A 72089-nucleotide genomic window follows, 5' to 3' on the forward strand; every position below is an offset into this window, starting at 1 on the left:
GATCTTCTTTCATGAGAGCTGAGCGGCTGGTGGATGCTCCTGCCTTCGGGGTCGCCATACCTACACAACATTTCAATATAAGGACTAGATTTTGCGATGAATAACGTTGATTAGAGAGAGAATTTTTTTTTAGGAAACGTCATGATAAGTCTCTAGAGTTATCATTTCCTAAAAAACAACGATGATTGAGCCAAGAGATTCAAAATTTCAAAATTTCAAAATTTAAAATATGACGATGAATGAATAAAACAATAAAATCAAATCGCCATACCTCAATAGAGAGCTAACTCTAGAATGCAAAAAGGAAAAGATTGCCTAGGCAAAATTGAGGTATAAATAGTCTTCAATGTTATCTCCTCAAGAAAATCCACTTCGCCACCCTTGGATTAAACGCGATCCTCAATTGCACCTCTGACAATTCGCTCAAATGGACCTTCAAGTTCGCCCAAACAAATCTTCCAAGTCTCGCCCCTTTGACGTGGTCTTCGATCCTTGGCAAATTCGCTCCAATGAAGTCTTCGAATATCGCACCACCCTTTGATAGACTAGCGCCACCTTTGGATTAAATTCGCACCACACATGAAATACTTCGCACTGTCTTCGCTTCTCCTTAATTCGCATGAAGGATAAAAATAATGATATGACAATAATAGTTCTCACCCTCCATATATAGCGCTTGCATTGCATTCATCCCTTAGGCCGACTTGAGGATATAAAACAATTTTTTTAATGATTTTAAATGAAATAACAAGGCCGACCTCCCTTAAATGAGCGCTCCATGCGATTTTTATTAATTAATTAATTAATTATTAAATGCCTTACGTTTTTTAATTTGCAAATTTCGATTCTAATAAAGGCAAAATAATTAATAAATGTTCAACGCCGTATTAAATGCCAAATTAAATAGGATTTTCAATTTTTTATCGATTTTAGCATTTAAGGAAATTCGAATTGTCTATTTGGCGCCAAAATTATGAAAATGAAAGGGACGTACCTCATCGCCCTGGTCCCTTGGAGAGGGACAGGAGCGATCCATGATTTGGTCGTGATTTTTGCATTTTTTTACGTTCAACTCCTTCATCTCTATGTTCAATATCGATCATTTTAATGGGTCCTCCGAATTAGATCATCTTGCATGCGTTCATGGGTGCCTTTTGGATGTTTATCGCCCTGGTCCCTTGGAGAGGGACAGGAGCGATCTCCATATTTTCACGTTCAATATGCATCTTTGATCCTCGATCTTTCATTGTAGAGTAAATAACATCCTTGCTCGTTCCTTCTAAGCTTGTTCCATTTGTTTTCATGACGTGTTTGGACGTTTAAAGGGATCATCGCCCTTGTCCCTTGGAGAGGGACAGGAGCGATCCATGTTTTCTCCTTGACCTTGGCAACTTCTAACTTCGATCCTTGTTGTGATGTCTTCCAAACGCCGTCCCTTGCCTTGCTTATCCTCACCTTGCCTCGTTTTGAAGGAACATGAGTGCCTTTGATGAGATCGCCTTGGTCCTTTGCCACCTTGTCTTGACTTGGATCGGCTTCAAACTTGAGTGAAAAGCAATATATTCACTATATCACCCTGGTCCCTTGGAGAGGGACAGGAGCGATCCTCCTTTTGTGGCTCTTATTTCACTTTGTCAGGTTCTAAATTTATATTCAACAGACTCGTCATACTCCACTCCATTCGTCCATGCCTTAACATTGCTTGTAACTTAGCCAGAAAATCATTTATACCAAAAATCGCTCTGGTCCCTTCCTGAGGGACAGGAGCGAACTAGGCCTTTTGGGACCCCTGTGGACGTTTTAAAATCTTCAATTTGTATTCAATGAGTTCATCTCATGCTTTCTCTTGCTTTTGAACGTAAACTTGCCTTGGTTTTTGCCTGGATTTTGCCTAATGAAGGACATCGCTCTGGTCCCTGGGAGAGGGACGGGAGCTATAAGATACTTCGCCCTGGTCCCTTCCTGAGGGACAGGAGCGAACTTTGCATTGTGGACCATTCTCCTCCATTTTTTCATCTCAAATTATATTCATTTGGTAAAGCATCTCCCTTTGGACGTCTTCAAATCATCGAGTCGTCGAAATCTCGCAAGGACAAGGCAAAATTTGATTTGTAGCTCCGGTCCTTCATTGAGGGACAGGAGCGATTTTCCTCCTGGAGGCATTTCTGTGCTCATGAAAATCTTCAATTTATATTCAATGGAAAGATCTCGTTGTTCTCCATCACTTCCAACTCGAAACTTGTCTGGACCCTGCAGGAATAATGAGATATTTGAAAATGAGCTCCCGTCCTTCACTGAGGGACAGGAGCGATTTTGCTCCTACAGGCCAAAATAACATGATTTTTCACATTTTAACACTTCACAAGGCAAAAACAAATCATTTCCAATGCCCAGGATCAAAAATCAAAAAGGTCAAAATTTAGTCAAAATATTCAATCAGACAAAGATTCACATTTCACTTTCAATACTTAGACAAATTTAAGCTCTGCATCAACATTCCAATTGAACATTAGACCACTCTGGCGAATTTATTGCATTCAAAATTTGCATCCTAGAAAAGGAAGCTCAAAAGATCTCAAAAACGACTGGATTTTGGCCTGAAAAGACAAAAATAAAAACCCTAAGGCTTGACCCTAAATCCAGACAACCGACAGACTAACAAAATCCTAAAACAAAAGCAAAAACGAACGAAAACAAGCGAAAAGAGGGGGTCCCCATTTGCGATGGGGCGATGTGTGAAATGGTCACAACAGGTGCCAAAATGGAGAAGCCAAGGAGAGGAGGAAAAATCCATGAATCCATGGCTAGAGCAAAAAGGTGCCCAAGTCTAGAGTCACGCGATAAAATGAGATTCCGAAGGAGAGAAGGAAAATCCATGAATCCTTCTCCTAGTCAAAATTGTACCGAGGTATGAGCTTGGGTGCCAAAATGAAAATCCCAGGGATTCACAAAAAATTCCATGAATCCTTCTCCGGGTGAAAATTCCGCCCAAGCCAGGTGGAGGGCGCCAAAACAGGATGTCCAAGGATAACAAAGAAAAGATGAAATTCCTTGGCCAAGTGTGATTTGCGCCCAAGGATGTAGTTAGGCACTGAACAGAGGAGGTCAGGGATAGAAGGAAAATCCATGAATCCCTAGACAAGGCAAAAATTTGCCCAAATGTGGAGTCAGGCACCAAAATGGGATTCCCATGGAGAGAAGGAAAATCCGTGAATCCATGGTGAAAGCAAAAATCTGCCCAAATGTGGAGTCAGGCACCAAAATGGGATTCCCATGGACAGAAGGAAAATCCGTGAATCCTTGGCCAGAGAAAAATTCTGCCCAAGTTTGCAGTCAAGTGCTAAAATGAAGAAGGCAAGGACAGAGGGAAAAATCTATGAATCCCTGGCATTAGCGAAATTCCGCCCAAGTCTGTAGTTAGGCACCAAAATGAAGAAGGCAAGGATAGAGGGAAAAATCCATGAATCCCTGGCATTAGCAAAATTCCACCCAAGTCTGCAGTCACGTGCCAAAATGAAGAAGGCAAGGACAGAGGGAAAAATCCATGAATCCCTAGCATTAGCAAAATTCGGCCCAAGCTAAAGTTGAAATTTTTCCTAAGGCATGGAATCCAAGGAGTCAAGGAGGAATAGAAAGTAAAATTCCCCTCGAGCAAATTTTTTGAATTTTCTATTTTTAGACACCGAATCTTGCCGGAATGAGGAAATTGTTATAGATGCGGAATCGTGGTAGAATTCTCCATCCAATGAACCTAGCTCCTAAATCTTAGGAGGATCCCTAAAAAAATAGGGATGTTGAAAAGAAGACATGGACAATTCACAAAACAATGAATTCCTTCCTCAGGAGGAATTTCCGCCCCGACCTTGTGGAGGGTGCTAGAATGAACAGTGCACAAAGAGATGAATTCCTTCATTAGGGAAGAATTGCACCCAAGAAGAAGAAATTCCAGGAAAGGTGAAAAATTGACTAAGTGTTTGAAATTTCTTCCTTCAGGACATAGTTCTTGGAAATCATGAAAATTGGCTAAGGTATGAAGAATTTCCTTCCTCAGGGTAAGGAACAAATTTATTTCCAAAGGAGAATTCCTCCACAACAAGAAATCACACCAAAGGATGACTTGAAGATAAAATTTCTAAGGCAAGGAAGGAATCAGGGATGAACTAAACAAGAAATTCCCCCCCCCCAGGGAAAAATTTGAAAAATCCATTCTCGGGCATCAAATCACATCCAAATTTCAAAAGTTTTATAGATTTAGATTCATAGGAGAATTCTCTTCCTCCTGGACTTGAAACCCTAATTTGTGCAAAATTCCTAAAATTAGGAGATGTTGAAAAATCATTGAAAATCTTTTCCAGAGCAAGGCAAGTTCAAAAACTTCAAGAAAATACTTCCAGAATTGGAGATTCTACCTCTTGAAGTTTTCTCTCTGCAGGGTTTTTTCCACCAAGTGGTGGCCGAGTCAACAGACGTTGAATTAATGAAGCATCTCTTTGCATGCAACTGTCACATTTATGGCATTATGACAGATTCTTCGTGCATGTCATCGTCGCTAGGAGAGTGATGGGCATTTATGATGGTGTCGGCTATATTCTGAGAATAATCAACATCATGGGGCACATTTAATGTGCTAGTGGGCGCTATTTTAGGCTCTTTAAATTGATTGTACATGGGCATAATGGGTTATTAATTATCGATTCCCACCTTGTTGCACCTTGAGTGGGGAATCTTTAGAGCAAACCCTAATTAGGGTTTTGCATGTGATCATGGCTTGAGGCCTATATAAGGGAATGACCCCTCATTTGTAAAGGAGGAGAGACTATTGTCAGAGATTGTTGCTAAGAGTTTTTGAAGCAAACACTTAATACATTGTTCAATTGTTGGTGTGTTCTTGTGTTGTTTTGGAGCTCGCATGGTCTCATTCTCTTCATAGATTAGATTTGCTTTCATGTTGTTAGATGAACTGGATTTGATAGGATTGCTTGTTGCAAAATTTGTGCTCATACTTTTGGTGTGCAGCTGATTGTTGCACACTACGAAAAGTTAGCTTGAGCCTCGGTTATATGTTTATGTTTAACTTCGATTATCAAAAGAGATTGTTCGATTTGATGGTTTCTCTTGATAATCTGAAAAATATTTAACACACCCTTTGAAGATTGCACCGCCTTCATGTAGTTGTGCATTGCTGGCAAAGCAAAGCATGGTTGGATTTTGCGCAAGTTATCCCATCTCCTCATTCATAGGATTAGATTACTTTTAGTCTAGTTTTTCTTTGCCCTATTCCTATTTACTTTTCGCATAATTCAAAATCCAAAAGATCCAAAACTAGAGCTTTTATTGCAAATTATCCGTATAAAAAATCCTTGAGCTTGCATAAGTTTCTTGAACATACGTAAGGCCCCTTGGGTTATCAGCAAACCCGTCAAACAACTGAGTCACATCCACGAACTAAAGGAACCTTGGGAATTAGCCGTTTGAACTTTAAGTAATCCTATGATACGGACTAATCTTGATCAAGAGAGGATAAGGTGACCGTTGGTGACTTTATTCTGTGTTAGACGCGGTCATAAAAAACACGTCAATAGGTAACTTTGTAGATTGCACTCCCATTTACAATTGTTTTCCCCAATTGCGGAAAGAAGGCATGCGGAACTTTTCCCGTTTCCACGATGCTTATGAAAAGGCACCTCTAAAATTGCCCAGGTATGCCCCCAATTATCTCATCTTCCTGGAACTTTTCCATCAAACAACATTTATAAATACTAAATATGTACAAATGAGAAAGAAAGGATATTCTTTTCCAATGATTTTATCTCATTTTCATGCAAAAACAGTGAGTCTTTCAAATTTTTTGATAAGTTACTCGCTAAGCTTGATTTTCGTTCTCTACCGATGAGAGTCCATTTTGATAGAAAGGGCTATGTGCGACAAAAATTCTATGGGGCCACTCAATATGTTCATGTGCCAAAGGTAGAAGACTTTTGGGAGGAGTGTGCAAATGAAAAAGAAGTCTTCAGGAGAAATTTCATGCGACTGACATTAAGTCAGATGATAGCTTTCAATGTCATTCCTTTAGCTCTTGAAAATATTGCAGATAATGGTTCAAATATGATAGATGACTCATACCAGGATGATGTTTTACCTTCATTTTAGTGGCCCAAAAATGAAGAAAAGACAGATGTCAAGGCTAGAACTTCTCAATTTCCAAACAAGTCACATGCTTGGTTAAATCATATGGTCAAAACACATTCTAGCTCTTCATCACATAAGGGAACACCCAAGGAAATTGATACAACCATTCAGATCACTCAAGGAGCAACAAGGATGATGGCATTAGAAATTTGTACATCTTGAACAGGGTCTCAACTTGGTGGAGGTAATGATCCGCTCGAGAAAAATCAAAAATTAAAATTTGTTTTTGAAGCAAGTGCTGGGACACCAATGAAGAAAAGGAGGGCCTCTTAGTAGATAAGTTCTAGTGAAGAAGATACTCAGTTCCTTGATCAATTGGGAGAACAAAACCCTCTAGTATCCCTAATTGATGATATGGATCCGCAAACACCAACATCTAATGTTTCTGTGTTGCCATCTAATGTTGCTGCTAATACTCTGGCAATCAAAGGATCAACAAGTACCTCATCCACTCCATGGCTCAAAAAGCCAATTGAAAAGAAGAAGCAATACTCACCGATCACTGAAATCAAGGTCGATATAGTGGCATGCCTATTGGGAGAAACACCCAAACCCAAGAAGGCAAGGCGAATGGCTAGGATGATTGTAGACCTGCAAAGAGAACACCATGTGCTAGAAATTGCTGATCCAAGTGTAGACAAGAGTGAACAAGAAATCACAGAAGGGGAGTTCAACATAAGAAAAATTAACATGGGTCCCTTGACAACTGAAGGTGACATTTACCATGCAAAACTCTCTGTTGCTGTTCTATCCAAGAGAACTAAAGCCACAAAGAGGAAGAACCAACAGCTCACATAGTATGTAGATGCTCTCATTGCCTTTATTCAATCTGCTTGGTCTTCTGAAAAATTTCACAACTAGTTCATTCTCAGGAGTGACTATCACTAAACTTATCAATTCTAATAAGTTAGAGTTTGTTAAATGATCACGGGCCATCACCAAAGGAGTTGGTGATTGGACTAGTATGATAATTCTATGTAATGTCCCTGATATAATTAAATAGTTCAATTTAAATAAATTATTGTACAGCCCTGTACTTAATTTGTAACCCCTCGAGAAACTTTTAGGAGCCCATTTATATGGTCGAGTTTGGCATAGTTGTAGGTATGGTGAATTTTATATTTTCTTTGTATCTGCAAATTCCAATTGGAGTTTGGCACTATTGCAGTTTTGGAGGTGCAAGATCCTCCCTATTTTGTAGTCGTAGTTTCGGTGGTTAGCTATTTCCACCAAAATTCCTCCTATCCAAAGACATTAAGGCACAATTTGATAGTGCTCAAGGAGAAAGTTGGGCGCATATGCAAGCCAAAGAGGGACTTTCCAAGTTAGAGGGCACAATTTCATGTTAAGCAAGGACAATCAAGGGTGCAAATGCAAAGTGATCATGGACAAGGAAGGGCGCTTTTTCAACTTGTCGAAGGATTAGGACCAAAGTCACTCAAAGACTAGTGGGCACAAATTAGGATTAGAAAGGGACTAATGAATGCAAAGTGAATTTTTGACAAGGATCCTCTATAAATTACTAAGGGACTGCTGGGCGAAAATTCCTTCTATCCAAAGATATTAAGGCACAATTTGATAGTGCTCAAGGACAAAGATGGGCGCATATGCAAGGCAGAGAGGGACTTTCCAAGTTAGAGGGCACAATTTCATGTTAAGCAAGGACAACCAAGGGTGCAAATGCAAAGTGATCAAGGACAAGGAAGGGAACATTTTCAACTTGTGCAAGGATTAGGACCAAAGTCACTCAAAGACTACTGGGCATAAATTAGGATTAGAAAGGTACTAATGAATGCAAAGTGAAGTTTTGACAAGGATCCTCTTATATTTGTGAAATTCAATCCTTGCAAAATTTGTTCATTCCATTCTCAAACCGTGGAATTCTCATTCTATCCTTATCTAACCTTAGGACTTCTTCCTTCATCCACATCTAAGTGTTGGAATTTTCATGACATTCAGATTTTTTCCTAGTTTCCTTGAGAACTAATCACTCATTCCTCATCCAAGACTTGGAATTCTTGACTTGATTCACCTATTCCAGACTTGAACATACCCTTCCAAGGATGAACTCTTACACTTCATGGATTGACCAATACATCCCCATCCGGATGTACAAGACATCACCACCTACTTATAAGAGCTAGGAGACTGAAAAAACCAAAAATGCTGCCAAGCCAAGCAAAGTAAGCAAAAGACCTAAGCTAACAAGTGAAAAAGAGGGGTCCCCATTTGCAATGGGGTGTGTGTGTTTACAACACAACACTAAGTAGGTGTATGTAAAGAAATATAGTAATAAATTAAATGGAAAAATAAATAGTGTTTCGACACTAAGCAATAGGTAAGTAATTCTTAAGTTTTGTTGATTAGAGGAGCAGTTCAAAAATATTTTCATGAAGGCAATGTCAAAAGAAGTGTTTGAAATATTGAGACCTTCTTTTGGTGTTATAAACTCTAGAATTCGAGTTTTAGGGAGGGTGTTAATATTATTGGTTCACCATATATGGTCTCCAATGTAGGCTACAAATGAAGGTTATTAACATCACAAGGCTTAAAAATTGGCAATGGGCCATGCACCATTGGCTGCTTGATTGATCAACTAGTTAGGGAACTTTCACCAATCCAAAATGAGGGAAGATTCACATATAGCACAACTTTCTAAGTATAGCATTGGTTTTGTACCCTATATCAATGATACACTTACATAGAAACAACAATGTAGCATTCCATGTCTTCAACTACTAGTACATATTTAGGAGTTGTCACATACCTCTTGAGTTGTGTATAACTAATACTTAAATTCTTTGCATTTTCTTTGTTTTTTGAACCTTTGTAGGAAAGGCTTTGTTAATTAAGACAAGCATGAAAGACTTAATTTATTGTTTCATGTTGTTAAATCTATAGAATAAATGTTATGCTAGTGAGATCCTGTATATGTTTTATTTTTCAAGAGCAGAAAGTTCATAGTCTTCTTAATGAATCATTTATGTGTTTGTTAGGATAAGATATGTCCTGTTGTTTTTGTGAATATTTGAATTGCAGGGTAAAATAGTGCATGGATTCAAAGAGATAGTATTAGAAATTTGAGTACAAGCTGAAGGTGTTGGGTAAAATGGAAATATTATGAGTGTGAAAATTTTGTATTAATCCCTTGCCCCCAGCCTCTTGCTCTCTTGCCTACCAAAGGATAATGATTAAATCTTTGAAAAATATTTAGTTTGAAAACGTTGGACCCTTTCTTAAGGATAATGATTCCTTATTTGAAAAATAGCCAATTTGACAAAATTTAATCCTACTGATTTCTTATCGATTTTGAACAAGTGGTCACAATATTTCTCTGTATTTATATTTTGCAAAGAGATGTATGTTTTATGAAATTGAATGAATTGATCCACGTCTTGTACATGGAATTTATACTGGCAAGACTAACCAAGACCTGTGTCACTAATGTAAATAATGATTGAGAATTTTTCATGGATTCTTGGTACATTGATTGCATTAATTTGCATATTAAATAGAAATACTTATTGTGTAGTTGGTATCCAAATGTCTACAATAGTTCTATATGGTTTTAATTAAAATGAGTTTGAAAGGGAGCCAAAGAAATTTTAAAAATAAAAAAAGAGTAAATTGCAAATGCTCATGTATACACTTGCTCAAAAATGTGTACAATGGATTTGTTGAGATAAAACATATCTTTTGCCAAAACACTTGGAAGATTTCAATTCCCAAAATTGTCTAGAAATTGAAATGCTTTTGATTGTCAAATATTTAACAGGGATTTGAGCTTCAACAATTTGAGAGGACACCTACCAAATTCCTTGCGAAATTTGAGCTCTTTGAACTACTTGTAAGTAATGCATACATGAAAATTGTTTCAAAATAAGGTATTTTTTGTAAATTTTACCATTGCTTCAGTCATTCAAGAACATTATAATGAATTTCGTTTTGTGAACAATGCATTTACATTTCAGGTTTCTTGGTAGCAATAATTTAACAGGACCACTCCCTTTATGGCTGAATGTAGCAGGAAGAAAAATGTAAGTAATGTTTTTTATAGACCTGTAAGCATTACTGCACGTTTAAGAAAATCCCTTACATGATATAGTAACAAAGCACAATCTTGTAAAAATGATTTAGTTCTGGTGAGAGGGAACTATAAATTGAATGAATCATGTATTACTCTCTTTCCTCAAGGATATGGATAAGCTCATTAGCTCTTTGATTCATGAGATGTCCCATCCCTCATTTTTTTAAAGTTTCTTTTGCAAATTATTTAAAAGTAGTTTGCTGTTGTTTACTTTTTCAGTTTGCATACAAGTTAAGATAATCAACGAAAAAACATGATCAAAACAAAGAAATAGCAGAGCTGTTCATGTTAGGACATCACTTGAATTTCAAAGGATGAATTCATACATTACAAATCAGTTTTCTAAACAGTATTGCAGACCTGGTACAATCTTCAAAACACAAAATGAATGCTCAGAGTCAGTCCCAACGTACAACCAGTAACACAAGTGTCGAAGGCATTTGTTTTGAACAAACTTCTGGTCTTCACGCAATTAGAGAAATGTGAAGGACTGAACGCTAGGGTGGGATTTAGGGATCCTGGTGCACAAAATGCATGGGTGAGCTAGGTGTACATTTGCACAACTCTGTACTTGTGCATGCTTCAAGGAGAGAGGCGGGGGGGGGGAGCGTGAGAGGAAGGCGGAGGGGGCGGGAGATTTGTTCAAGACTTAGACAAATTTTAGGTTCCATCTCCTCATCCACCTTGAGCACATCTAAGATAGCTTGTTGCGCAACCTTGCCTGGAGCGGGCTTGGAGGGTGTTCATACACATCTTTGTGCACAACTTCTTGTGGCCCTCTTGCTTTGATACTTAGACAATTTTAGCTCACCCCTACTCTTGAGCAAACATTGCATGGTCTATTGCACAAACTTGAGTGCATGTATGTGGTGCAAGGGGGTTAACTCTAGACTATCAAATTTTCATATTATTTCCCCACCATGGTCTTGCACAATTATGGACTTGAAGTTCATGACCTTAAGACATTGTGCTTGCAATTCCTCACGGAGTTACAAGAAAACTCACCACTTCTCACTCTTCTATCCATTCCTAACAACATCTTGCACTCTGACACCTATGACCAAATTAACAACTTTGACATGATTTTGAAACATTGGAAAATGTTGACAACTTTTATCTATTTTAGCAATTTTGACAAGATTTTACAACTTCACCTTCACCACTCAGCTCGAACATTTGTTCATGAATTCCGTACTTGACCACACTAAAGGCAAGAATTTGCAATCTTAAGACATACTAAAGGTTGTTGAACACCCCTAGCCTGGACCATCAAGAAAAATCCTTCTTTCAAGTAGAGGTTAAAGACTACGACAATTGCCAAGCTAAAGATGATTTAAACAGAACACTTATGCTAATACGCAAAAAGTGGGGGTCCCCTTTTGCAATGGGATGATGTGTGAAAATGTCACAATAGGTTACTTTCAAAGAATATTTTGTTGGACAAGAAAGTAACTATGGTTGCTGAACCCACTCCGGGTGAGCCACAACTAGTATAGGGTGTTCAGAGATAGCATTCACATCTAGAACCACAACCAGAGCCAACATAGCCAATGCCTGAGCCCATCGAGCCTACAGTCCCCTAGACACTTGCAAGAATAGAGGGAAGTCATCATCTGGTGACTGGGATGAGATTATTCTATGATTGGACTGACCGAATCCCCATGATCTGGTCGGTATAGTTTAGCACTACATTTGACAACTGTAGGGAATGGTTACATTCATGGATACAGAACCAACTCTACCCTTATCTCTATCTGCCATGCCTTCTATAGTGTTCTCACTACCTCTAGGAGGGTCTTGATGCATTCCAAGAATACCTAAGACTGTCTCACCTTCAGGAACCTGTGGGGGTTGCCAGTTATTTTTACTTTGTTCCCTGTGAAAATACCTTTGTTCTCTATCACTCATAGAAGATATGTAGCTGAATGTTGTTGTCTAAGACAGGCTGGAAGGAAAGATATGCTCTGATACGACTGAAATGTTCACCCCTAATTTTTTTGGAGTTTGTTTGATAGAATAAGACGGAGATGCAGAATGTGTTATGTGTTATGTGTTTTCATGGTGTTGCATACATTAGATAAACATTGCATTGAAAGAGAAGAGACAATCCATTGTAACTAAAGCATATTTATCTCCATTACAAAATCAAAAAGCCTTGAGCATTAAACTGAAATCAGACTTATAGAATTAAATTGCAGACCTGATTACAAAGACAAGTATATATTCAGACCTTTAAGTGAACAGCAAACTTCTCCAACTTCCTCCAAATGACTTGGAACCAACTAGTAATCAAATGCAGATTTAAAACCCAAAGAAAACCATGCCAAAGGTGCAGATTGGAGAGACTAGCAAAAACCACATGCCAAATGAGGTACGACACCCAGCCTGGAGAGGTGATTTGTATAGATAAATCAGTCCATCAAAATCTGCAAGTGACATATCAAATGATTGCACCCAGCTCTGAGGAATACTTTAAAATTAAATCAATGCTCAGAATGATATCTATCACTCCCACTGAGTTATGAGAAAATCAATGGTTTCCAGTTTCTCAGAAAAAGTACACCAGCACATTGATAAAGCTTCCAATCACTTCAAAACTTGAACAATGCTCAAAGAAAGCACTCACCACACCAAAAACTAAATATCTATATCAGAAAACTTCATATATCTTCAATATGTTCAAACCCATATCATCAAACCAAGCCAAAATGTTTGTCAATCTCAAACCAAGCACAACAACCAGCTAGGGTGGATGTTTCACCACCGAAAACAGCAACCAAGAAGAGGGTTTTCATCCTCAACCAGAAAAAGAATTCTCAAAGCTCATTCGAGCAGCATCTCCTTAAGTTGTCAATTCCAATATGTACAAAGAGAGTTGAAACTCATATTTATAAGAAGAGGGAAGAATTAGGGCAACACACATTTGAATTTGAATCTATTTCCCTCTCATTTAACCTTTCAAAATAAAATGAAATTACCTCTCCAAGTTGGAACCCCCTTTGAGCTCACATATATTAGCTTTTAAAAACACTCTATTCACTCCCTTGTCTTGGTGTCACCTTTAGAAGGAAAAATATAATTCTTTTAAATTATTAAAGCCCCACCTTAACTTGACGTCACTTTTGAAGTCTAACTTGCTTTCTTAAAACAACTTAAATTGACACACTTCCCTAGGCATCGAAATAGGGCAAACACCTATAAACACCAACCCCTTCACTTAAGTTATAAAGTGACTTTATAAAAGAACACTTAAAGTGAAATAATTCAAATATTATTCTATCAACCTTAGAACTCACCAAGGGATTGAATTGGAAAACATTTCACTCTAAACTGAAAAGAGATAGAAGCCAAGACCAGGTGCTAAAAATAACACTTATTAAAACTAGCCATATGTTAAAAACAGAAACTCTGCCAGAAAACACTGAAAACACCTGCTAGAGCTCTCTTCAGGACACTAAGTCTCCTAACCATGTCCACTTAGCCTATGGGCATTGGAGAATAGTCTAATGAAAAACTCAAACTCACTAGGTGCAAGAACATGACATTACAGAAGTTGAAGCATGTTTGAGCTGACTGTACTACTTCTTTGCTACCTTGTACGAACCAGAGAAGGCATGGGAATTTGCAATCTCAAGTGCCTTTTTTTTTTGGAGCCCTCTTTACGCAGAATAGGGGTGCTCTGCAATTAAGAATCAATCATTTGTTGGATGGACTTTGCATGAGTTTAGCTACATTTTGTCTCTGCTGTCCAATTTTATCAGCAATGCTCCAATTTATTTCAGAACTATTGTTGACTGATGATGCTTTCATATCAGATATACATATGACCTTTGGTAGCGTTTTCTTTGGGACGTGTTTCAGTGTGGGATTTGTTTTAGTAGTTTGCAGCTTGGTGTATGAAATTAACTCCATTTTAGAGTGATTTCTGAACAATACCAACAGTCAGTATAAGTTGTCTCAGACCCGCTGCAACCAAATTAGACTATAAGTCTGTATTTTACCCAACCCTGAGAGTTAATGACTGTTTGAAGAGTATTTTGATGCTTCACAATCAAGGGGGCAGTGTGTTGAGCTTGTAGTTGCATGTGGAGGTTGATTTAAAATGTGAAGGGGTGACTTCAGAGCATTATCAGTGAGCTACAACTCATTTCTGGGGAGTGATTTCAATAATTTCAAGAGATCTCAGACCTTGATCAGCTTTGGTGTCCTTGAGGTGTATCTCATGTTGGGCTTTGAAATATTGGTTTATCTTTGCAAGATAATTCTTCTAGAAGGTTAGAGCTGTTAATTCTATTATCAGAATTATGTTATCAGTAATTAATCCTCATATATGATATTTTATGATGCATATGGACTATAATCATAATGTTTTGGATGTTCATACTACTGGAAGATATTGTTTTGAGCATTCAATATTGTAACACTGGAGGGTAGTGTTGTGACCTTTTCACACATTGCCCCATCACAAATGGGGACCCCTCTTTTGCCTTCAGTTTTAGGAGTTTGTTAGATTAGATTGCTAGAATGATCCTTTTAGCATTGGGTAAGTTTTGAGTTGATCTCACAGTTGGTACTTTAAGTGTTAGGAATTTGCATCATTCGTTGGTTTTGATTGGAGTTAGATTCAAATTTGGCTAAGGCAAGTTGCTTTTGGAGCGTTGGCGTTCTATGTTCACACTCTGGAGTTCAGTCATTGACCCCCCAAATGTGCACCTTAAGGTTCCAAGCTCAGTCATTACCACCTTGAAAGTCAACCTTAAGCATTCAAGGTATTTCCTTTGATAGGTCAGATATGCACCTTAAGGATCAGCACTCAGTCATTGCCCCCAAGATGTGTGCCTTAAGGAATTTGTGATTGATGGTCCCCACAATTTGACAAGGACCATTTTAAAAAAAAATTTGAATTCAAGAATTCAAGTCGGCCTCTTGTTCTAATTGCAAAACATTTAAAGTTGAATCACAAGTCGGCCTTGTGGTGAGGTATCGCACCTTGTCAAGAAACTATAAATTGTGTTTGATCATTTCATTTGATCAAATATATACAATAGATATTCCATCTATCAAGTTTTAGCGACTACTATCAGGTCTGATTCAAAGTGACATCATCCCTATTGACAGCGATTTTCAAACTCGAAGGCAAAGGTGACCATTGAAGGTGGCGAATTCCATCATTTGTCACAACGAATAAGGCCTTTTCACAGCAAATTTGTCTCCATGGATTGCGATTTCAATTCTGATCAAGTATTTCCAAGGTCATCATTGCCTACTGTTGTGACCTTTTTCACACATCGCCCCATTGCAAATGGGGACCCTCTCTTTTCCTGCTTTCTAGGGTTTTTGTTAGTGTCCTGTGGCCTTCCACTTCAGTTTTGCCAAACCTTGCTTTTTGAACAGTTCCAGTCCTAGAGCTTGAAAGTTAGTTTTTGTAAGCCAAGTGATAACAGAGTCTGGATACCATCAAAGTGTCTAGAAAAGCAAAAGGACGAAGATCGCAATTGATTTGGACGAATTTGAACGACTTTCTATTTTTAGAAAGTTTGCATTTTTGCTTTTTCCTATTTTTTAGGAAGTTTCATTTTTGGCATTTTTAGCCCAATCCCTGGTATGGCTATTTTTAGAAAGTTTTCCCAATTTTTTAGGGATGTCTGCTTTTTTCTTTTTTGGAATGGGGACCTAGGTTTTGCACTGATACGATGTTTGCTTTTTGCTTTTGCAGAATGGGGACCTAGGGTTTGCACTGATACCACTGACCTGCTTCGACCGCAATCCAAAATTTTCAAGTTTTGACCCAAAAAGCTAAGTTCCTATATTTTAGGGGGTCATGGCACATTCAAAGGATAATCGACTCAAAAAAATCATCTAAGTCTAGAATGTCATCCTGATCCTCAAATGTCCTAAAATTTGGCTGTCTGGAATGTCATCTTGATCCCTGGAAAATTGAAGAATCCTCCAAAAACTAGATTTTTCATTATAACTCTTGGAGGTCCGAAACCACTCTCAAACATCTTGACAATATATATGAAATATAACTTAAAGTCTTTCTCTTTCTTATACTTAAATGTTATATTTCAGATATAGTCTGCCCTCTTGGTGGCCTTCCAAAAGTCCACCCTGGCAAAGAGTCATAATGTCTATGAAACTCCGACCTATCCAAGCAACATGATGGTGATCTCCCAAAAGTCCGCCATGAAGTTGAAGGCTCAAAAGTCCGCCATGTTGGAGGGAACACCAAAGTCCGCCATGCATGAGGAAGTAGTCAAAACTCTGCCTTGGAGAGGGAGCTCAAAACTCTGCCCTCCTTGATGTCTCATGAAAGTCCGCCTTGATACCTCCAAAAATCCACCTTGGAGTGGTCTCAAAACTCTACCCTCCTTGATACCTTCAAAAGTCCGCCTTGAAGAGAGAGCTCTAAAACTCCGCCATGGAGAGGTGCTCAAAGTCCGCAATGTTTGAAGAAGTCTTCCAAAGTCCGCCATCCTTGGTGGAAGCCTAAAACTCTTCCTTGGTTGAGGTCTCTCCAAACTCCGCCCTCCTTGGTGTCCTTCCTAAACTCCGCCCAAGGAAGTAGATACAATGTTGAAGACCTACATAAGTCCGCCATGTGGGAGTGCTTCCTAAACTCTACCTTGGTAGTCATGACAAAAGTCTGCCATGTTAAAGAGGCCAAGAAGAGGGAGCTTAAAACTCTACCCTATACCTCCTTGATGCTTTCAAAACTCCGCCCTAGGAGATGCATCAAAAGTTCACCCAAGGTGCTAATCATGGTGAAGAACTTAAACCCTGCCCTCCTTGATACCTTTCAAAGTCCGCCTTGGTGATGAGGCCATGAAGAGGGAGCACAAAACTCTGCCCTCCTTGGTGTCCTTCCAAAACTCTGTCATGCCTTGAGAAGGTAGCCAAAAGTCCGCCAAGGTGATGCCTTCAAACTTCGCCCTATGGTGGAGATGTCATAGAAAGTCCGCCCTACCTAGTAAACACTTCCAAGTGTGGTGTCAAAGAACCTAAAACCTCCGCCCTATGTAAGAGACATCAATGATGGCAACATGAAGATTGGAAGTTAGTAAATGGAGAAGTAATATGATGCAATATGAAAGAGAATTGATGACAGAAATTTAGCTAAGTATGAAGTGATACTTGGTGCCAAGTAGAAGTCCGCCCTACACTTGGACATGCAAGATGTTTTCAAAGTGAGTGAAGCCCGCCCAAGGAGAGAGCCTCCAAAAGTCTGCCCTATGAATGGGATGAATGAAGTTTAAGGCAAGCAAACAAACATGATGATAGAAGTCATAAAACTCCACCCAAGCATCATGTTAGAAGATGAAAACTCCGCCCAAGCATGAAGTTGAAGCCTCAAAACTCCGCCCTACTCTTGGAAGTCAAACAAAGTCAACAAGAATGTGAGTGATGTCATCAAATCTTCCCAAAAATTGAACTCCTAATCAAATTAGAAAGTTGGAAAAAGAGATTTTCAAAGATCATCGAGTTGAAAAGTCAAAATGGAAACTCAAAATTAAAATTGGAAAGAAGATATTTGCAAATCAAAAGGATTTTCAGACTGAGTTCTAGATTAGAAACTTTTTGGAAGATGCTAAATTGTAAGCCTAGTTCGAATTTATGGACTAAAAACAATTTAGAAACTTGCACAAGTAAAGGATTTTCGACTAAAGAAGATGACAACACTTTCCCAAGATTTGAGTTAGATTTAGAAACATGAGTTGGATGATTTTGCGTGTTTCTAATTAGGAATTCAACTTCATTACAAATGCATCATTTGTAACTTCATTCTTACACCAAGAAGTTCAAAATTCTTTAGCTAAGGAGAGCCTAAAGAAGTGTTTGTAGATTGGACTTCATTTGGAGAAAATCTTGATATTGCTTGCAGTTGGGTGAGCTTCTTGTCAAAGAATCCGTAGATTTTGGAGTATAACCAGCTAATAGGAGGCAAATCATTCAGATTTTCTGAGTTTTTCTAAAGATATTTTTGTCTTCTTGTCTTTTTCTTCTCTCCCCATCAAAGGTGAAGTTGGTTAAGTACACATTTATTACATTCTCTGAATTTTCAAAATCCATTGGAGATGATTTTTGTGGACTTGTTCAAGTTTTTAGTGAGAATAATCATTTTGTTGACTAAATGGAATGAAAGTTTTGAAGTTATAAAAGGTTGGAGAATTTACATGTGAAAATCCCATTCTCATGGCTAAGTATGAAAATGAAATAAAATCTCCAAACACTTAGCTATTCGCAACCTCGATTTTCTTTAATCCACGATAGATTTCTAACTTATTTTCCTTTGGTTTTACAGGTCACGGGAGGAAATAGAAGTGGGATCATCATAGAGATTGCAATTGGAGTTTCAAGCCAAATGGAAGATTGAGGACAAGTTCACGGGCAAGGTTCATCCGAGCGTGAAGATAGCCAAAATTTGGTTAAGTATGGGAAATGTTTCACAAAGAAAATTCCAATTTCCTCAATTATCATGAAGGCATGGAGAAATTCCTTTCCAAATTTCAGGGTATTCAGAGGGAGGACATGATCACAGGGAATGTTTGAATAGCTTGATCCCATCATTTCATATTTGCAAGGGGTTATCTAGAGCTTTTACCCTCCTCCCGCGCAACATAAATTGGCAGCTGAAGGCAGGATCGTCACAGAAAACACAAATGGAGTTTCAAGCCAAATTAAGAATTGAAGATAGGACCACGAGCAAGGTTTGTCTGAGCATAGAGAAGGCCGAAATTTGGCTAAGTATGAGAAAAACTTCACGAAGGGATTTCTTCTCCAAATTCGAGGCGCTTGAAAGAATCTCAAGGCATCAAGAAAGAAAAGTTCTCAGACTTGGTGAAAATATGGAAAAGTTAAATAAACTCCCAACTTCTTGAAGGATTTCATCTCCTGAAGAAATTAAAAAAAGATAAGCTCCCAAGCAGAATCAAATGGCGACAAGAAGGAATCAAATTTCCATACTTAGACAATTTCATGACACAAATTGGAGAATTCAAGGAAGACATCCAACACGTTGAGGTGGCACCTCATCATCTTCCAACCAATTAGATTGTTCCAAGTCAGCATGTCCAGGTTCGATGAACCTGACTTTTCTAGAAGCTTCTAGAAGGGCACACTTACAATGCAACAACCTTCTATTTTCATTCATGGTTCATATTTAGCAAGAAGGACAAGTGTCCCAAATGTAATTTTCTCATTGGTCGAGGGTAGTTAGTTTTGGGAAACCCTAATTAGGGTTTGTAGCTTTCAATCTGGGCTCTTGATCACTGTTTGATCTCGGTCGTTCATTTATTTTTGAAAAACTATATAAGTCTACCTCCTCTCATTTGGAGAGTGTGAGGTTTTTGATGTATTGTTGCGTAAGGTCATTTCCAGATAATATATTGCATGTGTGCTTTCTCTTAAGACTTTGTAATCCCTATTGTTTGAATGATTTGCATGGTTTTAATTTCCTCAACACTTAGTTAAAGTTAATTTAGATTTCTTTCATTGTTGTTAATTTGAATGAAGGATTTGATAAGTGTCAATCGATGGTGTATCTCCGCTCATACTTTTGGTGAATGGATGATTTCCATTTCACCGTGCAAAGTTAGTCTGAGCCCATCCTCTGTGCATCCCAACATCTTAATCATAAGCACAATCCATTGAAGATTACACTGGCTTTGTGTAGTTGTCCCTAGTGTGGCGAAGCAAAGTTTGGTTTCCCAAGAGCACCCAATTGATACCGTCTCCAAAGTTCATAGGATTAGATTAGCTTTCTCAAACTCTATCTCTTTTCTCCTTTTTGAAAGTCTAAATCTCGAAAAATCTAAAAAAATAAAGAGCCTAAAATTGTTAAATCCATCTAAGTCCAGCAGTTCAATAGACACTTGTTAACATAAGTCCCCCTTGAGATTTTCACCATACACTATCCAAGAAGCTATTTCACTAAAGTTGCTTGTTCGCACATATAGACCTTGGAATCAGTAGTGATTTTTCAAGAGGATAGAATTCCTTCGAGTATCCTATTCTAATGTTTGGTAGATGATAAAACAGACACCAACACCTACCACAATGAATTCAATTGGATTGAAGAGGCAATTTTGACTAGGACTGAGGCAGAGATATTCAAGACATCAAACCTTATCATTACCTACAACAAGAGAACTTTTGAATCAGCAAATTCTGGAAGCAAAATTATCAAATTCACACCATTAACCTTGCAAACTCTAGTAATTGATCTCAGGCGCATTCAGGTAGAAGGGCAATTTTGTCAAAGAAACAACCAAGATTGTTTCATTTTGAAGCAATTCATAGGTCTGAAATAGGGCTTATTTAATTTTTTTTAACACAGAATCAGACATTGTTCAAGACTGATCCAGCTCCTTGCTTATTGCTTCTATGAGGGTTTTGGTATAGGAGGCTTTAATGCATCACATTTCTAAATGTGTTCCAAGACATAATTTACTAATTAGATGATTATGTTCAAGTTTTACAAGATAGGGTTTTGCATATGAGCCTAAGGGTTTTAGACAGTATTAAAATTCTCATCTTAGGTTATTGATTTCACTTTGCAAGCATTTATACCATATCATAAGGCTAACTTAGACAACTCTCGGGGGTAGGATATGGCTAGAGCACGACAAACTCTCATCAAGGAGGACTTAAAGGGAGATGCAATGGATTCCAAGATTGTTTCATTTTGGAGCAATGTAGGAGATATCAACCTTGGCCAATTCAACATGAAGAAGTTTCAAAGGCTTCTATACACTAACAAACCTTCCAAGTACTCCAAAATGATGATTGAGAACAAAATAGTGGAGGCAGCAGGCTTTCCTCCAGTAGTGCAGTGCAATGAGTTGATCATTGAGTGCGCTAGGCACTATGATGCAAGCAAGTGGATGATAGTAGCACCCAATGGTAGAGAACTTGCCTACCTCTCCGAAGATGCTATTTGGGAGGCATTCCATATACTTGAATTCAACAACATGATCAACAAGAGCAACGACTCAGCACGGGCATTCTATGACGATGATCTAGAGAAATGCCTACATATAATTAATAAATATTGGCTACTGAAGAGCAGGCCTTGCTTATCCAAGATATCCGCCAAGCTACACAGAATTGACTTCAAGGAGGAATTTAGTGACCTAATCACATTACTCAGCTGGATTGTGGGAGCTCCTCATGCCTCCCAGTTTGAGAACTAGATGTTCTACTTCATGGAGACCTTACCAAAAGAAAGAATCAATTGGGCAAGGATTATTAGCAACAACATTGATATACAACTGAAGAGGCTTGAGTGAACCAAGACATTCTACATGAGCTCATACATCATATATTCACTTGCCAAAGCTCATGAATATGTAGGATTAACCTATAGAGGTCTAGTTGGTACAAGATCCGGTGAATTGAGGGCATGTGAGTCATACACACAGTTGCATTATCCTAGTAGGACACATTATAGAAGAGTGAATGATGCTTTCACTATGCATATCGCAAGCACATTACAAGGTGGCATTCATCAAAGACTATCTCCTTAGGCAAAAGAGCTAATAGAAAAGTTTGGTGCTTGGTTTATCTAGTTTCCCAAGTTCACCTACATAAGAATACAAGGATGCTCATGCCCATCCTATATGCTACCGAGGTATCCTACCAACAGGTTGATATTGCTTGAGTTGATGAGGCAGTTGATTGCATACAATAAAGTACAAAAGAGTAAACACAGGACAAGAATTCCATTCCCGATTTTAGTCGGATAGTCATTGGACATGTGCCCATCCTTGCAAGTGGGAGAGAAGGTGGATGAAGAATAGAAGTCTCTCTATCTCACTCCATACTTTTTGAGAGATAGCTTTGATATAAGAAAGAGGATGTGTTCAAGGCTACCTATTGAGATTGTTAGAGCAAACAAAGTCTTTGACATCCCCGATCAAGCATAGGATAGTGGAAGGAATCTCCTGCCCATATATGAGAAAGAAAAAAAAAGAAGTGAAGCTCAATTAAATTGAATTAGAGGTCACCAAACCAAAAGAATTAATGAAGTCGATCCTATCATACACAAGGTGATGGGTAAATGCTCAAATGCATAAATTGAAAAGTGAAGGCATCTGGCCAACATTTGAGTTGACAGGAATAGTGGAATCCTTCAATGAGGAGGAGGAAAGTGAAAGCCAAAGTGGTAGCGCCACCCACTTCGTTCATTCCAAAGGATCTAAGAGGAAGTTGGCAAAGAGGAGCCTCCAAAGAAGAAGTATGAGTCAAGCTTAGGACATCACCCTTCCACCAAAACCTCTTTCGTGCACAAATTAGAAATTAATCAAGCAGTTGTCCAAGAAGATCGCCCACCTATGGAGAGCATCGATCATGAAGTGATCCATGGAATATAAAATTCAAAATAGCAAGACAGGCAAGGGAAGAAAACCAGTAAGTCAAGACAAAGGAGTCCCACCTAAGCCAGTCAATGACAAAGCAGGCAGTGATGCACATGTTAACGTTGAAGATGAAGATCAAGAGGTTACATCTCCACCACAAGAAGATCAATAATTGAATGAGGTGCAAGTAGGAGAAGAAAGATCAGGTATTCTTGCTTGGCTTAGGGAGGGGTTGGCAACAAAGGTGATAATAGAAGAGGAAGATCCTTCCGATTTGGGCAGCTACTTGGATAGAACTCAAGAAACCAAGATTTCAAAGATGACAAGAGATGATGAAAGATTCCAGATAATAGAGATTGCCACTCTGAGAGTAGATAGTCCGAAGATCAAAACACAATGAAGGAATATGATTTAGAGACTATTTATTGAGGTCCTCCCACAATGAAAATAGTATATTGGGAAGTCATCTCCAATAGTTCAAGATGCCACTGAGACACCATGATCCCTGGCTACACCACCACCATTGCCTCCTCCAAATGCAATTGATGATTTTGAAAAGATGAAAGCCTCAACACAGGTGATGGATAGATGGATAAATAAGACCTATAAAAGGGCAAAGGCATTCATAAGAGAGTTAGTAAGAATAATTGAAAGAGCTATGATGATTCTTGAAAGAACTCAAGCACTCAAGGCAGCATATGATACCTTCGTGTACACTAGAGATTTCACCATACCCATATTATAAGTAATGAAGAATACACCAAGGAAAACTTTGATGAGCGAAGGAATATTAAGAGATGGGTAACAATCACTTGATTTTCAACAATGGTGTAATTTGTGTAGTTGGCATAAACTGCGTATTGTTATGTTTGATAATTTTGGTTACCCGACAATGTATTAATTAATTGTATTAAGTGAGTTGTCACCCTCAAGTAGTTATGTGTCGATTGGCTGACGATTGTTTACCTCTTGACAATTGTCGAGTTCTTTAAATATATTTTGTACCACCAATGAAGGTGGTACAGTATAGTCGGGTCAATTGTAATCCTTTGCCTCATCTGTGGTCTTCTTCTCTGTAATAATTTCATGTGTGAATAAAGATATATTTTACTACAATATGTTGTTGTGTTGTGTTGTTCATGTGTTGTACATTTCCTATTTACTTCTAGTAGTTAAAGAACATACCTCATAGGGAGTAAATAATTTGGAGTTGTTGCCTTAAAAGAAATCTGTCTAGTCGTGTGTGATTCATGCCTATAGACCCCAATAAAGGTGAGAAGAGACCACAAGGTGGTTAGCACCAAGCAACTAGGTGATCCGCCGACCCTCGGTCGGAGGGAGAATAGCTTGGAAGTACCCAGAGTGTTGGGATGCTAGAGGTGGACATGTAGAGGATGCACGTGGTCAGGAGTGAAAAGAAAGCACCAAAATGTAGCGGTTGGAACAGTCCAACACACCTAGAAGTAATTTGAGTGTTAAGGACACTGAAGGTGGACATGTAGAGGACATCTGTGGGACTGAGAGTGTAGGGAAAGCACCAGAACATAGCGGTTGAAACAATCCACCCAGGTTCAACACACGAGGGAGTAAGTAGGCGAGAAACCAATTTGCACCATATCGGGAACTTGCCCCTCACTGAAGGTGGCCAAGGTGTGGAAGATGCAAAAGGTGGACGCGTAGAGAGCTTGCATTTACCTGAGTGTGCAAGCCAGGAACTGGAACACGAAGAGCAAGATGGTCCAATCTGGTTGAACACACACAGTACCTTCCAATTAAGGACAATGTTGCCCAACTAGAATACCCAAGAGAGGCAAAAACTCCCGAAGTTCATAGGAGATGTATTAGAATACCCCATACGATCTTGTAAGACATGTATAACAATATGGGAGGCAAGTGGCCAAGATGACCATGATTATTGGCTGAAGGCATTTCCTGCCACCCTTCGGGGAATTGTTATTGACTGGTACACAAACCTATATGCTAAGGACAAGGCCGAGTGGAGTAAACAATAGAAGGAATTCGAAGAGGATATCAAACTCTTGAGGGATGACAATGAGATTGTGGTCGAAATCTATAATACCAAGAAAGGTAAAAATGAGAGTGTATGCGCTTACAACTGTAGGCTCAAAGAGTTGTTAAACAAGATGGAGAATTAGCTAGCTGACGGTTTGAAGAAGAGGTGGTTCATTGAGGGATTGATACCTTCATTGCACAAGAAGATGAAAGTAGTACCTTCTTCCTCGTACATCGATGCTTACAATCGGGCGATGGACATTAAGAGTGAAAACAAAACATCCTCTCAAGGAAAGAGGAAGACTAATGATGAGAGTATCAAAGGTAGCAGTGATGAAGAACCCAAAACAGTATAGGCCCTTCGATAGGATATGTTGAAAATGATGAAAGAATTTAAGGCTGAGAAAGGAATCAATAAAGAAAGTAATGAACTATGGTGTGCTAAGTGCAAAATTGAGGGGTATAAGAAAGATAATTGTCCTAAAAAGATATTTTGTGAGATTTGCTAGGTGATGGGTAATTCAATAAAGGAGTGTCCATATAATTTGAAGACTAGAAATATGGAAGTACTCTTCACACAACGAGAGTCTATCCCATTGAAACCATAGAATGTATCACTAGACAGTTATGGAAATCAACGAGGGCGAAATCAAATACAATACGACTCCAGAGAATGTCCTATCATACACTGTCAACAATGTAGAGAATGGGGACACTTTGTGAGGGACTGCCATAACAAGAAAGACAACGTACAATTATTGTGCAATGGTGTGGACTAGGCGACCATGAAGATGCCAACTGCTTGAAGCAAAAGGGTATTAATATGTTGGACGTGGAGGAACAAGAGGATGTAGTTATGGCAATCATGAGAGCAAAGGAAAAGAAGGTGATGTATTCAAACTCTTGTAAGGAGAAGGAACAATTTTGAGAAGGCGGAGCTGAAGTAGAACAAGTGTTGGCAAAGGAATGAGTAACCTCCAATTGAATTGTAGGTATGATATTGCAAGAGTCAAAGAAGAACATAATTCAGCAGGTGCTATAGACAACCATACCGATCAAGGTGGTAGACCTTCTTCAAACTATGCCACAACTGAGAATGGCGATTCCCAACAAAGTGGGTGACAACACAGTCATCCAAAAACAATGTAAGCCACAAGAGGAGGAATTGATAGGAAAACCACCACCTGAAGGGAATGAGGATGGTGATCCAATGTTGCTGACGATGAGCATCAGGAGGAAGCCAACTATTGTCAAGATGGAAACAATGAGCCAAAAGTTGGCAAACACCATTGTCAATGGGGGCTTGAGAGTTAATGTGTTGTCGGAGGACACTTGGAAATGTCTAGGGAAGCCGACACTCTGGCCGCCAAAATTCCACTTCGTAGGTGTCAACAAGCATGGCATCAAGCCATTAGGAACATTGATGGCACACAAAGTAATGATTGGGAGACACCATTTTTTCTTGGACCTTGTAGTCATCTTGTTATAGAAGACGTACAACGCATTCCTTGGTAGGGGATGGTTTATTATAGCCAATGCAAACCATAATTGGAAGCGAAAAACACTCTCGATCCAGAGTGATGGGAGGAAGCATGTCATTGACTTGAGGAACCAAGTAGTGAGTGAAGAATTGGCATCCTCCAACTCAGAGTCTGAGGGTGGAGATTTTAGAATGGAAGGAGGATGGGAAATGATGGAACCTAATGACGAAGGGGTGCTTGAACTGGAAGATTGCTCTAAAGATGACATGAGTACTTTGAATGGATTATTTCACTAGTAGATGGAGGATTACGAAGTCTTCCACCCTGACTGTAACATGCTACATATTGGCAAATTTGAGGAAGTGCAAAGTCCGTACATAGGCCAAGTCCAAACATTATGCACAAGAACAGGCACGAAGGAATTGTATGCAGTTAGATCATATGAGAAGGAGAAGAGAAGTTGGAGGAAGCTATACGAGAGTGGAGGTGAGTTGTACGGATGAGGGAAGGGAAGACCGTACATAAGCGACATCAAAATGTTGTATGAAGAGAAACTGTATGAGTTGAAGTTGTATCCCACAGATGTCCATAGGGTAACTTGCAGTTTGTACAAAGAATGGTCATACGGGATGGGTGAGGAATCATCAAGACAATACAGGGAAGAGGTGTCAAGATCATATAGGAACATTACACCGTATGAAGAGTAGATTGGAAGGTCGTACGACAAGAAGAGAATGAAACCGTACAAGGAAAGAAGGAAGTCATATGGACAAGGATGAGTTGAGACCAGACCATACGCTGAAGAGATTGAGCAACTCACCAAACTCGCCAACTAGTACAAAGGGATGCAAATTTTTGAATCAAACACTCCATACGTAAGGAATTCATATATGAGAAGGATACTGTATGGAGGGGTGATACCATACGTAAGGAAAAGCTTTTAGTCATACGGATAGAACAACAACATGTCGTACGAATAGGAATATACCCGAGCTGTACATGGAACCAAATGTGTTGTGCCTACATCCTATCAAACCATATGGAAGACGAGAGGGTGGGAGAACACATACAAGATGAGGAGGGGGTGGTCGAACGTGAGCACCATCAACCCGTACATGAACATAGCCATACAGACATGGACATAGGTGGAAGGTGGTCCATACATCAAAGGGATCAAGCCGTATAGAACTGTGCATGAAGAGCATCAAACCCTACAAAGAGTGCATCCAAATTTGGCCATAGATAAGGACAAGCCTAGGTTGTATGGGTTAGCCATTGAACCATACATGCACATAGGTGTGCAGGCCATATGGGGAGAAGAGAAGACCATATACGTTATGTTTCAAACCATACATAATTTTTATCATACTGTACGCAATGCATATGAGGTCGTACTTGAGGTGATGGGAGTCGTATGTGCTTAGAAACATGTGGTAGGAGCGAAATCTCTATTTTTTGGCTTCATCAACATTGTTTTTGGCGTCTTTAAAAATCACAAAAATCATGTATGCTAGGACCCCGCAAGGGGCGCTGCCCCTTGACCTCGCTGGGGACGCTAACCCCAGACACCCGTTGGGGGTGCTAACTCCAGACACCCGTTGGGGGCGCTAACCCCAGACCCCCATTTGATTTGGTAGGTACACTACAAGTTGGGGATGTCCAGTCCAAGTCATTGTTTGTCATTAGTCTTTCCAAATATTACTTGATGTTTACTTGTTGTTTGGAAGATGACTTTTTCTTTTGGGGGGGATAATGTAGTTGGCATAAAATGCGTATTGTTATGTTTGATAATTTTGGTTACCCGACAATGTATTAATTAATTGTATTAAGTGGTTTGTCACCCTCGAGTAGTTATGTGTTGGTTGGTTGATGGTTGTGTACCACTCGGAAACCATCGGGTTCTTTAAATATATTGTGTACCGCCAAGGAAGGTAGTACGGTATAGTCAGGTCAATTGTAATCCTTGGCCAACCATTTGTGGTCTTCTTCTCTATAATAATTTCATGTGTGAATAAAGATATATTTTTCTACCATATGTTGTGTTGTACATTTCTTGTTTACTTATGGTAGTTAAAGAACATAACCCATAGGGAGTAAACAATTTGCTTCACATGAGATGACTCATAGTTGATAATATCAATGGAGGATGCACTCACATTGATCAGGTGATTAATTTGATACATGAAAAAATCTTGGAAATGGCTTAGATCATCGTGAAGAAGGAAAAGAATGAAGGGATTGATATTGTTGTTGAAGAGCTAGCTGAAAGAGTGAAAACTATATTTTTTGGAGCAAATGGAGCACCTTTGGAAAAATAGCTAGGTGATATCCATTCATTTATAGGAGATTTTGGGCCGGATTGGGAGACAACATTTTCCTCAAGCCTAGATGAAGTCAGTTACTTGGAAGAATAATTGAAGAACCTGCCTGTAGCTCCAATAACTGAGATAGAATCAATGACGTCCAGATTGATTGAATATGCCAAAAAGGATAAGGGCAACAAGATTCTAGAAGATAGTTTGTTATGATCCTATGTGGCATCAAATTTTCCTACTGGAGGATTTTTCCTCGTATTTTGTACCAAATGGATGTAACATTCCCATTGGATGATATTAAATATTTTGCAATAACTAGGTATTTTGGTTGTAACAAACCCTAATTATGGTTTAGGTGGAAAAATCTAGGCCCTTGATTTTCATTTAATCTTGGTCATTCATTGTAATTGAGATCTCTATATAAGCTCAACTCATTCCATTTGTACTTCATTAGAAATTAGAGATAAAAATAAGAGGATCGATTAGAAGAGATTTGAAGAATTGTTTCTCGATGCTACAAAATTAATAAAATCATTGAAGTATTGGTGAATTATTGAGTTTTGGAGCATTTGCTTGTTTCTTCATCCTTTTGTGAAAGAAATTCAAAAGACAAAAAAATTAGAATAAAATTCATTTTAAGTATTTTTGATGATTGGAAGATACATGTGCATGATTGATAGTGAAGTTGTATCATCCATACTACTAGCAGTTTGTTGATTGCAAACTCGCCTTACATAGTCAACTGGAATCATTAGCCAAGCTTAACTTCAATTGCTACCTATTCACTAATATGCTTCATCTTGAAGGTGTCTATGTTTGTGATAGTGATTTGAAAATCACCAAGCTATCCCTAGAAGATTGCACTAGCGTTGTGGATATGTTTACAACATATCAAAGAAAAGCTTAGTTGAGCTCACTTGAAATTGTCCATTGTCTTGCATTCCTAGCATTAGCACATCTTTCCTAAATCTTACTCTTTTATTCATTTGTTATCCAAAATCAATAGTAGTAGAAGAGAACAATACTACAACATCATTTGAAGAATGTCATTCCATTGAACTTGAATCTAATTTAATGAACAATTATGTAAGTCCCCTCATAGGTATAGCAAATCACATCATACCATTGAAGCTATCCAACTTGTCAAGACTTGACATCAAGAACCTTGGAGTCATCTCAAGTGATCCTTTTTGCTAATCTTCATCATTTGATAAGTCTTTTTTCGAGAGGATAGAATATTAAATACTTTATTTTGTGTTCAATTGTGCATAAAAACACCATCAATAGGTAGCACTGCCAATAAGTTTATTCTTAGTTATTGCTGATACTTACTCCATTGAAAAAGTAGCTCATTATAATCGCCCATCACTATCCAAGTGGATGGAGCATGTTATTTACTTTCAGGTGATCAAAAAGTGGAAAGGAAGTTGTTATGCAATTTATAGTTGAAGCTAACATATTTTTGAAAATTTTTGAGGGTGATTATTACTAAGAATCATATGACACTACTATTTATGCAGTTGTATGTCTTCTTCCTTTGTTTGAGGTTGTTCCAATACAATTATTTCTTTTTCTCTTGCCAACCATTCTCTCCTTACTTTGTATGACCTTGCTAATGAATATTTGGTCATATGGTTTGCCTTGCCCTATTTTTTCCTTGTAGAATCAGTTAAAGTCTGCCTTTTTGCACCGTTGTTTATTCTATAACCTTTTTTCCCTCACATCTCAATGAATTGTTTGTAAAGAAGAAAAAAATTAGTGGGTTTTTTAGAAGCATGTTAGGTAGGAAGTGCACCACTTTTTGAAAGATCAGAAGTTCATAGAAGCATTTTCAAGAAGGATGTGGGGCAATTTTTACCACAATCACTTCAACAACCATCCCTCCACTAGGAATGTTTTCCATCCTCACTCTTCTTATTTTTCTCGTGTGTTTGGGTTGTGTGGGAAGGGATTCCGAGTAGTTATAAGGGTGGGACAATGTAGACAATTATATTAATATTGTCATTTTTATTAGCATTGTATGAATTATATGTTGTAGTAGCTGATGCTATGTTGTTATCAATTGTATTGTTACCATTAGGTAGTTTTGTAATGACTTTGGTTAGTATGTTTAGTTGTTAGTGGTTGTGTGTAACCAACCACATTGAGTATTTTTGTCACATGAATAGCATGATGTGTGTTGGGGTAAAGCAACTTGTATTAGGTCCTCTTATTTCTACAAAATGTATCAAGCACTGTCTAATTATAATACAATGCTGATATTATTTGCGTATTTTAAAGTATTAGTATTTTGAAGTATTATCTACAATTGTTATGTTCTACTTGCTGTTATTGATTGTGTAGTCCTAATTTTATAAAGGGCATTAAGATATCTCTCTTATGGTAATACAAAAAACATGCATTCAAACACCAATTCATATATGAATTTGGTCATCTCTAAGCATGACCAATGTTTGTTTCTTTTGATGGAATGATTTATGTGATTCCATTTTTTCCAGAGATTTGTCATACAACAACTTTTCAGGGCCAATTCCAACATGGTTTAACGACCATAACCTAGCCGTGTAAGAACTTATTTCCACTTATAGAAATATTATTCATGAGGCATTTTTTTGAAAAAATTGAATTATATTCATCTAGCATCTATGCTTCTTTAGTTTCTCTTCTAGCTTCAAAGAAACATAATTTCTTTGTGTTTTGAATTCTACAAAGCATCTCTTGATTCTCATATGTACAAACTTTTACTTGTATAATTGATATATCAATTTGTTATTCAACTTATAGAAACTTGATTGGAAATTTCTTGGAGAGTAATACAACAAATCAAAGGTATATTGCTGATGCATTTGTTTAGCTTAGATTTTTTGTGTTTAGCCCTATTTTAAGAATTTTCAACCCTATACTCTATTTTGCTATGACTTACTAGAAAAAATATTTTCACTGATTGAATGTATCTAAAGAAAATTTCTTGTTTGTCTTTCTTGTAGCTCATTGGCTTGTCTCCAACGAAGCTTTCCATGTCACAAAGGAAAACCAAAGAGTAAGTCTCTTGCACAATAAATTGCTTAATACGAATTTATATACATCCTCATGTCATCAACAAGTGAAAAAGGACAAATATATAGAAAGCATTTTATTTAAGTCCAAACCACTTGTATAGTAATTTATAACTTTCAGTTTTAATTGTAGTTCTTACCAATTATACTAGAAGGTAAAATCAACAACCTTAGATGGATGTTAAAATGACCTTTAATGCATAATTTTTTTTTCGCTCATTAAAGACTTTAATGAGATTAATAAAAATATAAAGTATTGGAGTTTTATGGGTATTTTTTATTAGATTGTTAGTATTTTGTGGGATTTTGGTCCATGTATATGTAAGTCGTTTCTTAGATGTCAACTTTTTAAGCAGTTATTTCAATGAACTTTTATTCATTTAAGTTGGCAATCATAATAATGCAAGGGAACCTACAAAACCCAAACTCTTTTGAGTATTTATTAGCATGGGTGAAAAATACAGATTATAAAAAAAAAAAATCACTACTTTAGGCTTTTTAGTCTCTAGCCTATTTCCCAGTTGTTAAGGCTTTGAGTGCATATGATTTAGCCTTATGAGCTCCCCTTGTCTCACAATTATTATCATTGTGGGATCAATCCAATCTTCCTAATACCTTTTATTTAGTAGTTAGAGCTCTTGCAATGATTTTTAACTAGTTTATTTAATGTTGGATATTGACCCCTTTATAGTTAAGTCATCTCTATGATGACCAATTTGAGTAATTACTTTAGTGACCTTTCTTTCATTTATGTTGGTAATAATAACAAGGAAAGGAGACCCACATAAAACATAAACACCTTCAACCACTTGTTAATAATGGGATCCACCTCTAATTAAAAATGATTAAGTAGCTCTAAATACCTAACAAAATAAAAGGTATTGGGTCAGCGAGCTGTGTTGTGTAGCACACACATGCCCCATCTCCGACAAGGACCCCCCTTTGTTTTGCTTGTTGTAGTCGGCATAAAATGCCTATTGTTATGATTGACACATGCCCCATCTCCGATAGGGACCCCCCTTTGTTTTGCTTGTTGTAGTCGGCATAAAATGCCTATTGTTATGATTGATAATTTTGGTTATCCAGCAATGTAATAATTAATTGTATTAATTGGGTTGTCTCAGGTAGTTATGTGTTCTTTGGTTGACAATTGTGTTCCTCTCAACAATTGTTGGGTACTTTAAATATGTTGTGTATTACCAAGGAAGGTAGTACGGTATAGTCCGATCTATTGGAATCCTTGGCTAACCATCACTGGTCTTCTCCTCTATAATAAAGATATAGTTTTTGGTATGCATTGTCATGTATATTATTATTTCTTGTATTTGATTTATTAGATATAGCTGTAAACATTTTGCCACTATTTTCTTAAAAGAAATTGTGTCAGCCTTGAGTGATTCATTCCCTTAGACTTGAATAAAGGTGAGAAGAGGCCACAGGGTGGTCAAGACCAAGCAATTAGGTGATCCACCGACCCTCAGTCAGAGCGAGCACAAGGACGAGTCGGAGCCTGGAAGTACCTGGAGTGTTGTGACGCTAGAGGTGGATGTGTAGAGGGTGCGCGTGTGGTTGAGAGTGCAAGGAAAGCATAAGAACGTAGCGGTCGGAATAGTCCACCCAAGTGCGGCACACCTGGAAGTACCCAGAGTGTTGGGGACACTGGAGGTGGACGTGTACATGGCCGAGAGTGCAAGGAAAGCAATGGAATGCAGCAGTTAGAATAGTCCACCCAAGGTCGACAAACAAGGGAAGCAAGTGAGAAAAAAAATTCCACCGTATTGGGAACTTGCCCCTCATTGAGGAACCGAGAATAGAAGCCTGAGCTAAAGACTCCAAGGAGAGAGTATAGAAACGAAGAAGGTGACCAAGGTGTGGAAGACGTAGAAGGTGGACATGTAGAGAGCTTGTGCATGGTTGAGAGTGAAAGAGAGGCATAGGAATGCGGAGGAGAGAAAGATGGTCCAATCTGATCAAATACACATGGTACCTAGGAGAAGCAAAAGCTCCCAAAATTCACAAAGGACGAATCAGAGGATCCCATATGCCATTACAAGACTTGTATAACAATATGGGAGGTGAATTGTTAGGATGACCAAGATTGCTAGCTAAAGGCATTTATGGTCACTCTACGGTGAATTGCCATTGACTGGTATACAGACCTAGAGGCTAAGCATAAGGCCATGGATTGAAATAAAGAAGGTATTTCAAGAAGAATTTAAATTGCTAAGAGATGACAATGAGATTGTTGCAGAAATTTACAACACCAGACAAGGGAAGAATGAGAACATATGAGAATACAATCGTAGGCTCAAAGAATTGTTGAACAAGATGGAGAACCAACTAGCCGATAGGTTGAAGGAGAGGTGGTTCATTGAGGGATTGATACCCTCACTACACAAGAAGATGAAAGTAGTGCCTCCATCCTCATATGTTGATGCTTACAATCAGGCGATGGACATCGAGAGTGAAAACAAAACATCTTCCCGAGGGAAGAGGAAGACTGATGATCACAAGAGCAATGAAGGTAGCAGTGATGAAAAATCCAAAATGATTTAGGCCCTTCGATGGGATATGTTGAGAATAATGAAAGAATTGAAGGCCAAGAAAGGAACCAATAAAGAATGAAATGAACTATGGTGTAATGAGTGCAAAATTGAGGGGCACACGAAAGGTAATTATCCTAAAAAGATGTTTTGTGAGATTTGCTAGGTGATGGGTCATTCAATAAAGGAGTGTTCATATAATTTGAAGGCTAGAAGTACATAAGTACTCTTCACACAGCGAGACTCTAGTCCATTAAAACCACAAAATGTATCGCCTGGTGACAATGGAAATCAACAACGGCGAAACCAAATATAGTATGACTCTAGAGGACGTCCTATCATACAATGCCAACAATGTTGTGAATGGGGACACTTTGCGAGAGACTGCTATAATAAGGATAATGTACAACTATTCTACAAATGGTGTGGACCAAGGAATCAGGAAGACATCGACTGCCTAAAGAAAAAGGGTATTAATATGCTAGACGTAGAGGAACAAGATGAGGTAGTTCTGACAATCACGAGAGGACAGACAAAGAAGGTAGTGTACCTAGACCCATATATGGGGAAGGAAAGACTTCGAGAAGCCAAAGTAGAAGTAGAACAAGTGCAAGTGAAGGAACAAATAACCTCCAACAGAATTGCAAGTACGTCATTGCAATCGGAGTAAGAGAAGAACATAGATAGGTGCTATAGACAACCATACCCATCAAGGTGATATACCTTCTTCAAACTATACCACAACTGAGAGAGGCAATTACCAACACGGTCATCTAGAAACAATGTAAGACACAAGAGGAGGAATGGATAGGAAAACCACCAAGTGAAGGGAATGAGGCCAGTAATCCAATGTTGTTGATGGTGAGCATTAAGAGGAAGTCGACTATCATCGAGATGGAAATAATGGGCTAAAAGTTGACAAACACCATCGTCGACGGGGGCTCGAGAGTTAACGTTTTGTCAGAGGACACTTGGAAATTTCTGGGAAGTCGACGCTCTAGCCACTGACCTTCCACTTGGTAGTTGTCGACCAGCACGACATTGAGCTCTTGGGAACATTGATGGCATAAAAAGTAATGATTGGGACACAACAATTATTCTTGGACTTCGAAGTCATCCCATTGGAAAAGGTGTATGATACACTCCTTGGGAGGGGATGGTTGATTACAGCCAAGGTGAATCATAATTGTAAGCAAAACACACTCTTGATCAAGAGTGACAAGAGAAAGTACGTCATTAGCCTGAGGAATCAAGTGATGATTAAAGAACTGGCATCCTTCGACTTAGAGTTTGCGGGTAGAGAGTTAGGTATGGATGAAGGGAGGAAAGGAATGAAACCTAATGAAGAAGGGGTGCTTGAACTGGAAGATTTCTTTTAAGATGAGATGAGTTCCCTGAATGGACTATTCAACTAGTAATGGAAGACTATGAGGTATTTTTGCGAGCATGTAATTTCCTTGAAGCTACAACCCTTGGTGAAGAGCAATCGATGAAAGATTGTAAAGTTATGGATGATACATGTGACAGTAAAAAGATGGAAAATGGAACAAAAAAGAAAAGGGAATCGAAGAAAATTAAAAAATTAAGAAGGCAAAATATGGAGTTAGCCAATGAGAAATAATTTAAAAATTGGAGGTATTAAACTAGTATGACACCCAACACTAGTACAACACTCAATACTTAGTGCATGACCTTCAATAAGTTTTATAGCATGGCAACCAAGTCTTCATTTCGTACCATAGCATTTGGCAAACCCCATTCAACAATCTTGGTACAACACTTTAAGATTTTGGCAATTTCATTCAAAGGTACGACATATTGAACAACATTCCCAAACCTACACTTTGTACGACAAGGATACAAGACCATACACCACAAACTCAAGCAACCTTGCCACTTTGAATGGAGGAAGGGACATCAACATTGTTTATTGGAAATAACAATACAAATGATAATTCATACCAGACATAGTATTAAAATATATCTTTATTTGCACATGCAATTATTATAGAGAAGACTAGAGATGGTTGGCCAAGGGTTACAATAGATTCAACTATATCGTACTACCTTCCTTGGTGGCACACAACATATTTAAAGGACCCAACGATTGGTGAGAGGAACACAGTCGTCAACCAACCAACACATTAACTACCCAAGAGTGACAACCCACTTAATAAAATTAATTAATACATTGGCATATAACAAATGTTATCAAACATAACAATAGGCAATTTATGTTGACTGCATCATCCCCCCCAAAAGAAAAAGTCATCTTCCAAACGACAAGTAAACATCAAGTAACATTCGGAAATAGTAATGATAGACAATGACTTGGACTGGATAACCCCAATTTATAGTTTACCTGCCAAATCAAATGGGGGTTTGGGGCAACACCCACAATGGGGGTCTGGGGGTAGTGCCCCTAGCGGGGTCAAGGGGAAGCACCCCTTGCAAGCCAAGAGGCAATGCCCCTCACAGGGTACATGAAACTCCATGGCACAAATGATTTTTGTAATTTATTAAGATGCCAAAAACATTGTTGATGAAGCCAAAAAATGGAGATTTTGTAGTGTTTAACCACAGCCCAAGTGGCAGTTCCATATACGGCTTGCAAATTTTACTCACTTGTGGCCTTGACTCATTCCTCACGTATGGGCTTGATGTGTTTTCTACGTACGGTTTAGTGTTTCCGTAAGATGTCTTTGAATTTGAGTCTGACTCCTCTATATCGAATAGCTTCTCTACCCTATACAGACTTGACTTCTCTACTATCGTGTGTTTCTCCATATATGGCCTCAACCCATGCATCCTCTTCTCTATTCTATAAAGTATGTGAGATGGTTCCACATATGGTCTTTCATGTCTATACGGATTATTGTCTCCCCTTTTGTATGGTGTGTAGGATTTCTTTCCATACGGCTTGGCGACCTCTTGCATGTAAGGCTTTGCTTCCTCCCTTGCTCCTATAGTGTATGGATGGTGATGCCTATATGGTGTGTTCCTCTCTTCTCTGTATGGTATCCTAGAAAACTTCCCTTCACGTGTTTAACTGTGCCAAGTGTACAACCCTTATGAACCTATTGCTTCCACATACAACCAAATCTTTAGATCCTTGCATACTTCTTTCAATTGTCGTACAACTTTCTCACTTGTGCTTCCTTCCTATGATGTCTAATACTGCAACACTCTACTTTTATAGAGCGTACCTTATCCTCCTACGACTCCACTTGTATGTCCATACAGTGTCTGTAGGATATTCAACCTTCTTCTCTTGAGTCCATATAGGCTCCTCCAACATACAACTGCCTTGCTCATGTACCGCCATCCACTCAACCTATACAGGTTCCTCCATCCCCTTGTCTTCTCGTACGACATACTTCTCACGTATGACCTGGACACTTCTTTCTCGTACAACCTTGACATTTCCTTCCTGGATAATTTCTCACCCACCCCATACGAACATTCTCCATGCAGGAACTTTCTCTCTCCAAATAGCTTGTCACATGTGTTTGAATTTTCCCTTCGGATGTTTGTGGCATTCAACTTCAACTCATACAGTTCCTTCGAATTTACTTCCCCACTCCGTATTATTCTTGTATATATCTCATGTGTGGTCCTCTCCTCAACCCCGTAGGGTTTCCTAATACTACTTTGGCCCACATGTGGATCCACGTATAGATTTTGCACTTCCTCAATTTCACTGATCTATAGCACGTTGCACTTAGGGTGGAAGACTTCGTAGTCCTCCATCTGCCAATGAAATAATCCATTGAGGGAACTCGTCTCCTCTTCAAAGCAATCTTCTAGCTTGAGCACCCCTTCATCATTAGGTTCCATAATTTTCCATCCTCCCTCCATCCCCAAATCTCCACCCTCGGACTCTGAGTCGGAGGATGCCAATTCTTGACTCACTGGCCTATTCCTCAAGTTGATGATGTGCTTCCTCCCATCACTCTTGATAGAGAGTGTATTCTGCTTCCAATAATGATTTTCCTTGGTGGCGATCAACCAACCCCTTCTAAGCAGGGCATTGTATGCCTTCTTTTCTAGTGGGATGACCACAAAGTCCAAGAGGAAGGGTTGAGTGCCTATAATGACCTTTTGTGCCATGAGTGTCCCGAGTGGTTTGATGTCATTCTAGTCGACACCTACCAATTGGAAGGTTGGCGGCTAGAGGGTTGTCTTGTCGAGGCACTTCCAGGTTTCTTCAAGCAACACATTCACTCCAAAGCCTTCATTAACGATGGTGTCAGTCAACTTCCATCCCATGATTTCCATTTCTACCACTATTGGCTTCCTTCCAACCCCTACTCTGAGTAGCATGGGATTGGTAGCTAGGTTGCTGAGTGATTTTGTTGTTGGTTTACAAGGTTCTTGACTAACTAGTTCAACCTCGACTACATTGGTGAGGGCCATCTTCAATTGTGGCATAGTTTGTACTTTGTAGATGGTCTACCACTCATATAGGTACGATGGCTTGCAACATCTGTCAAACTATGTTCTTGTCTGAAGTTCTATTGGAGGTTATTCATTCCTTCACTAACACTTGTTCTACTTCTTCTCTGCCTTCTTGAAGTCATTCCTTCTTTGTACATGGGTTTGAGTACACCACCTTCTTTGCCTGTGCTCTCATGATTGCCAACACTGCCTCCTCTTGTTCCACCACATCCAGCATATTAATACCCTTTTTCTTTGGGGAGCCGATGTCTTCATGATTCCCTAATCCACACCATTTGCACAATAGTTGTATGTTGTCTTTCTTATTCTAGAAATTTCTTGCAAAATGTCCCCATTCACTACACAATCTGCAATGTATGATAGGATGCCCTTTGGAGTCATACTATATTTGAGTTTGCCCTCAATAACTACCTGGTGATGCATTATGTGGTTCCAATGGAGTGGACTCTCCTTGTGTGAAGAGTACTTGTGTACTTCTCATCATCAAATTGTATGGGCACTCCTTGATTGAATGACCCAACACTTGGCAAATCTCACAAAACATATTTCTAGGAAAATTACCTTTCATGTGCCCCTCGCTTTCGCATTTAGTACACCATAGTTCGTTACTTTCTTTATCGGTTTCTTTCTCGGCCTTCAATTCTTTCAACATTCTCAACATATCCCGTCAAAGGACTTGAACGATTTGGATTCTTCATCATTGCTACCTTCGGTGCTCTCATCATTGTCGGTCTTCCTCTTCCCTCAGAAGGAGGTTTTGTTTTCACTCTCGATGTCCATCGCTCGATTGAATCAATCCCTCATACGAGGACAAAGGCACTACTTTCATCTTCTTGCACAACAAGGGTATCAATCCCTCAATGAACCACCTCTTTTTCAACCCGTCGACTGGTTGGTTTTCCATCTTGTGCAGCAACTCCTTGAGTCAACTATTGTAAGCTCGTACACTCTCATTTTTACCCTGCTTGGTATTATAGATTTCTGCTACAATCTCGTTATCATCCCTCAAGAGTTTGAACCCCTCGAATGACTTCTTTAGATTAGTCTATCCCGCCTTATGCTTAGCGTCAAGGTTTGTGTACAATTCAATGGCAATCTCCTGAAGGGTGGTAGGGAGTACCTTTAGCCAGTAGTCCTGGTCATCTAAGGGATAGTATTGCCCCAATTATGCTCAATTCTCATGATTGGAAGCCTTTCCTTTGGTCTTAAGAAGTCATGCAACTGTGTAGGAATTCTAGGTGGATTAACTATTAATCATTGCCTTAATCTAGAAGCAAAACCATTGTCAAATATTATGAAACTAACTTCTAGCCTATCCCATGACATGTCCATACTCCATAACTGCACCAATATCTCAACATTATCAGCTATCTTTCTGAGATTCATGGTATCTTCAAAATAATCTAAATTCTTAAATAAGAACATGTGCATCAACAATGGGTACCAATAAAAATTAGTTCTTAATACATTGTTATTAATATCCAGTAATCTCTCATGAATCTTATCTTCAAGATATGGTGCAAAATAAAAAATCACTGAAAAATCAGGATGTTGAATCTGAATAGCCATAAACATGTAATCTGGTGGCATAACCATGAATGGGGTAAAACCTCAAACTTGACACAGAGAAAAGAAAGTAGCTTGTAAATATTTGGCAAAGGCACCAATTAGAAAAATGCTCCAGTGAACTTGGGCCAATATGGTATGATGTATTTCCCGCTTTTTCCAAATGGGCTGGGAGAAGGTTTGATCTAGAAAAAACCCTTTGTCCTATAGTATTCGGTCTTTATCTCATCCAAATTTACTTGAATCATGGTAGCAGAGAGTTCATAGAGGTCAAAAACTTCTTGGAATTCCTATCTTCAGATTGTCAATAAGACCTCGGCATCATTTCCCCTTATTACTCTAGAAACAAGGTCATATCTATCTGCAACTGCCCTGAGAAGGTCAACATCCATGAAGATATTAGGCACCACCAACTTGCCCAAGTCATATTGTCGTGCACTCAAGAATGGAGAATGCAAATTCCTCTGTCCATACCATAATTTGAACATATTTATCCTAGTCATAGGTACCCTACCATCTAAAATTGTGTATGATTTATCAACTAACCCTTCTCGTAGGGTTTTTCCTTGAATAAGATTTATCACCTGATACTTTTCATTTGTTAATGGTTTCAATTGGTCCAAAAAATCATCATATAAATTTCTCTTCAAATATTATGTCTTTCCTGAGTGGTTTCGTGAGGGAGCCATTTTATCAAACTAGGGTTTTCTCAATATTTATTGACAGATGGGGAAGGGAAACCAGGGTTCAACATAAGAACTGACAATTCTAATAGATGAAAGGAAAATTCACAAACTCCTTGAGCCAAGACTATAAAATCCTACAACACTCTTCAATCCTTTTACCCAAATTTCATACAGTTTACAATATCCATGTTTAAAAACATAGAAGGGAAGTGTGAGATTTTCCCAAGATCAAGAACTCAATGAAAAGTACAAAATAGAGAGATGAAATATAGGACAAGAATAAATTGTATTCTCATCAATAGATAAATGATCAAATGTTGAATAGTTGTTACATACAATGAATATGTGCCTGCTTATATAGGCAAGGCTATATGGATACGTGAGCACACAAACATGGCATGTGGATCAATAAGAAACAAGGGTAGGCAGGAAATAGGTGTGGTAGGTAGGAGAAACAATAAAATATTCCACATGAGGTGGATCACCCATTGAAGGTGGAATGTAACAACAAAACCACAAAAGGTGAAAATTATCCTACACACACTATCCCAATGTGGCGCAAGCACCCAAGTGTCTCATACCCAAACTACTATGAAATGCATTATCCTAAGTAAACTTAAGTACCCATGTAAAAATGCAAACCAATGCAAACCAATGCAATGAAATCTCTCTTAAAGCGGGGAAAGAGAGAAAAACCCAAAGGGAAAAAACCCTCCCCCAAAAGAGAGATGAAAACTATACAAGTGAACTCTCATAGAAGTATGTGAAGGACAAAATCCCATGTGAGGAAAAATTCCCCCCCATATGAGAGAAGAAGAGAAGCAAGGAAGCCCCCCCTCAATGTAGAATTTGCACCAATGGTAGAAGCTTGAGAATGAATGAAGAAACTACTCCATGAACGTCGAACAACATTCCTCCCCTTGGGAAGAAATAAAACCAAAGGTGTATCGATGAAGTCTCCCCAAACATGAAGGGAAGATGTAGGGAAAAAACACATGATGAATGAAGTCTCTGAAAACTACTCAAGGGTCCCCATGTCAATGTTGAAAGATACCCCCTCCAAAGGTGGTGAACTGTCCACACTGCTCTATGGGCTTCCAACTACTGCAAGTGGCCCCAAATAGTTTAATTTGATCCTACCAAATAGTTTTATTTCTCAAAGCTATATGCTGCTACAATGAGTTGCAAAGCTCAATTTCCAAAAAGTTAATTGTAAAAATGATTCAAAGATGCCAAAATGAATCTCGCCACATTACTTTATTTCTTCCCCATCCCTAATCCAACGTTTTACGGTTTCCATGCCTTATTAATAAATGAAATTTATTTAATAGTTATTCCCTAGCAAGTTCACCCAACTTGAGGGTCTAATTTGTCATTGAGTTTGCCCACCTTTCAAAATCACTTTATGCCTAGGGGTGCATGCCACGGGGTCCCTTTCAAATAATTTAATTCAACCTTGCACTTTATTTTATAAAGTCGCTTTAATTAATTCTTTTTCTATTTTTTAGAAAAGTGACTTTATATTATAATAACATTATAATATCAAATAATAACTATCCCTAGTGCCCAAGTGTCTAGTATAGGCCCCCATATGTCATTGCTATCATCTCCAAATCATTGAATTCACCAACGGAGATGGCTAATAGGTGAACCTTTGTATTTGAAAGATCTACTAGGAAAGAGGGGACAGTATAGTCCTCCCTTCCCATGATTGCTTGCCCTCAAGAAACTAAAAAGATGGATGTTGAAGTATCATCTCTCCTTCCCATGTGGCATCCTCTATAGGAAAGTCCTTCCAACATACCAGATATTCCCTGATCACTTTTCTTCTCAACCTTCTCTCCCTCATGTCAAGAATCTTTGTAGGAGTCAAAATTAATCGACCCTCCCCATCCAATGGAAGCAAGTCAGGTGATGGAATCACATGTTGTCCGAAAGCCTTCTTCAAGTAATACACGCGAAAGACATTATGTATCTTACTCTCAGAAGGTAGCTCAAGCTCGTATGCTACTTCTCCAATCCTCCTCAGAACTCTATATGGACCATAAAACCAATGCTTTAGTTTCTCTACGCCACTCCTCTTGAGTGTACTCTACCTATAGGGTTGTAGACGCAAAAATACCATGTCAGCAACCTCAAAAGTCCTCTTAACATGATGTTGGTTTGCATACACCTTCTACTAGTTTTCTATATACTGTATGTTATCCTTAAGTACCTTAAGAATATCTTGACTGTCCTGTAGCCAATCCCAAGCTCTAAGCACTCAACTATCACCCAACACCAAATCAACAAATGATAAGGCATCATAACCATACAGGGCTCGAAAGGGAATCATACCAATAGACATGTGAAGCATAGTATTATAACAATACTCACCCAAATACAACTAATGCACTCATGCTCTCTACTGACCTGAAACATAGTTACACAGATATCCCTCTACCCACTTGTTGACTATCTTTGTCTATTCATTCGTCTAAGAATAGTGACTGGTGCTAGGGGTCAAGTTTGTACCTGCAATTCAGAATAGCTCCTGCAAGAATATACTCATGAATCGGCTATCCTTGTCACTAACAATGATCCTAGGAATTCCATGGAGTCTAAACACCTCACGAAATAATAACTCGGCCACCTGAGATGTTGTGAAGTCAACTGCAATAGGGAAAAAGTGTGCAAACTTTGTCAACCTATCCACAACCACATTCCTTCCCCCAAACTCTCGGAAGACCAGTGATAAAGTCCATCGAAATACCCTCCCACTTCTACTCGGGAATAGGCAATGGTTGTAGAAGACCAGCTAGGAAAGTATGCTCTGACTTGTTCTGCTGACAAGTCACACACTCATGAACATAGCGCAAGACATCATCCTTGAGATCCTTCCATGAGAATCTCTCATGTACCTGCCTATATGTCTTGAAGTACCCAGGATGTCTTTCTAGTGGTGTATCATGGATGGCACATACAATCTTTTCCTTCAATTTCAATCCAGAGAGTAAATAGATTCTATCCTTATAGTATATCACATCATCAATAATAGTATACCTATCATCCTGAAGCTATCCGTCCATAATCTCGCATGCAAATTGATTTTTGGAATACTCAAAAGTTGAGACTTCCAATCAGCTAAAATCTCACTCATGGAACATATGGTAGCAACTGAAGGCTTCCTGGAAAGTGCATCAGCAACAACATTCTTCTTCCCCTAGACAAACTCAATGTTGAAATCATATGCCTGTATCTTTTTGACCCACTTATGTTGGCGTTCATTAAGTTCCTTTTGTTTCAAGAAGTATTTTAGACTATAGTGGTTTGTCCTCACTACAAACTTCCAACCAGGTACTGCTGAAACTTCTCCAAAGCATACATAATGGTGAGCATCTCCTTATCATAGGTGGAGTACAGTCTCTCATTATCCCTCAATTTCATGCTTTCATAGGCAATGGGATGGCGGTTCTATGTAAGGACTGCACCTATACCCTCTCCTGATGCATCACACTCCAATGCAAAGGGCTAAGAGAAATCTAGAAGAGCTAAGACTGGACATGTGCTCATGACCTGCTTGAGCCTATCAAATACAACTTGCACCTTATATGTGCATCTAAAAGAACCCTTCCATGTGAAATCCGTCAATGGAGCTCCAAGTTGTGAATACCCCTTCACAAACCTCCTGTAATATGCACATAAGCCTAGGAAACCTCACAACTCTAAAACATTCCTAGGTGGCGGCCAATCAAGTATTGCCTGTATCTTCTCCTGATGGACATTCACTCCATTAGCACAAATCTCATGCCCCGAATATAATATCTCTATAAGTCCAAATTCAAATTTGAACATCTTGGCAAACAAAGACTGAGCCTCCATAATCCCAAGAACCTCATCCAAATGCCTCATGTGCTCTTCCCAAGTCCTACTATATATCAAAATGTCATTGAATAATACAAGCACATACTTATGCAACTTCTTATTGAAGATGTGATTGAAATGTAGCAAGTGCATCAGTGAGACCAAATGACATCACTAAAAACTCATAGTGTCCATAGTGACATTTGAATGTTGTCTTAGGGATGTCCTCATGAACACAGATCTAATGGTATCCTGATCAAAGTTCAATCTTTGAAAAATAAATTTCTTCCTTTCCATCCATAAGGCAGACTTTGGCTACTCTCCATCATAGGGCCGACTTTAGGCACCTCTCAATCCTCTTCAAGGCAGACTTTGGGACTCTCCATCATAGGGTGGAGTTTTTAGATGACATGGCTATCTTCCTACCTTGGCTAGGCGGAGTTTAAAGACATCACCAAGGGGCGGACTTTTGAAGGCTCTTTCCATGGGTGGAATTTTGACTACCTTTTCAAGGCATAGGTCAGAGTTTTGACGCCTTTCCACCAAGCATGGCAGACTTTAGAGTGACCTCAACACATGGCGGAGTTTGGAAGGTGCTCTCCTTGGGTGGACTTTGATGCCCCTTCCTTAAGCACGACAAAGTTTTATACTCCCTCCAAATGGCAGAGTTTTGGAAGGACACCAAGGAGGGCAGAGTTTTGAGCTCTCTCTTCATGGCCTTATCACCAAGGCAGACTTTGAAAGGTATCTCCAATGGCGGACTTTTGAAGGCCTCAAGAGGGTGGACTATATAGTTATATTTCAGTATAAGTGGTATTTCAATATGTCTTTTCTCTTTCTTATACTTTAAGTTATATTTCATATATATTGTCAGGATGTTTGAGAGTGGTTTCAAAGCTCCAGGAGTTATGATGCAAAATCTAGTTTTTGGAGGATTCTTCAATTTTCCAAATAGTCAAATTTCAAGATCAGGATACCAGACTTAGCCAAATTTTAGGATGTTTGAGGATCAGGATGACATTCTAGACTTAGATGATTTTTCGGGCTGATTATCCTTTGAATGTGCCATGACCCCCTAAAATATAGGAACTTAGCTTTTTGGGCCAAAACTTGAAAAATTTTGATAGCTTTCAATGCATGCCAGTGCCACCAGTGCAAACCCCAAGTCCCCATTCCAAAAAAGCAAAAAGCAAGCATCCCTAAAAAATAGGGAAAACTTTCTAAAAATAACCATTTCGGGGATTGGGCAAAAAATGCCAAAAACAAAACTTCCTAAAAAATAGGAAAAAGCAAAAAAGCAAACTTTCTAAAAATAGAAATTTGTTCAAATTCATTCAAATCAATTGCATTCTTCATCCTTTTGGCCTTTCTAGGCACTTTGATGATATCCGGACTCTGTTATCACTTGGCTTGCAAAAACTAACTTTCAATCTTTTAGACTCAAACCATTCAAAACTTGATAGAACCGAGTAGAACTGAAGCAGAAGGCCACGAGCACTACCAAAAACCCTAGAAAGCAGAAAGAGAGGGTCCCCATTTTCAATGGGGCGATGTGTGAAAAAGGTCACAACATGTTATTCATAGGTTGTATGACCAAGTTGGTGCCAAATTCTGAACCAAACGGGGTTTATCAAAATGCTTGGGAAGTGACATTGGGGTCAAGCAGAGCTGCCTATTATCTCTTACTTTATTTAGGATATATATTGACAAATTAGAGGAATGGATAAACATGTTTGGTGGTGGAGGAGCTCATTTGACCAATTATGTAATAAAGCCGCTTCTATATGTTGATCTTATTTTCATGGAAAAAACATCACAATATTTGAAAGAACACTTGAAGGCTCTAGAAATTTTTTGCCATGTGGAGATGCAGGTGAACACTAGCAAAACCAAAGTCATCATCTTTACCTTGAAGAGAAAGAAGGTTTATAGAGAATTTGTAAATGGTCACAAATATCTTGGCCTTTACTTCCAAAATAAATTCAGCTAGGAAACATGTAGAACAAAAGGGATTCAAGGAGCATGGAAAGCCTTATACTAATTGCAAAATAGATGTAGAAGAGATGAACTATGGGACTGAAAAACTAAGAAAAATCTTTTTGGGCCCTTTGTAGTTCCAGTGGTACTATATAAATCTGTGGTATGGGGTAGCAGCACTTCAGCAAGGAAATGGAGACAGATAGAGAGATTACAAAAACATATAATCACAAATAGCCTCAAGATTAAATCATCTATCCCATATGACATTGTCCTAGTGGATGTGGGGGTTTTTCCTATTGAGGTGTTGGCTATGTTCTGGCTGCTAAGTTATCTAAGAAGATTAGAAAACAATGATATACATCGTTGGCCAAAAATGGCAGCGGAAGATAGACTAGATAGAAGGAAGAGCACATGGATGAAACAAAACATTAAATAGATGAATAAGTGGGATATTAGCATAAAAGATTGCCCAAATAACAATGTAGAAATAAAAAGGTATGTGCAAGAAAAACTCAAAGAAAACATTTGGATAGGACAACTAAGGAGGAAAAAGGAATACTATATCAAACAATTCAATCCCACACATGACCATATGCAAAATAACTACATAGGAATGGAAATAAAATGGAAAGAAAAAATATATATAAGTTGTAGACTTCCTAATCAAGATACACAGAAGAAGATCCAAGATGTAGAAGGAAAATGAGATTTAGCAGGCACTATGTTTTGGGCTTCACATGCTTTTCTTTGTTGGCTATTTGTGGGTCCCATAGGCTGTTTGGCCTCATGGACGTTATTAAAAAAAATCATTCATTCATTCACCCACTTCACAATGAAAGTTTGCCATGAAAAATTGGAGGTCTGGAATTGCCATGGTTTTCTCCATAACAACAGTTCAGAAAGATTTACTTTTTTCTTTATTAATTTGTGCCCTTTCAAGGCCGACGGATGGATTACCATCCATTAAATGCAGAGTACACAACTAAACCTAGTTTCATAAATGCAATAGGCCATGCAGTAAATACCCATGGGTGGAAATCAAATTTAAATGCTTTAACAAAAAGCATTGAAAACATCTAACAATGCATACAATAGAACGAGGATAAATCCAGGCTGTAATGGATTCACCCTTAATTTTGCAAAAAATCATTTATATTTAGTTTAGTCTTATTACATTCTTCCTTTTGTGTTGATTATGTTTTCAAAGTTTCCAAGGTGTTGCTAATTATTATTTTAGTCTTCAGAAATTACATCGATTAGACTATAGAATGTTAGTTCATCTTTTACTAGGATAAACCTAACATAATTGTTTTCTATCAAGCATCCACACATAAATAGGGTCAATAAACTTATCATATATAAATTAATATTTAGTAAGTCACCAATGTTAACTACAATAAGAGTTTGAAGGAACAATGTTTGTATCAGAATGTAAGCTTCCTAGACAATTACGATACACAATATTATGCCACATTTTATCAGTTTCGTTTTAGTAGCAGTTAAAATGTGAAACAGATTATTGAATTATTTCACCTCAAACAAAGATAATTGAATTATTGATTGGTGCCTCTGTCCATTATCTAATCTGACTTTTGATCTCTCTCCTGACAGTTTCTTCCTTGGCCATTAATTGTGGAGGTCCGGAGTTGATTGATTCTTCAACAAGAGTCACTTTTGAGAGAGATAATGAAGCACTAAGTTCAGCGTCATTCTACATGAATTCTGCAGAGAGCTGGGGAGTTAGTTCGGTAGGATTTTTTGTAAATGACTCAACTGATCAATATAACTACAAAGCAAATGCCAATCAGAACTCATCAATATATCAAACAGCACGTCTTTCTCCCATTTCCCTAAGATACTACGGACTAGGTCTTGAGAATGGCATATACAATGTAGAACTCCACTTTGATGAAATCCAGATTCCAAGTTTGCAAAACTGGCGAAGTCTTGGATTGCGTTTCTTTGATGTCTTTGTACAGGTATTTCTCAACAACCTTAGGGACAATTTTTTTTATATAATCTTATTGTCAGGTACCTCAATACTAAATACTATATTGTTAATGCATGTTTAAAGTCCAAGCTACAATTTCTTTTCTCGTGGACAGTAAAAGCATTTTGTTCTCTTTTTGGTACTAGAGGAATATATCACTTCGAATGTCCTTTATTGAAATGTTAGCTTAGACTATTGCGTAATAAAAGGAATAATTACAATTTATCATAAAAGAAACAAGCAGAAAGGTATCATAGCCTATAAAAAGTCATATTGGGCATGTGCCCTAGAATATTCTAGCCATATTCATAGGACACAAATCTTGAGAAAGTTTGCTAAAACCATATGAACAGAAAAAGATAATTTCTATGTCCTAAGGGACCAAAAAAAACTCTAAAATCAGATCATTAGAGATGGAAATTAACAAGTAAAGGCATTAGGACAACCAAGGCAATAAAAGGAGGATTGTTTTAATTGTCACCTCAACCACTTCCTTCAGCAAGAGGATCTACATCATTAGATAAGGTATCCCATCTATCTCATGAATTTTATCTCTCCAGATTATGTGGGGAACTGTGTCTTAATTCTCATTTTGTTGGGAGGTATTGGCCATCAAAATAACAAGTACTGGTCCAAGTAATTTGTCTTCTCTACAAGGGGGATTCCAGCCCCCACTCCCTCAAAGGTGAGAATTCCTTTAGTTATTGAAGAGAAATTTGTCTTGCTTTTGGAGCTCCATGCAGAACAAGAGAAATTGCTCCTGTTTGGAGTGTCTTGCTAGTATTGAGGGTTTTTGCCTCATGTATTTTTTGGTAATTAATACAAGACAAGGCAACGCAATTAGCACACAAGCACCTTAAAGCATCTATTCATATGAGGGAGGAATGGTGAATGTAATTGTCCACTTTGGGCTTCTCAGCTTGTAGCCTCTTTCCTCATTGAAAAATCTTTTGGAGGATGTAATTCATTATAGGTCACTGTTATCTCACTACTATTTCTAATCTAGGATCAACCCAATTACAATCCAATCTTTTATTTGTTCACAGTCACTAGATTAAAGTTAAATTATATATAGTTTTTTATTTTTTTAATACCCACATCTCTCAGAAATTCTCTATTCCAAATGCTCGAAAAAGTTCCCCACCATTCCAAGAACTTCATGTAATAGTGGTTTTGGAGTGGTATGATAGATGATTGATTATTGAGTTTGTATGACTGTGTTGGCTCTCAAAACTGCAGGCCCATTTTTCTAGAGAAGGCAATCACTACTCATGCATCAAGGGACAAGACCCTGCAAGAAGGTTGGTAGAACTTACTAACACCAGAATGCTATACATTGTTGAAGCAATGGGTTATAAGTGTGAAATAGGAGTTAGGACTACTATATGCTCAATCCTCTAATATTATGGCTTTCAAAGATCTCTTGTGATATGAAAAAAGTTGGAGAGATGGATCCACAAAGAGTGAAGGAAAATCAAACTACATTAAAACTGAAATGAAAAGTGTTTTAACTTTTAAAGAACTTTAGGATGGTAGGGCAACAAGGGAACCGTTGCAAACCAATACCTTGATCTTGTTAGGAAAGTTGTCATTATGCATTCGACTACCTTACAAATACAAGCTAAAACATGAAAATCAGATCTGCAACTATCAACCATAAGCATATTGAAAGGATGGATATGAGTGCACCTTGAACCATTTTACAAGTCTTTGCATAGATTAACCAATCAATAGATTACTAGTGTAGTAAATGGAACCTCATAGATGGACATCAAATGCTACTTCCTAAGAAGACTACACCAATCTTTTAAACCCTTTGTACAAACATAAATCTGGATTATATTCCTTTTGCCAAATGCTTACAATATGTGAAAACGTGAGAGATAGAAGAAAATGCAAGAGTTGATGCTGAAGGAAATTTTGGGAAAAAAGATAAAGGATTTAGAATATGGCACAATACTTAAGCTAACAACCAGAGCATCAACTAAATATGATATTAAGATAGGCTCAACCCTTAAGCTAAAAATGAGGCCATCAACTGAATATGGCATTAAGATAGGCTTATTTAGCCATTACAATCTAATCTTCAAATTACAGAACAGTCCATGGGCATAGAGAACTTGGCAAAATCAAGCCATATCAACACTTAAACCACTGGTAACAACCATTAAACACTTTCAGGCAGAAGATATGCATTTACATTGATGTAGAGATCTATCTAGGATCATGTTATAGTACCTCAGGCAGGAAAGAGAACAACCATTAAACCAAAAAGCCAGCCATCCTTAGAAATCAAGTGGCATACCCCTATCGTGGAGACTTAGACAAACCAACCATAGCAATATTGATTATCTAAAACTGTACGATTCTTTGCATATATTAGGGTCGACCTAGGGCAGTACGGTAAGACAGATCCCAACTTTTAGGCAATAAATAGAGTAGGGCGGACTTGAACAAGGGCTACATATTTAGGCCAACCCACTTGTTATGTTGGCCCCTCTTAGTGAATGATGAAAAAAAAATTAAATAAACCAAACTTATCTTGGGCCGACCTCATAAAGATGAGCACCCACTTTGGTGAAGGGAAATTAAAAGAAAAGAAATAAAATGCTATCCCAATTGACCTATATGAGTGGTCGCATCCCTTGGATTAAGCGGTGCATTTACATGTATATAAGAGAGATCATTTGAATTTATTTTAGGAAGAAGATCATCACATTTTATTCCAATTCAGAATAGAATTAGGAGCAAAACTCATTAAATACAGTCTAGAGTCTGCACTCAATCCAATAAAGCAGTGAACAATACAGAAAAAAATACTTAAAAGGGCATCGAAGAAGAGAAGATAAAAAGGCATTAGATCAAGGATATAATTGCAGTCCACAATAAATTAAATTGGGCAGCAGACTTACATATATATTTGGGCAAAAACTAGAACATTTACCAAAAGGGACATTACAAGTGGTATTAGAGCAACGTTCCTGCTAGCCTAAGGGACGACCAATAGTTGATACAACTTAGTCAAAAGTCTCTAAGGGCTCTAGAGAGGTATTGGTGTGGGTAAAAGCAAAAAGTTGTGTCACACTTTTATAAAGAAAATCGTCCATGCTGATTCACCTCTTTAAATTGAATCAATAGAAAATGAAATATATCTTTCGAATTTTGAAATGATGTAAATTAATTAAATGTATATTTTTTTGTGTATTTTATGTTTGTAATTTTTTTTAAAATTTCAAAAATTATTTGAATATACTTTGTTATAAAGTAAATACTATAATTTAGTTGTTGATAAAATGTTAAATTGTATATAACTTTTTTTTAATGTACATATATATTTTTCAATAAATTTGAAAAATTGCGTGTACTGAAATATAACTTTTTCCATTTGGCATCACTTTTTTTTTTAATTATTTATCCAAATTTGAAAATAATTATATCATCTTAACATAGACTCTTTTTTGTAGTGCATTTATTTTTTATAAATCTATAAAAAAGTATTTTCACATTTCATAAAAAATATTATTTATAAGAGTGGGAGTTGTTGAAAAATCAAGTTTTTCAAAAAAATATTTCAGTAATTAGACCCAAAGTGGTATAAAAATATATTTAGTAGAGAATTCCAATTAGAAATGTTGTGCCCATATATAATATAGCTATAATGAATCTCTATAGACCCTATGTTTGACTAAAATTAATTTTTAGTTAGAACTACTCAAATTCACTTGTGCTAATAAGGTGGCCTGAAACATGACACAATTTTACCCATGTGTTTTTATGCATGCACAACTCATAATAAAATACCCTGAGATATCCTACTCTCTCTTGATCAAAATCTTCTAAGTGTTGAACAGATGGACTGTGTGATCACAAAGACAACTCCAAGATTCCAGGATTCAATGCAGGTAGTCTCAGTTGGTTCATTGTGAAATGTCGGTAATCTCAAAGGGGACTTAAATAGTTGTTCTAGGAGTTGATTGGTCTAAAGACCGATTCTTGACTCACTATTTTTTGAAATGATTTCAAATAAGTTCTATTTCTACTTTGATTTGAAAAAAAGGGTAAAATGATAAGGGTTTCAAGGAAGATAATTCTACCCTAAACTATCCTGATGAACTCAAGACACAAAAATTGCAAATGCGGAATTAAAACCAATCTTTGCTTTGCCAAATTCAACAACTAGGCAAGAATGGTGCAATCTTATGCAGAATTTCAAAAGATTTTCATATTACTTTCATTCACCAACATTTTGAACAATGAATTAAGCATTAGAAGTTAAATTTTTAAGTATTGGTTCAAGCTAACTTGGCGCGATAATTGAAAATCATCTAACCATCAAAAATATGAAAACACAATTCCACATTGAGCAATCTCTATCAAATCTTTCATTCAATCTAATAACTTGAAAATAAATCCTACTCTAATGAGAGCACGAAACTATACTAACTTGCAAAAGTAGACCAGATTCACCAACAATTGAACAATGAATATGTCTTAACTCACTACAACAATTCCCTCTCATATGAAATATATGAAATGGGGGAGGGTTTATATAGGCGCCCATATTACAGAGCAACGACCTGGATTGATTTAAGATTAATGGCGAAGATTAAACAAAAAAACTAATTAAGGCAAACTATTTTAGTTGTCTATTCATATTTCATGTTGCTTACTTTGTAATGATTTTCTGCTTTGGGTGCCCTAGATGCCTGCTGCCTTAGTCTACTTACAAGGCATCTATCCTACACGCATAGACGTGAATTACCATTGATTTTCTCCCTATTAAGCATGGGGTGAGAAGATTTCAATTCTAGGTGTTTAAATAGATGCAAAGAAACAAACTTAAACATCATTTCATTAAATTCAAATAGACAACAACCCCTGGCGTCAAGTTCAGGGCTAGGAACACATCTTGGATTAAGGAAAATTTAAGTTTCATTGTACGGTGCAAATTTGTGGAAAAATTGGAGATGGGAAACTTTTTAGGATTAAGCCCTATTTCTGGTTTTTATGCAGATACCGAATTTTAGAGATAGCAACGTAATGTCCTCTTGGATTGATTTTGATTTTCCATTCCAATTTTGACTTGGGCAATGTTTTTGAACAAGATTTTAGAAGGAATGTATGATCACGTTTCTGTTCTAGGGTTTTGACAAACAACTTTCATCAATAACAATACACAAATCCCTAATGGCTGATTCTGAAATGACAAGAAGGAAGCAAAACTGAACTGGCGTAATTAGTTTCTTAAAATTTGGAAAGAAAGCCCTGTCGTAAATCTTCCTTTTGCCTTGGCTTGGTGCGATGTTTCTTCGGTGATATTTCTTCCTCTTCCCAGTGTGATAATTGTTTCCTCGTCTTGCATTTTAGTGCTTTTTTTTTTCTCTTTACCCTGCGTCATGTATTCTTCCTTACTTGCAGGCCCGATTGCCTTCTTTGTTATGTGATATTATCTTCTCTCTTGCCACGATTTTCTTCCTCGCCTTGCGTGATGTTTTCTTTTGTGCTTTGCACGATGTTTTTCCTCCTTTGCGCAATCTGTTTTTCACCTGTGCTTGGCATGTCTCCTTCTTATGAGATGTGCGACGATTTTTCTCTATCCTTTACGCTTACCGAATCCCCCAAAAAAGAAATTGCAATAGATCGCGTTTCTTGGGATGTTTGGTTCCAAACTCGGTATTAGGAACCGTTTTAAGATTATAGCTAACTCCAGTTTGATGCGCTAACACCGAATTTCGGTATTGGGAAGGTTTTTTGGAATAAGCCTATTTTCATATCATATGCAAATACCAAGTATAGGGAAGACTGGGTGCGAGGAGGGGTTTTTGGATTAGCGCTAATCTGACTTTGTTTGAAAACACCGAGTTTCAGATCGCTTTGCCCGAAAACTTACTTCACAATTCATTCCTTAAGACGTCCTGGGAAAAGTCGGGTCAAATTGAGTATTGGAAGTATTATTTGTAATAAACTTATTCCTATTTTAGGTGCAAATACCGAATTTAGGATTTTCTCACTTAAAACTTTGCCAAAAACTTGACTTTTCAATCCTGTCAAGAAGTTTGGGGTGAAATTCGGTACTAGGAAGAGTTTTCGGAATAAGGACTTATTCCGACTTTATATGCAAATACCGAATTTGCAAATATTTGATCAGATGTTTGGTGTTAGGAAGAATTTTCGCAATAAAGGCTTAATCCAATTTTGAATGCAAACACCGAACTTTGGGGGTGCAGATCATACTTAGTCAATTTTTTATCGCAAAGAGGAGTTTCCTCCCAAAGTTTTGAATGAGCCCTTGGAAACATGTTCGCCAAATTCCTCCTGAAACTTTCGTATGATGTAATTCGACATCCTAGTTTCCCTTGGAAAGCTCTTGATTCACATTCCATGCTGTTTGTTTCCTATTCATCAAAACCACTCAATCCTAACCTACTCATCAGGGCTGGTGACCTTAACCTAGGCAAATGCAACTCAAGCTCACTGCCTCTTTCACCTACACAAAACCATGACGCAACACTCTGACTCGAAAATCGACAATGACAGAAAAGGGAAATGGGGTCCCTGTCGAGGACGGGGTGTGTGTAAGGCACAACAAAGAGATTATTTGCAGATTGTGGAGCAGATTTATCATTCCCTTGCTGGCAGTATTTATCCTTTTGCTAGTCGTATAGCTGGTGTGAGGGTGTAGGAGTTTGTGAGAGAGAGAGCTACGGTTTGAGGGTGGTTTGACCTGCATTTTCAGAATACATTCAAAACGTGGTCATAGAAGGCATTTCTAGAGTATGGCGTTAAAATCTAGAGCTGCCAGTTTGCTGGTATTTAGTGCAAAATCAGTATTGTGTATTTCAAATTTAATTGTTATTTTTGATATCTCATTGTAATGTGTTTTCATCATCTGGGAATCTAAAGATTTAATGATATATTGTACTTTTATTTCTAAAATTAATTGTGAAATCATTGCTTGTGTCGTGGGTATTTCCTGAAATATTGTATTTGAGGAGTTATTTCTGTTATTTTATTGCTGCAAATAAGATTATTGTAAAAACTATCGTTTCCATCTACTTCTCTAAAACACACTTGAACAGAAAAACAAAGGTGCGTATTTCAGCACCTTGATGTTAATTACAAATTCCTGTATTCCTCACCAATTTGAGAGAGAACGAAACCTATCTTCAAATAGTTAAAAAATAACGGTAAAACTAAATCATTTATCTATATAGGTTAATATAAATATTTATTTAGCATATATTATTTCAAAACACTTTGTGCTTAATGAAGGCCACTCATCAAACCATATAATAATGTCATAGAAATTTAAAATTGATGAATTGGAAATGGGAATACATGAAGAACTAGATGCATTACCATCGCCTTTCTGAATGGGATGACGTGAAATATTAATTGCTGTTAAGCAAATAGACAATATCACCACATCGTTTTGTGATTTTGCATCATGTTTACTGATTATGGTCTATTTTCTGAGGGCCTTGCACACGGGAATTGTGATTTTTGAGTGTTGAGCAGATATCTTTGTATCATCGACACTTAGATTTCATCACTTCAACCATTTACGTATCTTTCACTGTTGCAACACTTTTCTATGCAGGGAACTAGAAAGTTACGAGATTTCAATATCAAGGAGGCCGCTGGAGGCTCAAATGTACCATATACAAGGACTTATAATGTCAGTGTGACTGAAAACATCCTTGATGTGCATCTTTTTTGGGCTGGGAAGGGAACTGCTGGCATTCCAGCGGACGATACGCGTGGACCTTTAGTGTCAGCCATTAGGGTTACTCCTGGTAAGATACCATGTTGGCCTTAAAAGAATATGTAATTATCCAGTTTTTAATCTTAGGACATTTGCTATGGAGATTTATTTTTTTCTAATTTTAATTTATCAGAATCATTCTGGAATTTGCTTTGCATTACTGTGAATGTGTCACTTACGAAATCCTTTTCGCTTGCTTGTTGCAGAGTTCAAGGCAACTATTGGCATTGAAAGTTCCAGCAATCATAGCCGAACAAGAACCATTGGAATTATTATTGGAGTTATTATTGGGGTTGGCTTTCTACTATGCTTACTCTTGGTGGTTTTAAGAAACAAGAGAAGGAAAAGAAAGTTTTCTTCAGCCGATGCTAGCGAAGGTGAAAATGCAATGTTGCGAAGCGTGAGACACTCCATGCATTTTTGAGATCAGCTCAATAACATTTTTTCTCTTTGACCAGCTTTCTTGGAAGTGAAAATTGTATAGAGAAATGGATTGCCATTAACATAGATCCTATAATTTTTATGTTACTTGTTTTTCCAGATTTGAAGAAAATGGCTGGAAAAGCTCATCTTTTCAGTTTAACAGAACTAAAAATAGCTACAAAAGATTTTGATATTGAAAATAAGATAGGAGAGGGCGGGTTTGGGGCAGTTTACAAGGTAAATTAAAATTCAACCTTTAGTTATATTAAGAGTATGAGAGTTGTTTTTGGAGAAAGTGAATGAATCAAATATCAAAATTGAAATGCTTATATTACAATATGTGATTTCAATTGTAGGGAGTGTTGCAAGATGGAAATCTTGTGGCAGTAAAGAAGCTGTCTTCCACGTCTGGTCAAGGAAAACGGGAATTTCTAAATGAGGTGGCCACAATATCTGCTGTGCAACACCGAAATCTCGTCAAACTCTATGGGTGTTGTATTGAAGATGACGAGCGACTCTTGGTCTATGAATATTTGCCCAACAACAGTCTGGGGCGAGCTTTATTTGGTATAGCCTTGCATATTTCTCTAACATGCTAATTACGAACTCTAAGAATCAACTTTGTGTTTATTTAAATTACAATTAATATTACTTTATATTATAAATCTCAGGTTCTAATCGATCTAAGCTAAGCCTTGATTGGCCTCTACGCTTTAACATTTGCCTTGAAGTTGCACGTGGGTTGGCATATCTTCATGAAGAATCGAGAATTAAAATTATACATCGAGACATCAAACCAAATAATATCCTTCTAGATGAATATCTAAATCCAAAAATAGCTGATTTTGGATTGGCGAGGCTCTGTGATGCTGCGAAAAGTCACATCAGTACCAGAGTGGCAGGAACAATGTAAGATTTCTGTCTTATTAATACTTAGAGAGAATTTTCCAGTGGTGATTTCACTGAATTGAAATTTTTTTATCAGCGGTCTCGTTGACCATGTTGAGATTGGGAATTTATTATTTTCCGGTTGTAGTAAATGTAGGACTCAAGATAGGATGATAAATTTAATATGTGGTTGTAGCACAGTTCATATGTTTTACTTATTTTCCAAGCAGACACTGGCCGGATTCAGTCAAAGCAGGTTAATTTAACTCCAATGTTCTATTGAAAACACCCAAATGCAGAATGCTAACAAGGTTTAAAATGAGGTTTAACACTGCATTGGATGTATAGTAAAAGTTTAAACTCGTACTGCTTTCAGCGGATATCTAGCTCCAGAGTATGCTTTTCGTGGGCATCTCACGGAGAAAGCTGACGTTTTTAGCTTTGGAGTAGTTGCTCTCGAAGTTGCTAGCAACAGAAGTCATGAAGACAGGAACTTGCCAGATGAGATGATCTATCTTCTTGATTTGGTATCAATTTTTTCTTCTAAATTTCCAACATAAGTGATTTGTTCTATTGACTTTATCAAATTAAAATCATCTGACACTAACTAGAGATTCAAGCAGATGTTTGTAATGAAATCGCTATTTATATGTACTCTTTGAAAGCAATGTCTTATATTACCAGTGAATGAACTTGCAGGCCTGGCAATTGTACGAGGAGGGGAGACTTCTAGATTTGGTCGATACCAGCATTCTTTCCAGCTGCTCTAGTGGAGAAGAAGTTGTGAGAGTGATTCACGTGGCTCTTTTATGTACACAGGCAGCACCCACGCAACGACCTTCCATGTCACAGGTTGTTGCTATGCTAGGAGGGGCAATGGAAATTAATCTACCACAATGCCGCCCTGGATATATCAAAGACTGGCAGCTTACTAGCACTCCAACCAGGGGAGATGGCAAAACGTGGACATGGAGCATGAGCCTGACAATGGGGGATAGATCAGACAACTTGTAGCTAAATAAAATTCAAGAACCTTTATCTGCATCTCTGGAGTTGACTTTGGAATAGCTTTCTGAAGTTTAAAAGTTTGATATTCTGTTGCTTGGTAGCCATGTTATAGTTAGTCCAGGCAAACTAAGAACCTGTTCCATGCTATGGTATGATAATATTATTTTAGAGATGACTCCCACATATATGGAAAAAATAGTAATGTACCTTGATGATGCCTATATATTATAATAATAATAATAATAACACAATGAAGATATATATATATGTGTACTTATCACGTTCAAACTTAGTGATCGGTTTATTTGGAGCTGTAACACATAGCTAGGATATATTAGCGACGTCGTTGAGAGGGAGGTTCAACAAGAGAAAACAAGATCTTTTATTTGTATCTAATTCATTATATATGCTTTTCTTATAATGGCAAATCTGCACGGTTCATTTCAACAATATCCTCATTCCTTTAGTATTATTTAAGGGAATTTTTTTTTTTAAAAATTAATATTTTAATTTTATTTAAATAAGTTTATATTATAATGAAGAATAATAAGTTTTTATTAATATAATTCTTTACTATTCAAAGTAAAAAATTGAGTGGAAAAAAACAGCACATTTTAACATGTACATCTATAGAACATCTATTAATTTTATGACCAATATAATAGTGTGTGCTTCCATTCTTTACATCAACCATTGCAATCATTGTTGTCATCCAAACTTAACTAAAGCAACAATCTCTAACATTATCTAGCATTTGATGTATTTTTAATAAAATTGGTTTGTAAGATTAGTAAAAACTTATCCTTTAACTTGTCAATCATGGGGACGCATCCCCTCGAAATTCCATTTGTTTTGGGGACAAGGATGTCCCCCTTGCCGAGCTACTACTACCATTAGGACGATAGGGTTGTTGGGGATGGCTAGGCATCCCTTGGTTATCTCAGTGATGTACAAAGGCCTCCCACGATGGAATGGCCCAAAAGTTTTTAAAAAATTAAAATTTTATTTTTGCCTCGATCTCAAAGCCTAAGGCCAAACCCTAATGACCAGTGCCTCCCCTACCTACTCTCCCCTACCCCTCCATCCCACCCATGCCTTCTGAACTCTATAAAACACTCCAAATTCCTCATTTTTACTCACAATCTCATTTCAATAGCTAGGTTGAAGAGGAGCAAAAGAGTGAGTGAAGGAGTGAAAGAGTGTGATTGAAGTGTTACAAGTACAAGAGGGGTAAGGAGTAAGAAGAAGAGGAAGAAGAGGGATTCTACACCAAGTTGGAAGGATTTTTCAAGCACAAGATAGGATTTTATTACTATTTTTTGAGTTTTTTGAGTTTTTTGAATTAAATTTCATATTCAGATTTTAAATTTATTATTTATTTTTTAGACATGGTTGCAAGTGTATATTCAATGATCCATTGTTCAATGTTTTTTTTTTTTTGTTCATATTTCCAATTTGTATTAAGATTCAACATTGAAATTTATTTTTAATTTTTAAACTAGGTTAAAATTTTTGTGTATCCTCTACTTCTACGCTTAGTGTGATTTAAATTAAGAAAAACATAAATGAAATACTCGATTAACAAATATTAGCTTGAATTTTAATCTTAGAATTATAAACTTATAAGTTTTAAATTTATATACTTTATTGAAGTGTCACAATGAGTTCTTATGGTATGAGTGAGGATGAGGTTGAGGTTCAGACTAAAAGTACTAAATTTGATTATGCACTTGAGGCTAAGAGGGGTGACCATGATGTTGAACTTAAAACCCAAACCAGTATTGCCATGGAAAATGCAGCTATAAGTGTAAATTGCCTCTCCACATTAGTGGAAAAGTATCTTAAAGGTCCTTTCGATTGTAAGTCTCCTGAAATAATTTGTAGCAAAATTGCCAAGCAGGACTAGGGCATTGGCTATTGTGGAAGTGCAACTAATTTGCACTTGCATTTTATGACGACATTACTAAAGTTAGTGCCCACCTTCTTCATATTTGAGGAAAAGGTTGGGATGCATGTGATTTCTCAAGGAGATCAACAAACTTGAAATACAGAGTTGAGATGGGGTATCACTAATGACAATGCAACTACACTTATGTCTACTTCTTTATCTCATAAATCAAAAGCTCATCAAAACCAACCATGTGATTCTACTTATGCTTTGTAGATGAGTAGCAAAGATGTCAGGTTCTTCTTCAGGGGCCCATGCAAGAGAGGCTAGTGAGAAACATAAATTGACAAATGATGCTCAAAACCTATAGTTAATTTATTCAAAGTGTAACTTGTTATGTGTTGCATACACACCCCTATATTTCACTAGTCAAAATGGGGTCCCCCTCTTTTCTTCCTCCTCATTTGTTTCTTTTTTGTTTCTCTTTTCCCCTTTCCTTTGGTAAGATTTGCCTATGAAGATAGCCACCCAAGATTTGGAGGCCTAATGGAAAGCACAATAACAAGAGAGAAATAATCTGACAAGAATAAACTATTTTCCTATCAATGATGCAATACAATGTGATCAACTAGAATCAACAAAAATAAATTGGATGTACATAGGATACTCCTTGGTTATATAGGCCAAGGTGACACATAGGAGTGCAGAAGATTATGACAAGTGTCATAATCTTATGACATGAAATATAAAGTGATAGCCTATCATCCTGCCTAAAAAGGAAAAGTGATAGTGAGATAACACCACTAAAGGTAGACCAACCACCTAAGGTGGAAAAGTGCAAGCATAAGAGGTGGATGTAATAATGTGATAAAAGCACTAAAGGTGGAGATGCCACATAAAGTGGAAATGATAACATGATAACACTGCCTAAAGTGGAGATGCTCCTAAAAGATCCTATATGGTCCCTAAGTAAGCCTAAGTGATGTGTAATTAGGACCTAGGTGAAGAATCAGCAAGGTACAACACCTTAATTACACCAACACTCCCCCTTAAGTGCAACTTAGGGAGAATGTACACAGAACCTAACGATGCAAGATGAGTCCTGGCTACTAGGACATGTTAGGTACCCATGTACAAATGAAATGAAATCTCTCACAAATGGACAAAAGGACAAAGCCTAGAGGGAAAAAACTCCTCCCTAAAAGAGATGAAAATAAAAAAGACTCTCAAAGAAGAAGTATGAAAAGGACAAAGCCCCAAATGAGCAAAAATTCCCCCCCCAATAAGAGAGAAGAAGAGAGACCATATAGCAGTGCCCCATCAATGTAGAATGTACACCAATGGTATATGCTCCAAGGTGGATGTAGAAGATGGTCCACGATCATCAAACAATGTTCCTCCCCTTAGGAAGAAACAAAGCCAAAGGTGTATGAATGGAGCCTCCCCAATCCTAAAAGGAATATGAAGGAACAAATCTCAAGATGTATGGAGTCTTTGAAAGCTGCTCAAGTGTCTTAATGTCGATGTTGAAAGTTTCCCCCTCCAAATCAGGTGTACTAGGCCACACTGTTAAAAAATACAATCCAAGATCTAGTGATGATGAATGTAGAACATGATCCAAAGACTCAAGTGTATCCTCTAAAGATAAAGAGACCTCCTCTAAATGTTGTACATAAGTATTCACAATCACATCAAACTCAAAAGAGTTATCATGTAGATAATGAACAAGAGGATCAAAGTGTTGCCTCGTAACAACTAAAGAAGGATCATTTCTATCAAAGAGAAGATGTATATCATCAATGGTGTCTCCCAAATCTACTAGATAGGCCTCCATAAACAAGCTTATAATTTATGTCAAGTAGTAATCCCAAGGAACTATATCTAGAAGACAAAGTGTCTTCATCTACACTAAATCACAAGGAGCCCAAACTGTAACAACACACATATCATCAAATAAAATAGTTGATGAAGGAGATGGGATATCAACACATATCTTAAGAACCTTAGAATGTTCTGAGATTCAAATGACCATATTGAATCTCCTCAAATGTGTCCATGCTAGATTTCGTAGTGTGTACATAAGTTGAATTAATAATAGGAGCAAAATGAGAGAAGGTGTGGACTCAAGAATGATGATCAACCTCCCCAACTACAACAATATCTTTTCTTTGTAAATCTTGAATGGTGACAAAATCTGATGTGAACTCAACACTCTTTCTTGCTCCACCATGTGTGATCTAATAGATAGAAAGGATATTGGTTGATAATGGAGGCACACATAGAACATCATTGAATTCTCCATCATCCATGTCAATTGATCTAGGTTCCCACAAGCATTCATATATGTGTTGTTAGCCATCAGGATGTGTGGTGATGAACAAGAGTCAAATGAAGAGAACATATTCTCTAAAGAATCTATATGATGTGAAGCTCCTAAATCAAGTATCCACCTATCTAAATTATAATATGCGACTACAACAATTGCTTGCCCCATGTTTCTCTAGTGTAGATGATGATGAAGAAGAAGATGAACTCCTTGACATTGATGAAAGCAAATTGATTTAATTCTTCTTAAGAAGATGCTTCAACTCGTCAATTTGTTTTAGATAACATTCATGTCCGTTATGCCCTAATTTCTTGTAGGGTGATACCACAATAGTGGGTTGCACTTTTTAGCCAACTTTGACACTGAAATAATCATTTTGAGAAAAAAAAAAATCAGATTCAGACACCTATTACTACTAAACCGTAAGGAATTTTTAGATGATGTCAACTAGGAATTTGTGACATTTCATACATGTAGATTCTAAATATTTTTTTTAAAATTTTTTTGGAATCAATTTGCATCCATTTTTCTATCTCCCTCTAAAACTAGTTTTTAACAGTAAACAACAATTTTAAGAGTGATACTCATTTGGTATGGAATAACTTTTTTTCTAAAATAAATATGAATGTGATTCTTTTGAATTTAGTTTTGTAACATCCATATCTAATGTTTGCAATGGATTTAATAACATTATCTTCAGTATTTCACATTTTATTAAGTTTTTAAGTCAAGTTAACTATAATTTTGACATATGTTCATTTGGTAGCTCGTAACTTGTTGTGTAGGTATCAAAATTTATTTTAATTTTTTTGTTGGAAAGAGGACTTCAATAACTATTACGTAGATATTTTTCAGAATTTTTTTCACTAGTTTACTATTTTTCCATGAGCATTGAACAACAAATATAATGTTTAGTGTGAAAACTATGTTTAGTTAATCTAAAAAATCAATCATAATAAACTCAATACATATTGAAATCATAATCATTAGGAAAATCACTTTGAGTAATACTATCACTCATTTGGGCTTGTTAAGATTGTAGAATATAAGCCTTTAATTAAATCTTAGAAGGCCAAAAATCTGCAAAAACTAGGATAGCTTTGTGGGGAGATGTCCAAGCAGGTTGTTTGATCAAACATATGTTCTATCGAAAGGACCTTTTAGGTTCAAATAGTTCATTTTTATGTTCCACAGACTTAGAGAAATACTTTGTCAAAGTTTGACAGTTTTCACACTTAAGACACTTAATAGAATGTGTTGGTAGGGTATGGCCTAGAATGTTCAGATAACTTGGCGAGTGAAATGGGGGCATGCCTAGCATAAAATTGAACCCTATATGCATTGACACTGATGGTACTTTCTCGTGACAAACATAATGAAAGTTAGGGCATATGCGAATGCATGTGACACTTTTTAGGGCAGCAAAAAACTCTCAACGCAAACAAATGGTTTTGAGTATTTAAAATCTTAGAGAGATTTTTGTAAAGAGACCTCACACGACCCATAGGTTGAGATGGTTCATTCATATGTGCCACAAACTTAAAGAAATGCTTTGTGAAATTTTGAGATTTTTCAGCACTTAGGACACTTAAGAGAATTTGTCACTAGGGTATGGCCTAAAACATTCGAGTGACTTGGTGAGCGAAACGAGGGCATGCCCAGCATAAACCTAGCCTCTCAAAAATTTTGGTAGTAATGGTGTGAACATCAACCATCAACACATGAGCACCAGATTTTATGTTGAAAACCCAAACTGGGAAAAACCACAATGAGAATCTAACTCATAATATAAATATGAATGATTGCAAAGTTGAAGGCTCACTGCCAAGGAGAAATTGCACCTGATGGACTTGTAAGTCTAAGGTACACTTCCTTGGGGCAAGATACAAGGCACATATAAGGGCTTGCATAACCAAGGCTCACTGCTTTAGGGAAAGATACAATCTTCTATTAAAGGACTCACTGTCAATCAACAATGAAGCAAATAGTAGAACTAAAAATGATGAGGATTTGTTCTTGAACAAAAAATTATCCTTGAACAACTAGATCAAGTGACCAAAATCATGGAAAGCATATCAAATAACCACCACTATCACAACACATTCTCTCACTAAATATACCACCTTCAAACCTCTGATTTTTGCATTTCTGCAATCTCAAATCATCTTGCACATCATTTGCATACTCTTCTCATCAATTCAAACATAACACATCATACAAATTCTTCAACCATACTCCTTAAATATGAGATAGATCATTGAAAACTTAATTTAGGGTCAACTAAGAACATAATAAACATTATTACACAAAATAGTCACCTAGACCAAAAATACTCAAAGCAAACCACTCTTGGAGAAAGATGGAACCAAAACATATCACAATACATCCTTCTAAGAGAAATCCAATGATCCACACATGCTAATTTACATTTTCCAAAGTTGTTATCAAATGTAACGTGTAGACATAACAATTATTCAACCAAAGAACATCTTTTGATGCAATTATCTCACATGGATCTCCACATGCCATGGTGATACCCATAACAACTTCTTAATACATCCTCCAATGCATATTTAGATCAAAGAAATATGATCCAACCAAGATAACTTAATCAGACACACTGAATCATAACACAATTGAATATCCTGAACATAAATCAACAAAACTCTCTTGCATAACAGAATCCACCAAAGAAGCAAATAAAGAATACTACATGAGCCATTAAATCATACCCACTAAACCGCAACACAATCTGCAACATATTTGGAGGCCACACGAAGACTTTCTAGGCCATTCTAACAAACACACTTACTACCAACAAACATAAATGACTATCCAAATCAAAATACCACAACCAACACCAAAAATACCAAACTCAATCTGCAACACAAAACACAATTGCAACAACCAGGAGCATATCGTGACCAGAATCCATTCGAATAACCAGGTTTGGCATCAATGACAACCATACAAGATCATAATTCCAACAATCTCCCCCTTTGTCAACGATGGGAACACTTGAACAATAGTTGAACATTTAAACAAATCTCACAACAACTCTCTCCCCCTTTGACATCAAAGACAAAGGGAGTTACATAACATATTGACCAACACACATGCCACTACTTCCCCATGAGAGAAGGAACAACATCAATCCAAGAGATAAAGGATAAGCATTGAATCTCCCCCTAGAAAGACACACCACTATAATACATCTAGCTAGAGAAATGAGGGGCAATAACCCCTAATTTTTGCCTAAGATACTCAAAAGTATCATTCGCCAACACTTTCGTGAAAATGTTTTATACACTTTCTTTTGTAGAAATGTATTCCAGTCTGACTTCCTTTTCTATAGCCTTCTCTCTTAGAAATGATAGCGGATTGAGATGTGTTTTTTCTTTGAATGCATTGTCCAATTCTTTGAAATGTTTATAGCACTTGTATTATCACACATAACAGGAATAACTTCATCATATACCACTCTGATATCTTTAAGAGTCTATTGCATCCACATAACTTTAGTACAACAAGATTCTAACACAATGTATTATGCTTCTACATTAGATAATGATATTGAGTCGGGTAAGTGCACCAAGATGGTGTGCAAAAATATGGACAACCTCTAAAAAAAAACATCTAAAAACTACTAATGCAAACAGTTTATTTTAAATTTAAATAACCCATTCATGTTAAGCCTCGGTCACCAAGCCTCAATCCAAGCCAAAACACCTATGGGTTTTTTAATAGAAAAATGTGATCGTGTTTTTTAATAGAAAAACGCGATCGTTTTTTTCAAAAAATAAAAACACATACGGGTTTTTGGAAATAAAAAACACGTTCGCATTATGTTTAGTAAGAAAAACAAGTATGTGTTTTTCTTACATAAAATTAGTCTAGAAACATGGATTTGTATGCAATGCATTTATCATTCCCTTAGTTTTTTCAATAGGCTATATACATAAAATGCAACATTTAAGTATAAGAAAGAAAATATAACTTATACTTTAAGTTATATTTTATGTATATATTGTCAGAATGTTAGAGAGTGTTTTCATCTCTATAGGAGTTATAATGTAGATTCTAGTTTTTAGAGGATCATATAAAATTTCAAAGAGTCAAATTTCAGTAATCAACATGTCAAATTTTAGTAATCAGCATGATCCTATTATCATCCTTTAGCTCTATATCTCACTCTCTTTGTCTTTCCCAAACTCTAGACGTAACTCTCGCCCTCTCTTATCTCTCTTAATTCTCTCTCCCCTCTCTAGGTATATCCAACCCTCTCTAGCTTTCATTCCTTCCTTAACCCCATTTCTATCCTTGACTCCTTCCCTTTCTCTTCATCACTGTCATTCTCTTATTACTTCTTTCCCCTCCCTCTCCATTCTCTTGGTTACTACATATCCCTTCTATCCTCTCTCCCCATATATCTAGGTCTCTCCCTCCCTCCCTATTCAACCCAATACCTCTCCCTCCCTATATTATTACCCACCTCTCTCTCCTCCTCTAGGTTTCTCACCTATGTAATTGTCCACTCTCTAGTTCTCTCCCTCTATCTCCACCTTTCTCTCCCTTCCCCCTTACCCCTATCCACTTATGAACTCTCTCCCTCTTTTCTCTCTCTCTCTCTAAACCTATCTATCTCCTCGTTCCCTGGGTCTTTGACTCCCTCCATGTCTACCTCTCCATCCATCCCCTCTTATTCATCTCTTTTATCTATTCCCTCTCTCTATTGTCTAGGTCATCACCTCTCCCTCCTTTTTTCTCTCCCTCCCTCAAATTTCTAGGTTTCTCCCTCATTTCCTCTCCACCTCTATGCCTCTCTATCCATGTCTCATTAGGAACCTATCTCTATGCCCTCTATCTATCGCTCCCCTCTCTCTCTCATCTAGGTATTTAACCTCTCTCTCACCCTCTAGATTTCTCATCTCTCTATATATCCCCTCTCTAGTTCTCTCCATTAGTCTCCACCTCTCTCTCTCTCTCTCCATCACATCTTACCCATCTCCCTTTATGAACTCTCTCCTTTGCTTATCTCTCCCATCACCTTGTTATCTCCCATAAACTCTAGACTTATTACTCTCCCTTTCTTCTCTCTATTTCTTCTCTCCCCCCTCTCTAGGTCTCTCCTATACTATCCCCCCTCTCTCTCTCACCTTCCCTCCCTCCATCTCTCTTCTCCTCCTATTGTTTCTCTCCACTCTCTCTTTGTTCTCTTGATCACTACCTACCCCTCCCAACCTCTCTCCATACATATTTTTCTACTTCCCTTCATCTTTACCTCTCTACCACTCCCTCTTTGTCTCATTACCCACCTCTCTCTTCCCCTTTATCTTTCCACCCTTGGTCTCTCACCTCTCTCTTCTTAGGCTCTAGATCACTCACCACTATATCTCTCTCTCCTCTCTAATTCTTTCCTCTCCACCTTCTTACCCCTCTTTCACTCTTTGTGAACTTATCTATCTTATTTTCTTCTCTCTCTTCCTCACCTATCTACCTCTTCCCTCTTTCTATCTCTATCACTCCCTACCCACCTCTCCATCTCTTCATAGCTCTCTCTTTCTATTTTTTTCCCTCTATCCTCTTCTCTCTCCCTCCCCTTTCTAGGTCATCACCTCTCCCTCCCATTAGGACCCCATATCACCCCTAATGACACCATATACCCCTTAGGACATCATATAACCCCTTAGGACACCATATGACCCCTTTTAACATCCTAGTACATGACATGACCCCTTAGGACACCATATGACCCCTTTTAACATCATTGTACATGAAATGACCCCTTAGGACACCATATGACCCCTTAGAACAATATGATGTCCTAAGGGGTCATATGGTGTACTAAGGAGTCATATGGTGTTCTAACACATGTGTGGCCCATTAGGACCCCATATGACCCCTCAGGACACCATATAACCCTTTTGATGATCTTGGTATGTACAACATGACCCCTTAGGACACCATATGACCCCTTAGGACAATATAAAGTCCTAAGGAGTCATATGGTGTCCTAACATATGTATGGCCCTTTATGACCACATATGACCCCTGACAACACCATATGACCCGTTATAACACCATATGTATTTTAACGACACCATATGACCCCTTTTGACATCCTAGTACATGATATGATTCCTTAGGACACTATATGACCCCTTATGACCAAATGATGTCCTAATGGATCATATGGTGTCCTAAGGGATCATATGGTGTTCTAATAGATTTATGGCTCCTTAGGACCACATATGACCCTTAATGACACCATATGACCCCTTAGGACCATATGATGTCCTAATGGGTCATATGGTGTCTTAAGGAGTCATATGGTGTTCTAACATGTGTGAGGCCCCTTAGGACCCCATATGACCCCTAACAACACCATATGACCCCTTAGGACTGTATGATGTCCTAAAGGGTTATATGGTGTTCTAAGGGGTCATAAGGTGTTCTAACACATGTGTGGCCTCTTAGGACCCCAAATGACCCCTAACGACACCATTTGACCCCTTAGGACACCATATGACCTCTAATGACACCATATGACCCCTTAGGAAACTATATGACCCTCACAACACCATATGAACCCTTAGAACCTCATATGACCCCTTAGGACACCATATGTCTTCTTAGGACACCATATTACCCATTAGGACACCATATGATCCATTTTAATAGCCTAGTACATGACATGACCCCTTAGGACATCATATGGTGTTCTTAAGGGTCATATGGTGTTCTAACACATGTGTGGCCCCTTAGGACCCCAAATGACCCCTAACGGTACCATATGACCCCTTAAGACACCTATATGACCTCTAACAACACCATATGATCTCTTAGGACATTATATGACCCTCATAACACCATATGACCTTTTAGGACCCCATATGACCCCTCAAGACACCATATGTCTTCTTAGGACACCATATGACCCCTCGGGACACCATATGTCTTCTTAGGACACCATATGACCCCTTAGGACACCATATGAATCCTTAGGACCACATGATGTCCTAAGGCTTCATATGGTGCCCTAAGGGGTCATATGGTGTTCTAACATCTGTGTGGCCCCTTAGGACCTCATATGACCTCTAATGACATCATATGACCCCTTAGGACACCATATGACCTCTCAGGACACGATATGATTGTTTTTAATATCCTAGTACATGACATGACCCCTTAGGACACCATATGACTCCTTTAAGCATCCTAGTATATGATATGGCCCCTTAGGACACCATATGACCCCTTAGGACAATATGATGTCCTAAGGGATCATATGGTGGTCTAACACATGTGTGGCCCGTTAGGAGCACAAATGACCCCTAATGATACCATATGACCTCTAACGACACCATATGACTCCTTAGGCCACTATATGACCCTCATGACACCACATGACCCCTTAGGACCCCATATGAGCCCTTGTGACACCATATGACCCCTTCGGACACCAAATGACCCCTTAAGACATCATGTGTTCCTAAGGGGTCATATGGTGTTCTAACAATTATGTGGCCCCTTGGGACCCCAAACAACCCCTAATGACACCATATGATCTCTTAGGACACCATATGACCTCTAACGACACCATATGACCCCTTAGGACACTATATGACCCATAGGACACCATGTGACTTCTTAGGACACCATATGACCCCTTAAGACCCCATATGACCCCTTAGGACATCATATTGTCCTAAGAGTCTTATGGTGTCCTAACACATTTGTGGTCCCTTAGGACCTCATATGACCCCTCAAGACACCATATGACCCTTTTAACATCCTGGTAGGACACCATATGACCCCTTAGGACAATATGATGTCCTAAGGGGTCATATGGTGTCTTAAGGGGTCATATGTTGTTCTAACACATGTGGCCCCTTAGGACCACAAATGATCCCTTAGGACACCATATGACCCTTTTTAACATCCTGGTATGTACGACATGACCCCTTAGGGAACCATATGAGCCCTAAGGAAACAATATGATATCCCTATTGTCCTCATTTTTGTTTTCAAAATTGATGGACCATTACATAAAAAAATTGTCAAAAAATAAAAATTTTACTATATGGCAAGCTTCTCGATGCGGAATTTCACCTTATCTTTTGGACTAGACTAAGCCTCAGGCCACCCTCAAACCACGTTTCGAATTTCATCGCATTATGGGTTCGTTTGCTATGTTTTTCCTTCAATTCCGGTTTTTTTCTCCCTAACTATAGGTGGGAAATTTTCCTTAAGTTGCAAGTTTTATGTTTTCCTTTGTTTTAGTCTTTGTAGGGAAATTTTTACTTAATTACAAGTGCACTTTATGAAATTAGAACTTGTAACTTGCTTTTCATTTCCCCCTTTATGCTTTTTGGCTTTTTAAGTCATAATAGGAACTTTTTGGGTAAGTTACAAGTTAATTTTAAATTATAAATTTAAAAGTCACTTATAATTCTTTTATAAAGTTCCTATTTAAGTGATTTTACTTGTAATAGGGATTTTATTTCCCTATTACATTTTTTATTTTCTAAGCCACTTGTAAAGGGAATTTTAAATCCCCATTACAAGTTCTTTTTTAAAGTTAAGTTATTAAAACTTGTTGAGGGGATTTTATTTTCCTCTTACAAGTTATTATAACTTGTATTTCTCTCACAAAAACCTGAATTGCCTTATGAATGAAAATAAAGGCATTTTAAAACTTGCTAAAGGGTTTTAAAAACCCATTTTTGCCTTGTGCAATAAAAATTGACATTTTAAACTTGTAATATGAAGAAAGAAACCTGATTTTCATTGTTACATGCAAATTTAAACTTGTTGCATTTCTCAAAGAACCCGACCAGCCAAGGAAGGTGAATTTGTTGAAGTTTTCAAGCAAATTTTGTGGAGGAATTTTAGGGGGTAAGAGGCATTTTGGATTGTCTCCTATTTTCATGCATTTGTAAGCACATCCCACACCATTTGAAGGTTCAAATTGCTAGGTTTTTTATGATTTATAAACCACAAAAAATGTGTTTATTAATGCCATGATTTTCTTTGAAATTTGTCACAATTTTAACAATTTCCTAAATAGTTTTTTCTTCCTTCACCTAAGTGTGGGGTTTGGATAGAGATTTGAACCATTTTTCTTGCATCTTGAAACGCGTTTTTGCTATTATTCTTCAAATTCAGGTTTGAAAAAACATGGCAAGGATTTTGGAGTTTATTTCTATTTAAAGGATTGCTTTCTCC

General features: G+C 37.7%; 1 protein-coding gene across 1 annotated transcript; it reads left to right on the forward strand.

Annotated features, from left to right (window-relative positions):
* Positions 1-31040: 31040 nt before the first annotated feature.
* Positions 31041-58830, forward strand: LOC131052130 (probable LRR receptor-like serine/threonine-protein kinase At1g56140). Its single transcript, XM_057986732.1, has 11 exons — positions 31041-31045; positions 31226-31270; positions 31429-31481; positions 48185-48552; positions 56164-56359; positions 56535-56705; positions 56870-56988; positions 57108-57318; positions 57423-57660; positions 58016-58166; positions 58339-58830. The coding sequence occupies exons 1-11, from the start codon at positions 31041-31043 to the stop codon at positions 58651-58653; spliced, it is 1872 nt and encodes a 623-aa protein (XP_057842715.1). The 3' UTR covers positions 58654-58830.
* The last annotated feature ends 13259 nt before the right edge of the window (positions 58831-72089 follow it).

The sequence above is a fragment of the Cryptomeria japonica genome, chromosome 4, assembly GCF_030272615.1.
Source record: "Cryptomeria japonica chromosome 4, Sugi_1.0, whole genome shotgun sequence".
NCBI classification, from domain to species: domain Eukaryota; kingdom Viridiplantae; phylum Streptophyta; class Pinopsida; order Cupressales; family Cupressaceae; genus Cryptomeria; species Cryptomeria japonica.

Excerpts from the sequence above, each read along its gene's own strand:
- LOC131052130 (XM_057986732.1), top strand. Across the intron at positions 31,271-31,428 it reads AGTAATACAACAAATCAAAG|CTCATTGGCTTGTCTCCAAC; the intron begins GTATATTGCTGA and ends TCTTTCTTGTAG. Across the intron at positions 56,360-56,534 it reads AGCCATTAGGGTTACTCCTG|AGTTCAAGGCAACTATTGGC; the intron begins GTAAGATACCAT and ends TGCTTGTTGCAG.